We start from the raw sequence: 71,790 nt of genomic DNA on the forward strand, positions 1-71,790 counted from the left end.
GACACCAGAGTGACCCCCCCCCCACCAAATTTCAAATCCCTGTTGCAAAGCATTGAGGTATCAGAGCTTCTCAACAAAACTGTTACAAGAATGTTTTCAACTTGGCAAAACAACATTTTTCCTAACCTTGGTCTTGGAAACAGCTGAACCATTTTTGCTGAAGCTTTTTAAAAAAAAAAGAGAGAGAGAGAGAGACAGCCTGACAGACATATGGCATGGAAAATTTCAGCTTGAATGGTTTGGGGGGAGGGATAGCTCAGTGGTTTGGGCATAAACCCAGGGTTGTGAGTTCAATCCTTAAGGGGGCCATTTAGGGAACTGGGATAAAAATCTGTCTGGGGATTGGTCCTGCTTTGAGCAGCGGGTTGGACTAGATGACCTCCTGAGATCCCCTCCAACCCTAATATTCTATGATTCTAAGTTTGGCAAAGTTATAAGCAACTGAAAACAGGGCCTTATAATGGGAAGTGTTGACCAACCTTAAATATAGGCATTGCTACCAGTACCAGCTATAATAACCATCAATCTGGGCTACCCACAATTGTACAGAGACATGTTTTTTATGCCTCTTTGCACCTTCCTGGTCCCCTATGTTCCTAAGGAGAATTCACCCCAAGAAAGACTGGCAGTGGATCACACAGCAGGCAGGTCTCCAGAAACTGTTCAGGAAAGCTGCTGCATCTGTGCATCCTTCAGACACCTTTTCCACACTTTTTTGTTTGCACTGACCCTCTGCAAGCTATCCTGTGGAAGGGAAGTTATAGCCATTTTTTCAATTGTTGCAGCATGCCTGCACCCCAGCAGAGCCCATGCTGCTAGAGACCCCACTTGCATAGACCTGGTGTGAATCTGAGCCCTTCTGGTTCTATGTACAGACAGGGCCGGCTCTGGCTTTTTTGCCGCCCCAGGCAAAAAAGCCTCCCGCCGCCCCCACACACACACACACACCCTCCCCCCACGTGTGGCAGGGGAGGGCGCCGAGCCCGGCCTCGGGCCCGCTCTCCCCAACCGGCCAGAGTGCCGAAGGGAGGGCAGCGAGCCCGCCGCGGCTCTGCTGGCAGCCAGAGCCCCGGGAGGAGGGTGGAGAGCCCAGCTGGGGCTCCGCTCTCCCCGGTGACCAGAGTGCCGGGGGGAGGGCGGCGAGCCCGCTGCAGCTCTGCTCTCCCCGGCGGCGAGCCCTGCCGGGGCTCCGCTCTCCCCAGCGGCCAGAGCGCCGGGGGGAGGGCGGCGAGCCGCCGCGGCTCCGCTCTCCCCAGCGGCGAGCCCGCTGCAGCTCTGCTCTCCCCGGCGGCCGGAGTCGGAGCGCCACGCCGCCCCCCTCCAGGTGCCGTCCCAAGCACAAGCTTGGTGGGCTGGTGCCTGGAGCCGGCCCCGTGTACAGATTCTACTGAAATCAATAGACACTGGATGCAGATATCTGAGGGAAAAATTAATTATAAGGATTCAATAGAGTATCTCCATTTGTGGAAGGGTCATCACTAAACTTAAGGGAAAATTGTAAAAATTCCAATCTTGGTAGTAGCTACAGAAAGCCTTGTTAGGCAGTCTATGCCCTCTCCCTGCTTCAGAGAGGAGTCACTAACTCCACCCAGCTTAACTGGCATGTAAGGCGCTGAGGCTCTTGTAAATGATCTCACGGAGTATCACTAAGTGTCCTGTCCTCTAGGGGATGTTAGCACTTTTCTTGATGTATAGACAACAGTTGATTGTCAGAGAAACATTAAAAAGCCATAGCCTGAAAGTTTCGACATATGATGATTCTGGGCTGACAGGTCTGTTTCTGTTGGCAGATGGGCAGAGCTTTATAGGCCAGCCGTTTGTATCTACTTCCTTTACTATTAATAGAAATCTTGACATTTCAGATTTCAAAGTCTAAATATTTGGCAGTGCTAATTTTCCCTCCATTGCAAATCTCCCTACTTACATAACTTCATCTTTATGTTTAGACATTCTCAAAGCTCATTACTTCAACTTCACCAAAGCTATCACTTCTCAGAGTACAAGCTTTTAAATTATACCATGTCTGAATCTCTTTGCAACAGATCTTTAAACATCTTCTCTCCAATCTAATTAAATTGCACCAAGATAATCCAGCAGATATTTTAAAAATGTATCCTGAGGGAACCTCATTAAAGAATTTAAAGGAAATAACTATAAAATTAAGCTGTTTGACATGCTCATTGTGAAACACACCAAATAGTATTTTGAATACAGTGTTCACTAATATGAACCCTTTTTTTACATTTAACCATATCTACAGGCCATATTTTGAAAATGGGGAATTTAGCCACAAAAATTCATAAACTGCATTAACTTATGCCAGTATTGTGGCTAGTAGAAGCCCCAGGCATAACCACCTTTCACACACAAATTATTCCTGCTCAGTGTAAGAGTGATCTGTACCAGGGCAGACACAACTACACACAAATGTCGGGACCCAATCCTAGAATGCATCGCCACTGTTCTAGTCACAAAGGGCCCATGGAGTGGCCTCCCCACGTTTTGGGCAGACCTAGAATTGGGGTTTCAGTGCTGCTCTGAATAGGTTTTCTTGTACAGCCTTTGCTATAATTTGGTCTGTTAAATGTTTAAGACAATGAAAATGTATCAGATTCATAAAAGTCTATCTGATTATTTTGTCGTAATCACCTGTACATGTAATTTTAAGAAAGGTCTCCTTGGATCCCCAGTTTCTCCTTCATCTATAGTCTGCCAGTGGGCAGGGCCGGCTCCAGGCACCAGCGAAGGAAGCAGGTTCTTGGGGCGGCCAACGGAAAGGGGCAGCACGTCCGGGTTTTCGGCGGCAGGTCCCTCAGTCCCTCTCTTCCTCTTTGAGTTGCCGCCGAAGAGGAAGAGAGGGAGCAAAGGACCTGCCACCGAATTGCCACCAAAGAATGAAGCAGCGTGATTGAGCTGCCGCCGAAGTGCCGCCGAATGGCTTTATCTTTTTTTTTTTTTTTCCGCTTCGCCGATTGGGGCGGCAAAAAAGCTGGAGCCAGCCCTGCCTGTGGGCATAGGCTTCTTTATAGTAATTACATGTTTACTGAACACCTTGTTTCACGTCACCTCTTTTCTCAGTTCTGACACAGAGCCCTTGTGTTTGGAGCTTATGGCATGTGACATTAACCTTCCCCCAGGGCCGGCTCCAGGCACCAGCCCTCCAAGCTTGTGCTTGGGGCGGCACCTGGAGCGGGGCGGCGCGGTGCTCCAGCCGCCGGGGAGAGCGGAGCCCCAGCTGGGCTCTCCGGCCTCCCCCCCGCACTCTGGCCGCCGGGGAGAGTGGAGCCACGGCGGGCTCTCCGCCCTCCACCCGGCGCTCTGGCCGCCACTCCGCCCTCCCTCCAGCGCTCTGGCCGCCGGGGAGAGCGGAGCCGCGGCGGGCTCGCCGCCCTCCTCCCGGGGCTCCGGACGCCAGCGGAGCCGCAGCAGGCTCGCCGCCCTCCCCCCGGCACTCGGTGCCCTCCCCTGCCGCACTGGGGGGGGGGGCGGGGGGGCGGGGGGAGGCTTTTTTGCCTGGGGCGGCAAAAAAGCCAGAGCCGGTCCTGCCTTCCCCCCTTCAGTGAATTTGTCTAACTTGCCTCGCCTTGTTTCCTGGTATGCTCCTATGCAGCCATGTCCTGTCACCAAGATCCTCAATACAATTTATTCAGCTACTCTTCATTCACATTTGCAAAAACATGGAAATTCTGGAAATATTTTTTAAAAAGTCTAACACTTATGAAAATCTTAGGATCCAAGTCTCTTGTGATGTTTGAGGCAAAAGCAAGTAACTGCATTTCAGACAGATGATTACACTGATAAGAAACTGAGTCATGACTAGTTTATTTAATCAGCATAAATGGTTTTCTGAATGAAGAATGTGTCAAGAGACACAGCAAGCCACTTGTGTATTACCAGTGAGAAACACCCAATGAGCTCCTAAGCAACCCTCCGCTTGTGAGAGGCTTGTCTCCAGGCCTCCCTTTCTCTGCTTTATGGTGCATGCATATAGGACTGAAAGGGAGGAAAGATCAGATTAGAGAACAAATATACCATTCCGTAACAGGAAAGTCTTTGATACAATATTGCCTCCATTCTTTGGTAATGCTATGTAGTTATAGCAGTACTGGTGCCAGGATATTAGAGAGACAAGTTGGGTGACATAATATCTTTTATTGAACCAAATTCTGATGGTGAGAGAGACAAGCTTTTGAGCCACAAGGAGCTCTTCTTAAGGCCTTCTTTGTTAATGCCAGTCTGATGGTTTGATGGCCACAAAGGCCTTTCACAACTATCTGATTCTCACTTGTAAATTCATTAGAATGTTTTACATTGTCTACAGACAGAGAGACCTACTTCTTTACTTCACACTAGGAATGACATTTCTGCTGTTTGCTAATCTAAGCCTTAAAAGTACTAAAGACAAACCTATCCTTTGAAGATGACAAGTCACTTCTCAGTTCCTCAACAGAATCAGCATAAAAAAAATCTCCTGAGGGGAAAATCAAGTATCAGCTGTAAGACAGCTGCTTTGCCCAAGCAAAAATACTGTAGGCCTTTTGCAGACTTCCTGTTTCTGATCATTGTCAAACTCTTTGTGTAACTCAGAGTGGGACAGATCTGTGAGGTGCTGGAAAGTGCTACACCAATCCAATTCTCCCTGTGAAGTCCTGACTTGCTTGAAGGAATGGGATCAATGTGAGAGCAAATAAAAAGCTTTTGTGTGTCTAGATTCTTTAGCAAAAATAAACTATTGCAGTGCAATTTACTATACTTTGCATAGTTCTTTTCATAGCAGTGAGATATGAAAGCAAGTCTGGCATGAGTTACATAAGCTATATGGATGGGAGACGTAATATTTCTTATTAGATCAACTCCTGTTGGCAAGAAAGACAAACTTTCAAGGTTACACAGAGCTCTTCTTGAGGATTCTGTGTGAGCTTGAAACCTTGTCTCTCTCACCAAGAGAAGTTGGTCCAATAAAAGATATTACTTCACCCACATTGACTCTCTAATATCCTGGCACCAACACTGCAAATAAGCTATATGGATGTCAGCAGTGTAATGCTGCATCTCGTTTTGAAATCTGAGTAGGCATTGGTGTTGAAGGAGTGAGGCAGGTTCTCTAACTGGAATGATTAGCATTAAAGGTCACGTTTTTAGCTTAGTAAGACAAGTGCTACATACTACCTCCTATACTGAAGGCACTTTAGACTGTACTAGTGGAAAGAAGGGGCTTTAAATGAAGGGAGAAAGGTTAAAATTAAGAGTTAAATATTAAATAAAACAGAAAAAGAATGTGATGGGGTGGGGAGGATTTGAAACACATTTTTTCCCAACTAGCTGCCTAACATTAAACACGCAATATGGAATGAATAGAGAAGCCATAAATTAACAATGATACACAACCATTTAAGGAAATCTGTGGCATCCCCCCACAAGAACCAACGCAAAATGAAACCTTACACCAAATGTATGGTTAGAAATGTTACAAACACACTGCCTGTGCATCTGTAGTAATCTAGACCAAAACTATGCTTTCTTCTCCATGACTTTCTCCTTTATTTTAAACTCTCTTTCTCTCTAATCCCTTTAACCAGTTTGTTCCGGGAGAGCCTACGCTGGTTCCTCTGATATATCTTGGCCATCTACAGTCCCTCATGAGTACAAACTGGCACTTCATAAAATAATGATGCATATCCCTTTTTCATATTCATGACAAGATCTGGAAATCCCAGATACTTCTGAGGAATGGATGCCTCCTGGGCAGTGACATCTTAGGACTGAGTTTCTACCGACTTGTTCCTTGTGTAGTCATTTGCACCTCTGTAAAGCAAGTGTAAAGCAGCACTATTCTGACTTGGTAGCATTTCACATCCATTTTGTAAATGTTAATGTCTGCCCAAGTTGCAAGGCAGTGAAGAATCAAGCCCTCAATTTCTGTGCCTCCCTCATTTCCATAGGACCTGGCAATTCCTATTGTCTTAATACTATTAATGTCCACATAGCACTCCTTCTCTGCTAGCCCACCTTTGAGAAATATGCCTCCTTCTTTCAATCTAAGATAGCTGCAATTCTCAATGGGCCAGGCTTTCAACAGGTGCAAATCTGCATAGCTCTCTTAACTCTAATGGAGCGGTGCTAATTTACACAACCGGAGGATCTGGTCCTATATTTCCTTTACCCAAACTTGAACTCACAACACCTTTGTCTTCCTTCTAATTTGCTTCTCCTTTCCTGTCATCAACCACACTTACAAAAACTACCTTCTCTCTAGACTGCCTCTCCTTCCCAGCATTTCTACAATCCTGCCAACCTTACTCCATATATTATCACTAATCTCTTTTCACGATACCTTCTCCAACTCCAACAAAGTCATTTCTTCACAACACCCATTCCGCTACCCCAACTCACTAACAACCTTCATCCCAAAATTTCTGTTTTCCAGCCAAGTGATTGAGAAAATAGCTTTCTCTTTCCTTTCTAATCCTGAAACATGCCAATCCCATGCTGTGGCAGGGAACATATTGGGTAAAATAAATGTTAGAGGCTCTGTATCTTCAATTAAAAAAATTTGTTTGTTCTTTCTTGGGAAGCATAAATAGAGATGAGTTATAAATTTATTGTTATATTACAACACCCAGAGAAGATATGTGTAATATTGTGATTTACATTTTGCTAAAAATATCTTACCTTGTTTTGCTTATGTGCAAATATGGTCAGTGAAACAAGAACTTCTGCTTACTCTGAATGTCCTGATAGGAGTAGAGAGCTACCTGTAGTGGGTACACTACTGAGAATTAGGACTTCTTAGCACTGGCATGATAGTGTGAACTTTGACTTTTGGCATATAACTTTTTGAGGAATGTGATTTAGCAACATGGTGGCCATTCTGTTGACAGGCACCATTTGCAATGTGTTAAATTAAAGAATGTGGCAATGCAAAGGGAATGTTGGTATTAAGTTACCTGGTCTGTTTGCAACCGATGAGGTGATTGTATTTTTTCCATTAGAGACTTTTAATTATTTAGGGAGCAGGATTATGGTAAACTTCCTCCTATAAGGAGGTCTGAGTTTGGTGTACATCCTCACAGTTCTCTCCCGCTTCCCTCCTCAACTCAGACTTCAAAAACTTTGATGTCATCCATGACTCTGAGATCTCTCTCCTTCCACACCACCAAGTTTTATGACTCTACCCATTATCACTTCAGCAATACTGCCCATGGATACCATTGCTTTGACTCCACCACTGCTGAAACCCCAACACATGCATTCTTCTCATTTCACTTTGATCGCTGCACTCTCTCTCCTGAACCCCAGACTCCAATTCCAGAATGTGCACAGCACTGCCACCATCTTGCAGCATCTTTCATATAGATTCACAGGGCAGTGGCTGGCTGGGCTTCTCAGGGTGGATGCCAGGGCCACCTTACCCCTCCTGAGAAACTATGGCCTGGCTTGGTTCTAAGAAGCCCTCTAGTCTAGATGGAGGTGCTAACCCCCACCCCCTTAGGCTGAGTGGGGAGCAGCAAAGAGGTATGCATGCTCTCATCTTGCAGCTGTGCATTTTCTTTCCCTACCATTGCCCTGCAGAGGAGGGTTAGTGCAAGCAGCTAGTCTTTTCTTTGAGATTTTGTACTGGCATTTAATTGCTGACTATTGTTAATGCTGACTAGCCACTGCATTGCTGTTTTGTTTGGGTCAAGATAGAATTGTTTGGGTTTCCATGTATCTCAGTACGTTATGTCACAACTTTGGACATGGACCTAGGATAAAAATTGCACATGCACTTACATGATTTAGGAGCCTAAATCCCACTTTTTAACCTGAGTTATGTACTTTTGAAAAATTTACCCCTAGTCTTGGCAGGGGATAAATTTATTGGGCTGTTAGGGCCAGTATCATAGGAAGGGATATAAATTCCATAATTCTGGGATTCAGCAAGTAGCTAGGACCAAGAGACTGAGCAGCAGAGATTGCCTGGAATCTGTGTCAATTGAAGCTTTAGTTCTATCTACAAGGGTAGAGACTGTAGCTTAAACCTCGTGTCCAGGCCTAGTTGGACTGAATGGTTTCTTTGGATGGGTAGCCACTTTGACCTTGGGATCAGCCACTCAGAACTAAGGTTGGTTCATGACCAGGCTGAGGATCTATAACCCCTTTTCCCCACAAAGATTATGTTCATTGCCCTCTTTTGTTTACCTTCTTGTTATTTATTTATTTGCTTAATACAGTTGTGGTCTTTGTGCCATAAATTATCTCTAGCTTGGCATCCTCTGGGCAAAGAAGCATGACTAAATAGCCCCATTTCCAGATATCCCAACTGGTTCCACATTCATTTCAGGATCTGCCTCAAAGCTGGCATCAGTGTAATACTCTTCATGGACTCACCTCAAACTTTTAGGCCCAGATCCACACAGGTATACTTTCTGCAGTTTAGCATTATTTAATTATATAAAGCATTATGGTTTATGTACAATACAGTATAACTCTATATGCGTGCATACCTAATATAGATGTATAATGAGTAAGTGCTCCAATGTGAATCACTCCAAATTAACTTTCCCTGGCTTTCGCAGATTTGACCTATGAACTTAAAAGTTACAAGGAATTAATGGCTTTAATACAGGTATAAAGGTAAAATGACAAAACTGTGGGTTTTGGGGTGTGTTTTTTTAAATTACTGGGATTTATTAAATACAGGTAGTTTCATGTAAGTGAAATAACTCATTCCTATGATTTGACTAAATATACCCATTTTCTGGTCAGGTAGCACAACTACTATGCAAATTAAAACATGCTTTTGCATAGCATTGGTGGAGATGGCTGTCTTCAGAAGCTGGAAAAAAAAGTCTGGGCCTGATCCTGCCTTCCCAGCACTCCTAAAGCTCCCTTTGTCTTCTAAATGCTTTGCAACAACAGATTTGATTTGAAAAAGATTAAATAAAAGTTCAAATCATCCTTTGACTTGGATCATTGTACTTTTGTTGCTGGTTTCTGTAGGAGTTCAGAGCACAAGGAATGTAGGACTGGATTTATTAGCTAAGTATAATAGGCCAAATCCTCAGCTGGTGTAAACTGAAATCAATATAGAAGTCAGTAGAGCTATGCAGATCTATACCAGCTGAGGATCACAAAACATCTACCTGGCTTCTGGAGAACAGAAATATACATCATATAAAGCAGCTTTTTGTGATGTGAATGTAATCTAAATCCATTCCATTCTGAAAGCTCTGCCCATTCGGATTAAAATTAAGATATTTCTCCAATTTGAGTCAATAAAATTATTACACAAATAAAGAAAATTTGAATGTTCTCCATTAAAAAATGCACATTTATCATCAATGACTAGAAAAGTCAACATGCCACTAAGATTAAAACTTCTTTTGTTAGGAAAAAATTCAGAGCCTGCTTTCACTAGTATTAACAAAATGCCTACTAGGTTTATCAAGGAAGGGTGAATACCAATAGAAACACAAAGAATCAAGTCAAGGGGTGATCAGCTCTTTGATCTTTCCTTCTTAAAATCAGATCTGGGCAGTGATTATCTTTTTATTGTACTGCTAAAGCTCTTGTGCTTACACAGAATGGCCTTAAGAATTCAATACCACATCCCTTTCTCAGGCAAAACTCTCATTAAAGTCAATAGTTTACATAAGTAAGGGTTGCAGAGTTGGACCCAAAGGCTATATGTATGAACAAACCTATTTTTTTGCATATTTATTACACTGAAATATTTCTGACTTTTTTTTAAATATACAGTAAAACTAAGCAGGCAGAAGATTATCATATATACAAACAATTTAATTACTACTTTGACTTCTTCCAAGTAGAACGCTTTTATCGTAGGAATTTTATTTATGGATATCAGTAAATTAGCTCTTTCCGCTCAGAGTTGCTGAAAGAATGATTTGCTTAAGAAGATTAGTCCTTTCAATGTTCAGAAGTAGTACTGGACAAATGATCCTAAAATTACTATAGATTAACTCCATTAACATCATCTTCTGAACATTTTTATAATGGCAGACCTTTCTGTGAAAAATCTTTTAATCTGACCTTTTATGTGTCCCTTCAAATCAAGTATCAGCTATTAACACACACATTTTTCACATTTAAATTTCATTTGTTGTGTTGATGCCAGTAAAAACCAATGATCCTCAAAACTATTTTGAACCAAGCAGTGAAAGCACCAGTCTGATCTCAATAAAAATTCATCGGCTCTAGTAATTCCCTCTGATGAGTGATATAATTCAGCAAATCTAGTGACAGATGAAGTGGATGTACTGTAGGAAAACATGTTTAGGTTTGGTTTCTCAAGTGATTTGTTGAATCTTTAAGCAAGTTGTTAGGTTTCACGTAGGTTCTAGCTTAATATGATGAAATGCATTAAAAGTGATGCGTTGCAATAGTCACAATAGTTTATTTAGTGTACAATAACACTGCAAATATTACTGGCATAAGAGCTTATTTCCCACCTGACACTTCAGTGCCAAATCCTGCAATACTTACTTATGCCTTACAAAGACAAAAAGTTTCACTGAAGACAGTGGGGACCTGATCCTTCATTCTAGATGACCATTTTTACACCTTACATTGAAATCACTGGAATTACACTTCTGTCAAACTGGTGTAAAGAAGTGATGAATCAACCCTGGAGTATTTGCCTTGCTAAGGATTGAGCAAGAATTGCAGGACTGGGGTCACAGACAAATGTAAATCAGTGTTGTGTTTACCAGAGTGTGAGAAAATTGAAGCATTTGTAACTTACATATCTCTTCTCTCAAAAATGGCCAAAGTAGTTCTCTTCCACTAGTTATTTTTAAGTCACAGTGCCATCTACAGATTAAATATAACATATGCAACTCAAAGCTTTTGTGATAGTTTTGCTTCTTAGTTTATTATTCAATTTTCTGCCCTTCCATGCCAATATCATCTTTTTACAAACTTCTTTCACAGAAGAATTTTATAAATAACTTTTAACCGTGATAACGGCAAGGTTCCAGTGACAATCACTGCAAGATTTCCTCACAACCTTAAGCTTGTGCAGTGAGCAGGTTTGACCAGCAATGAGCAAACTGCCTGAAGTCAGGAAATAAAAACATTAACACTCTTCTGTAAGTGTATTAATGGCATGCTCACTCCTGGGTCTTGAATTACCCGTTTACATAGATTTTTATTTTGAGCCTGTTTTTTTCCTTCAATGCTTCAGTACAGAAATGTCTGAAAGACGATCATGCTGTGAGCTTGAAGAAGTGTCCTACAATCAGCAGGATGACTAAGCACTATTACTCACCTCACATATCCTTTTAGCTCTGGGTTCAAGTGCATAGTGAAAACAGGTGAGGATGAATGGGCCTTAGAACTCAGCAAGAACTCAGCAAGGTTTCAACGGGCCTGGATATTCACTATGGATACAGCAGCTTTCCTAGTAGACAAATAGTACTAGATTGTAAACGCGTTGTGGCAGAAGCTGTCTTTGTGTGTCAGGTACAGCAACAAATATATAACTAGCCCTTAATATGGTAATAGAAAAGGCAAGGAGGAAATAACCATTCACCATATTCCCCTTTCTCCAGAATTCCCCTTTGCACATGCGGTGTAAAACTTGTGCAAATATCACTGGTTAAAAGCCAGACCTGCAGCTCTTGGCTTCTTTAAGTATGACATTATATATAGTTTAGTATTGTTTGGCTCCAATGTACTCAGGATTATAAATTTAGTTTTAAAAACAAAGTAATAAAACCCTAAGTTATTCATTAATTCTTTCTGAACTATTCTGTACATGATGTCTATTTTATAGACAACTATGTAAAATACCTCCATGTTACTCCTGTAACTTTTTATTATGAACATGCTAAAGGTCACATTTCATTATTTCCCTCAGACAAACAGTTGCATAACATGAAGGATCAAGGTCAAATGACAAAAGAAGAGATGCTTTAGATTCATTTAGGTGACTGTCTTCTTCCGTTTTGATTCCCTTTTCATTGTCTTCTAAGAAATGATATGACAGATTGTGGATATATTTCAAAATGTGTCTGTAGCATCCAGGTGTGTTCAGCTGTAATGCAGACACCCTGAACCTGCATGTCTGCAGCCCATCCTTGGCAAGCCTTTCATGGTACCACTGCCCAACTTTATTATTGGGATACTTGATACTGTGTCCAACCATTGGAAGAACCACCTCAAGGGAAAAAAAATATATATGTGAGCCACAAATGTGTTTGAAACAAAACCACCATTTTCCCCTTTAAAATTTAATTCCTTTATGTTTTAGGGCCTGGTTCTGCAAAGAAGCCACCTTGCTTCCACACCATAAAAGCCCAAGCAAGGCTATGGAAGACAGTTATTTGAGGCTTAAACTGAAAGGCACAGAAGCCAGTCAAAATGCCAGTTCTCTAATAACTACAAACATAACAAACTGATTGTTTTCTGGATTGTTCTGAGATATAGAATTAGAGAATATGTTAGTATTCTTTGTAAGTCTCCAAACCCTTGTATCTTCACTCTTTTCATACCCTGACCTTCAAATACTCTTCATGCTTCTCCTATCATGGGAGGATTGAAATAAAATGTTTCAAGAAAACTACAATTAGTAGTTTGCTAACACTCAATTGACAATAACAGTGCACAAAAAAGCACATCCAACCAAGATAACATTGCCCTTATGTTCAGTACACATGAGTGAAGACTTTCATCTCTGTGTTTGCTGAGAGTCCAGATTAATTTCTATGCCCATTTTCCATAAAGGTGCACTCTGAAGAGACATAAAACTGCACCTGTAAATTAATCAGATCTATTTTTAAAACAAAACTCATCTTCATTAACTCATAAACCCCTAAACATGATTTTACAAACAAACTTACTTGATGTATTGCATATTTGTTAGCTGACTCTTCTGGAGAAGTTACTATGTGAACCTGGTATAAAATGTTTTAAAAAATTATATATAGCTTGACAAACAGTAGAAAAACTAGATTATGAACCAATCACATATTTGTATTAATCCCACCCTCTATTAAAATCAAGAATTCTAAGGCCATTTGACTACTCCATGGAGAAATTGTTTCACTCAACAAAAAATTAGAAGTGTTTAACACAAAGTAATAATTTTATTAGTACAAAGCCTTGCATTAAATATAAACTAAATAAAACTAATGTTAATTACTGCTGATGTACGGACCTACCACTATAGTTCTAATATGCTTGCCCATCTCAAGTTAATGGTGCCAATTTAATTTCATGCTAGAAGATTAATGCAGTAACATTCACATTTAGCATGAGAACCAGACTCCATTGTTTAATATTAAATTTGATAGCTCAGCTTTCCATTGAATTTGGTCTATTCAGTTTATTAAACTCACTCTTTTTTTTATAACATTTTGGCAAAATCACAACGAGCATAGGAAGCTACTGTTTTAGAGTTCTGGAAGGTTATTTACAGAGACCGCTAAGCTGCTCTTGCTCACAGAAATATCTACAAGAAATTCACTCTTCCACTAAACAATTTGGGTGATATTCTGGCCATTGTGCACACCATTACTATAGTGCAAAAATTCCACACTGGTGCTGATACATAGGGGAAAGATGGCTGCCTTTTAGGTCCTCCATGACCAGATCCACAGAAAGATGTAACAGAAAATAGCTTAGAGGCATCATGTATGTGTAACCATTCAGGCCAAGTACAGGTCCCTACAAACACCTTCATGCATTCCTACTCTTGCCATGAATACCATGAACAGTCAGGACGGAAAAGAGCTTTTATGGTACACAGAGCATGTATGCCTACTTGTGGGGAGTTGAGGGAGGGCTAAGCCACTCCACATTAGCCAAAGGTAAGTAGTAAAAGTAGCATACATGGGTTAGAATGTTTAAACATAAAAAGCAGAACTCCTATATCTTAAGCTATTTAAGTGTGTTAAGTTAACTTTTACAAGAAATATTTTATAAACTCACTCACTCTGTCATTCAGAGAATTTTCATCAACATTTTCTTCAGAGAGGACTAGATCACCCTCCACTACTTTTGAACCATAGGTCATAAACCTAAAAGATGCAGCTTCATTCCAAATTTTACTGCAATATGCATGAACGTAGAATATACGCATGGAATGAGGAATGCTGAGCCATCCTCGTATACAACCCTCATGGTTTACACCATAGCGATTCAAGGCACGAAGCAACATCTTCTCTCTTACTTTAAATTCGGGCAACATTGCCAGGGTTCCCTTTGCATCATCTGAAATAAACAGAAATAAACATTGGAACAACCATCTGCTTTTCAAACTTAGTCTGCTGGAAAGTGATAAACTTAAATAAAAGGATAAATTAAATCAGACGAGGAAAAGGATGTCAGACTCATTTGTTTACACTGGTTTTTATTGTTTTGTTTATTATTCCCTGCCTTTAACTTCTCATGTCAGATAAATTCCAGTTTATCTACCTTTTAACCTATGCTAATTAATTCCATTTTCTGTAATTTACATTAAATATAAATTAAACTGGCTTTACTATGTTCATTACTTCAGTCCAAAGAGTTTCTAGTTCCTTAGAAATAAAAGCATATCACATCATTGCTAGCAGGGTGTTCTTACACCACATAAGTAACACGTGAATGAGAAGTGCACTCCTATCAAAAAATATGAGATACTCAGATTTAGGCCTACATTGTCAGAAGATGGACCTCCCTTTTGGAAGCACCCACAAAATCTACACCAGTAAGCACCAAGTCATTTAAGGGCACAAATTTTGTAGGAAAAAATAATGTGCTTGTTTTATTTTGTAGGTGCAAACTGCACTTGACAACAGGGAGTCTGAGTCTCAACCTGGATAGAAACGTACCCCTTTGCGTTAATATTTCCTTCTTTCCTTTGTAATTTTATCCAGATTTTCTCTGATGAGAAGTCATTTGTGTAGCCTTTTATTTCTTGCTTTGGGAAAAGATAAGCATTTGTTTTCAGAGTTCACATCAATGCCTTTTCATGCATCATACAACAAGCTACAGTCCAGAAGGACTCAAAGGCTCTCTTCTGTGAAATGAAGCACATCTGTACCTCCTGAAGCCACATACCCTAGCTGTTCTGGCAATATACAGCGATAACCGTATTTACAGACATGGGAGATTTGGGGGGTCAAGAATGACTTCAAGATTTCTGACTCTGGGAGAAAAGTTAGGGACTGAAGAATGACAGCAGAAAGAGACATGTGGCAAACAGGGCATTTTACTTAGAAGACCGGTATTCGTTTTTGAAAATATGTTTCAGTGAAGAATGGAATTCAAGATAGGAAGTAGGTAAGTCAGAGAGAGAGTGGAGGGAGATGCAGAGTTGAAAGTCAATTACACAGACGTAATGGCCAAAGCTGCAAACAAAGGCTGTGATTTTCAAAGGACATAAGAGAGTTTGGCACCGAACTTTCATTCAGTTTCAATTGCAGTTGGGCTCCCAACTTTTGTACACTTCTTTGTAATTCCCTATCAAAGAGAATATGATAATTCAAAAGAAGAAGAGAGGTGGAGGACAAAAGAAGAACAGTCTTTAGGAACTTCTCTCATCTTTTCCACTATGTAGATAGAAAGCCTCTACCAGAAATAAAGATTCTCCACTGCCCTGCATTGGGAGATGGTAGCATTTTACACTCACTTGCAAGGTGTAAATAATTAGATAGAGTGCAAGGCAGAGGAGAATCAGAACCCAGAAGATTTTGAGGCGCAAAATTTCAATGCTCTCAAGAAGGGTGGAGTGATTTATTGTATTGTGAGTTTACATAAAAGAATGAATCAGCTACTGGCAAAAGCAGAAATTGTATGAAAATTATGACTATTAAAAATAATTTTAAGTGACAATAGAATTATTCAAAACTCATTAAATTTAAACTAATTGCTAAAACTCACTGTCTCTACAAGATATTTGTTGAAAATGTAAAGTAAAGAAAATATCTAAAAATGGCTTCAATGCAAAATGTATAGGGCCAAATCCTAGGGTCTTTGCTTGGCTTTTACTCAGTTCTTATTAAGTCAAGCTCCCAGAGCCTGATCCTCCTATCACTTCCACCAGTATAATTCCATTGACTTCAATGGAATTACTACTGATTTACACCAGAAGAACTGAGAGAAACTCAGGCAGTATGCAGCAAAACCCTCACCCCCCCAAAACACATGTTCTGAATAACGACAAAAACATTTTAAATGTGGAATTTACCGCTTTGAAGAAAGTATCTCTTTGCCTGGTTTACAGGATCATCTGTATCTTCTGGTGTGAAAAACAACTTCACAGCTTTTACCTTTAAAAAAACAACACACATGAGGTTACTGTGTTTTAATGTAACTACCTATTTGATGAAAAAGACAACCATATGTCAGTTCTGTGGTAGGATACTATATAGCATCTCAAAACTCTGACCATTTCTTAAGCACAATGGCTCAAATTCTCTCCTTCAACAGAAGAAAGTCCTAAAATGTCACAAGTGTGAAATCAAGTGGCTACTGTATTCTCCCCTTGGAAGGGATGGGAACAGCCTTCAAAACCTCCAAAGGGGAAGTTAATGATGCAGGGAGTATTACTTTTTTTATAGGTTTCCAGCTGGAAATCTTCCAAGTTGCAACAGAAAAGCTTCAAAAACAGACTCCAACGAGAAACTGCTGAGCTGGAATTGATATGCAAACTAGATACAATCAACTTAGGCTTGAATAGGGACTGGGAATGGCTGAGCCATTACAAACATTGAATCTATCTCCCCTTGTAAGTATTCTCACACTTCTTATCAAACTGTCAGTACTGGGCTATCTTGATTATCACTTCAAAAGTTTTTTTTTTTTTCCTCTTACTTAACTGGCCTCTCAGAGTTGGTAAGACAACTCCCACCTTTTCATGCTCTCTGTATGTGTATATATATCTCCTCAATATATGTTCCATTCTATGCATCCGAAGAAGTGGACTGTAGCCCACAAAAGCTTATGCTCAAATAAATTTGTTAGTCTCTAAGGTGCCACAAGTACTCCTGTTCTTTCTGCGGATACAGACTAACACGGTTGCTACTCTGAAACAGGTTGCAAGGTGAGCATGCTGCCTAAAACAGTAGCACTCTGGTTCTGTCTCGTGGCCCTCAAACAAAGCCCAGAGGCCTAACCATACAATGTTCACATGGAGGGGCTTACACACCCTCACACAGAGGGGACAATGATATGCCTAGGCTGTGTCTACATGAAATTAGATGATACAGTGAGAGAAACACCTGAGCATGGTCTGTAATACAGCTTCCATTATTTCTACTACCAGTGGAACTACGTATTTTGCATCGTATATAAGACCCTAGTTGCTTTTCCCCTCACCTGTCAGTGTCAGGCCATTAGCACCTGTTTTCATGTTCATTTGTCCCCATCTGCACCAGACAGTGCAGCAGAGCAAGTGCCTGAGCATTTTTAATAAAAAATGACTCTATATATTTTAATCAAATAATTTTGGTATCAGAACTAAGATAAGAGGTTTAACAACTACCAATCTGCAGCAAACTAGTAATGTTAATTTCTACCTTGCCAAAATTTTGCATACAGCACAAGTTATTTTAGTGGATAGCATCCAGTGGGATTTAAGGGCTTGATTCTCTTTGCATGCAGGTGTAACTATATTGACTTCTATTAAGTTTCTCAGATTTGTATCAGTGTAAGTGAAGAGAAGAATCAGACCCTATATATCTAGTTCAACAATAACTTCTGATACCATGGACCTCGTTCTCTACTGCCTCGTACCTTGTGCGATAATTTACCTGTGCAAACGGTCACACAAGTTACATGACAGTGGAGAATCAGGACCTATGTCTAATGAAATATTATCTGAGAAATTAATTCAAATTGGCTTGCAAAGAACAACTTATGTGGAAAGAAGACTGGTTGAGGGATGGTAACCAAGGGATAATGAGAAGCAATAACGTATTGAGAAATGCAGATACATCTACTGGGATCTTAAAGGGTTTGGGTTTTAGATATGGTCTTATTTAATATTCTTGCAAAATTTTAAGAAAAAAAATCTCTCCCAGTGTACTCGGTCCAACAGTCTGAATATTCACAAGTTAAAGAGCACTTGTCATCATGAACAAACTGGAAAAAAAGGAACTTTTGATTTAAATTGTTCTGAGCCTAGTACTAAAAGCAGATGTCTTTATGTAAAATTATATTATATATGCCAATTGCAGTGTGACATACCCACAAAAACACTGAAAACTACTTTCCACTCTATTTAAAATAAATAATGTTTAAGCTTTATGTTAAAATTAAACATTTTGTTTAAATGTTAAAACATTCATGATTGTGACACAACATTGTTAATTCATGGTGGGAGTTGGTTCTGCAGTCTCCTCCAACAACACTCACACTACTACTGTCACACACTGAGATCACCGTTCAATAGGATGGTAACCTCCAATGATTGACTCAGACATGCCAACTGTAGCCATGGAAAAGAAGTAGACTAGTAATTTGGATTATGAGGTGAATGATACCATTTCTTCATTCAGCAAAGCCAGTCCAATTTGATCTGTCTGAACATTCTGTCCATGCCCAAATCGCTGAGGTCCATAGTAGTTTACAAAACCATTTGTCTACAATCAAAAAGAAATGAACTGGTTAAAACATGAACATATAAAATATTCATTAAAACAGTAAGGTGCACATTTTTAAAGGTATTCAGGTATTGCTCTGCTTAGCGTTGAGAGAACTAAGTAACTTAGACAGCTAAGTCCCATTTGCACTTGCCATTTAAAGCGTAAAAAGTCCCTTTTTTGCACTAAAACTGCGGGAGCGTCTACACTTGTTAATGCCTTTTTTGTGGTGAAACTCAGAAGTTTCACCGCAAAAAGAAAGCCACCTTCACAAGAGGCATACAGCTCTTACTGCTGTTCTTTTTGCGCTGTTGTGAAAGTGAAGACAGGTTCTACCTGTGTAAACAGCTTTTGGCCTCTGGAGGATATCCCACAGTTCCAAAAGTGACCACTCTGGCCAGCACCTCCGCTGCTCTGATGCCAGATAAAGGGACATCCACACCTCCCATTGTAAGCCCCTGGAAGTTTGAAACTCCCTTTCCCTTCGCTTGTAGATGTGGCGGGTAAAGCAGCCAGACAGCAGGGGGTTTAAAAAAAAAATGCCATGAAAGAAACAAGGAAGTAATGGGGCTGCTGGGACATGAAGCAATGCATCATGGGGCACTGAGCAGAGACCCAGAATGCCTTCCGCTCACCCTCCCCCTTCCCAAAAGGCCCATCGAGTGCACTGCACTGTGGGATAGCTGCCCTACAGCGCTGCTCTCATCCGCGATGGAAGTACTGCTAGTGTAAACACTCTCTGACACCTGAGGAATTAAGTGACTACACAAACCAGCGCTTTTCTTTCACTGGTTCCCTATCACCGGTGAAACGTACAGTGCAAAAACTCTGCAAGTGTAGACATACCCTAAGTTCCACTGACTTTCAATGAGAGGCTGCCAAGGCACAGATCCTCAAAGGATTTCAATGGGAATTAAGCACTGAAATACTGTTGAGGATCTGGGCCTTAGGCCTTGCAATGGTGAGCAGAGCAATGCCCAAATATCTTTAAAAATCTGGGCCTAAATATGGCAAATGTAAATTTCGTTTCAACTCTTAATCAGATCATTATTACAATCAGAACGTATACTAAAATGACAAGAGTTTAGACTTATCAGTATACAGCAATTTATAAACATTCATGAAATAAGCTTAATTACACCCCTTTAAGTATCCCCATTTTACAGCTGAGAAAACTGAGTCAGAGAGAGATAAAAGGGCCCACTTTTTAGAAGTGTTAAACATCACAGCTCCAAATGATATCAATGGCAACTTTAAGCGCTCAGTACCTTTGAAAATCAGGTGCTTAATGACCTGCCTAACCAAAGACACACAGAATGTAGCCAGGAAAAAAACCCAGATCTCTGAGTCCCACGCCTCTGTTTTAACCATAAGGCTCCATCCTTCCTCTCATGCAAGCTGAATAAATAAGCATGAAATCAAACCAAACCAGAATCTTTCTCCATATATATGTAGAATCACTTCATGATGAATCCTACTACAGATCACATCAAAGAGTTGAGTATTTTCCATGAGCAACTCCAGAAATATTTATTCAAAGTTCTCACTGAAGTCAACGGGAGTTTTGTCTTAGTAAGAACTGTGTACAAAACCAAGCAATGGCCTCATCAAAACAAACATACAAATAATAATTGATACTGGGCATTTTTTAAACACTCATATTATTTCACAGGACGACTCCACCTGCAAAACTATTACTATAGTAAAGCCCAAGAGCAACGACATTACTGATGAGTGAGGATCAGAATTTCTTAGTGTTTTTCTGGCCACTACCTGTGTTAGTAAAATGGAGCCAGTGAGGTCACGATCACGTGACCCAATGAGGGTTAATTTTCTGGAAACCAATAAATACACATAGAGCAAGGTGAATGTGAAATAATTTAAGGGCATTTACTTTTCAAAAATATATAACTGGAGAAGCTACATAGGTGTAATCTTCCTTAGAATGCATATACCAATGTGTGTAATTAAGAGATAAAATCCTTAAGCCGGACTAAATGGAACAAGTCTTTTCATGGTCTGGCATTAGGTTAAGTCTAATAAAACTGGACCAAATACAGACCATGTTCATTTTTCAGGAAGAGTCTCACCTCCTCCCCCCAAAAAATACCTCAGTTGATCATCTTCTGTGCACTGTGAAGTCAAAAGAAGGAAGGGCACAGAAAAGAAAATTAAAGCGACAACTGAACATTTCTTTTGTTTGTGAAAAATAACTTCCAATAATTTTCCTCAGTGTAATTACTCTTTTGAGACAGGGTGTTTCTCAGTTTGGTCTTTAATTCCTGGTTTAATCATCTTGCAAAAAATTGGCACTATGGCCATTATTTAGAAAGACTGAGGGATGGGGAAAAAAATGAATGTAAAATAAAACACTTCTAAATAAGCTAATAGGTCTTCCTTTTTCCTGACCTTCTACTTTTCTGAGGCACTTAGAGCTCCTGGTCAGTGGCTTTTTCAGTGACTCAGGAAAGCATCTACAAAGGGCTCCATCAATTTTTTATCACTTTCTTCTGCTGCTGCTGGTATTTTTTTACAGTTATTTATCCCATCCCATTCCCATGAAAAGTCTCTGCATTTTTGCTAATGCAGCCAAAGTCTATAATTGGTTGGCAGGTATTACTCTACCTTTTCTTCCTGTCAGAAGTCAAGAGCATCACCTTTCTGAAGATACAAATTTTCTCCATCAGGGCCAGCCTTAGGCCTCAGCAGCTCTGGTTCATACAGATACAGGGTATCTGTCAAATTCCTCATTTGTTGTCCTGTACTACTCTGGGACCAGAAAGCAGTGGCACAGAATGAACTCACTAACTGTCCTCCCTTTTTGGCAAGTTGCTCTGTTCCTGGTTTGTTGAGCCACAGAGACTAATCATCAAAGGGCACATAGCTTCTAAATTTTAGAACAAGTGAAATTTTGCCAGAGCTGAGTGGAGATTGTGGGTAAGAGGTAGCATGAGAGAACCATCTTGTTCTAAAAAAGCAGCGTGATAATTTTGATGAGGTAAAAATATTTCCTTGTTCAAAATGAAATCATGGCATCTCTTTTACCTTAACATTCTCAAATGCTTCAAATATTCTCTCTTTCAGATCTGCAGAAGAGTCATTGCTCTGATGTTTTAGATCTCTCACAATTATATCAAAGTGGTTCCCCTTCAGCTGACCGAGTCTAAGATGCTGGCACACTGAATGGATATTATACACTTTCATTCCTTTTTTTTCAATTGTGCTTCCAATTTCTTTCAGCCTACACAAATGATAAATTAGGAGTTTATGAAGAACTGTTGATAAGACATTCCAACTGGAAAAAAAAGTTTCCTTCACAAATACTTTGTTTGCTTCAGCACTAATTACGTGTAAAACTGATTCAAAAATACTTGTCATTCAAAGGTTTTCCCTTTGTCTTACTTGAAATAAGTCACAGTCGTGCTTACTGACTGAGCATTTAAAATAATTTGTGATCTAGAAATTAACCTCTTATCAAATGATGCTTAGAAGTTAATACAATTAGTTTAATGGAAGGTTTTAAGAGTCTATAAGTGAAAAATTAGCAGGTGGATTTAATGTTATATAGGGGTTTTCAAATTTTTCATAATATGGACCATGTTTTAATAAAGAGATTGTCTGATGGACTACCTCCTTCCAATTCATGATCACATGGACCATCTTCCCTCCTATTTGTGATTGAATGACATCTTTCTGGTGACTACAGCAGTTGCTTTAATGGGAAAAGCCATAACTGCCCCCCCACACACACACTATTACTAAAATTAAGTAGTATTTATAGTTTCTTTAATGCAGTTTAGTAACTGGAAACAAGGAGAAGTAGCCAGCATCATGTGACCAAACAAAACTCTGCAGACCATCAGTAAATGCTCCCTGGTGGTCAACAGATCACAGTCTGAGAACTACTGCTCTTATTACAGAAAAAGGTACAAGAAACAAAGAAAAAAGAAAAAGTTCACAAATGTATTGCAGATAGACAATTTCTCCTTATACAGTTCAAATTTATAATCTTATTGTACTTCGCATTTTGGAAATATGGAGGTAAGTAAGAAACAATTTGCCAAAATTAGGACAAAAGTAAATTCTAAATAATGTACAAATAGCACTATTAAATAATGTTTTCCTTTGTTTGGTTTTGTCGCGCTCTCTAGGTAAATGATATGAGTGAGTATATTAAGTTCTGTTAGCTTTAAAGTAAATGTATCCAGGATCAAGCCCTTAATAATCTATCTCCCGTATTTACCTTTTTGCAGTCAATTTTCTTGTGGTCTTAGTCCTGAGCCACAAGGAAATTGGCTTTGCAATAAGGGAACTTTAAATACAGATTATTAAGGGCCTACCAACTGCAGTATTTATCCATAGTAAAATTCTGCTTCAATTGGTCTTAAAAGCTAACAATAAATAATAAATTAGCAAGGGGGGAGAGATAGCTCAGTGGTTTGCGCATTGGCCTGCTAAACCCAGGGTTGTGAGTTCAATCCTTGAGGGGGGGCCACTTAGGGACCTGGGGCAAAATTGGTCTTGCTAGTGAAGGCAGGGGGCTGGACTTGATGACCTTTCGAGGTCCCTTCCAGCTCTATGAGATAGGTATAAATAGGTAAAATTTTGCATTGATATTTAAATCTATAAGCACATATGCATAAACAGTACTAGCTTGCCATCTCTGGAAAAATCTACATTTCCCAATATACTGAAGTAGATTATAAAAATGTTACTCAAAATTAAATTTCAATCCTGCCGCTCTTATACACACACACAACTTCTCTTGACTTGAATGAGTGTAAAAGAACTGAAAGATTAAAGATGCTATATATAAAGGCCAAATATTTGAACTGTCAGTTGTGTTTCCAATTACAAGCATGTGCATGCATACCCAAGGAGAGAATCAATACTCTGGTTTGCTTTTATAAGGCTGACCAGAAGAGAGTAATTGTGTTTTAGAGAATGCTATAGTACAGCTTTTATTCTTGATGAAAAACAGATTTTAAGGAATCAGAACAATGAGAATGAGAAATAAAAATTCAGTACAATCAACCTTGAGAATGCTTCTAAGATATTCAAGTTACTCCACTTTGGTGACTGATCAATGAAGGCTATAAACACAAATCAACCAAATGTGTTTTTAAATATTTCTGAAGTATCAAATAAATATTTTGAATACAAGGATGATCATTTTCAATTGAAAATTAGCTAATATTTGAATTTATGACGTAGATTACAATCCTACATAAGCTTATTACTGAGTGCAATGTTTACTGCTGAAGTCCCACCGGTGCTATTTATGATAGTAAGCCATACATTTGGTAGTAATTATTTGCAGGATCGAACTAAAACCACAAAGAAGAGATGTTCTTGTGGTACCAAAGGAATTTCCCAATCCCTGGTGTTCCAAATATTCAGCAACTAGCTCCTGAAGTTTAAGTTTCCCACAAAGTTTCAAGATAGATGCATCATTAAAGCGATATTTTAATTTCAGATTTCTGTTATTAGGGAAGGTCAAGCTACACAAAAGACGAATCTTTTTTTTCTCTCTCCTTTAAAGGTAAAATATTTCTTTCTTTAAAAAAAGAAAAACAAGGTTCCTCTTTGGCTTCCCCTTTCTTACTTGTGACAGAAGAAGATTTTGCCCCGTTTATGACACCACGGAGGAATCTGAATGCAGTGGTCACAACACTGTAAATAGCAAAATCCCATTGCAGTGGGTTCTGCTCATCAAAGGGCAAAAAAGGGCTAGAAGGGAAAACCTATCTTATCTCAACATATTAAACTCAGGCCTAGATGTGAAGGGAGACTGTTGGAGTCAGAATCATGGTTCCCCTCTTATGAGCTCTCTCCTATTCTATGGCTGTCAAGGTAATAATAATAAAATAGCTACTGAATAGTGCTTTAATAAGTAGTTTTGTACCACAACAAAATGTGTCCACTTTTAATAATGTGAGATACTGAGTTTGGAACAGCAGTTCGTTTATCGCCTTTATTTATTAATGCAACCCTTAAATTTCTGGGGGACTAAAGCTACCTCAAGCCTTCCGTTGTCTATGCCCACGCTCATGGGAAAGAACCTGCTGTTTCAAAGACAACGTAATACTGGAGAGAACCCTTACAGAGAAAAACTATCACTATTGTTGGTCTTGTGGGGCATCCACCCACATGCCTTCCCCTCTCCTGATCCAACAAGTGCTGATGTGTCATTCATACTCTCTGAGGAGAAAGGGCTGTACGACACAGTCACCTTTTGGGGTGACATGCAGCTTCTACTCTTCATTTCCCAAGGTTGCAAGGGGTGGCACATTAGTGACCATGGCTCTTTTCTCCATGCTGGGTTACAGTAGCAGTTCCTTTTCTTCACTTAGAGAGGGACTAGGAGTTTGGGATAGAGGGGGTTGATGGCAAGTCGCACCCTCTCCATCCACATATTTACAACAGGCAAGTACTGTGCTGCCCTGAAAGACAATGCCAAGAAGTAGAGGAGAGAGCAACTTGACCTGGTTCTCCTGTGCTGGGTGATGGCATGTCCTTAGGGAAGACACCCCTTTGTCCCCCAGGGCAACTTCCTCTGATGACACAAGAAGTAGATTTTGATATTCAGTGTGTCCCAGATGCTGCACCCTGATTAGTTCACTAGATCATTGGAAAGGAGAGGGACAGCTCTCCGCAACAAGCAAGAATAAGAAAATATATCCTTTTTTCCCCTTAAAATCCAAGACTAATCCAGTGTCAAACCTGATATTCCCTAGTAACAAAAGCATTAAGTCACAAAATAACTGCTCTAAGCAGTCTCAAACATAGTAGGAGATGGCCCAATATAAGAAGATTGGTATTAAAAGGTGCTTTCACATTTATTAACCTATTCCAATGATGAAATTGCTCTATGTGAGGAACCAAGTTTTTAGTACCTCTCAGGAGTCACTTTTTTCACAACCATAGCTTGGTAGGTGATGGCCTTTTTGTCTTTGATGCCTGTGTAACTGAAGTCTGAAGGAAGCACACCAAGTTCAGAAGACAAATAGCTAATTGCTTCTAGTGTTTCCAGATTTTCTTTTCGAAGGGTAAAACCTGCAATGAAGATCTCAAAATTATTAGAAATCCACCATTCTAAATTCTATTGGGAACTCTGTCATCACGAATGGGCTAGCAGCTATTCTTTAACATTAGAACAGGATAGGATTTGGTAAGAACCACAGAATCAATTGTTCACAAAACTAAACTATTGCTAGAGGGGGGAAAAATTTTGTATTGAAGAGAAAGATATAGATGACAACTGGTACTCAAACTACAGCTACTAGAAACCATAGTCAGCCATAAAAGCAACAGAATTTTCAATGCTCAGAAGATGCAAATCTCTTCATCTTCATATAAAAATAATCAAACAAAGCAATTAAAAAAAAAAAAAAAGACATACTGAACGTTTCTAAGACCGTCTGTGGATTTAATGTTGGGCCTACAAACAACTCTTCTAACAGGAACATCATTCTGCATATCAAAAAGTAATGGTTTTAAAAAATGAAATCAGAAATCAAATCTGGTCTTATTATAAAACTGTGAGCAATAACCTTGCCAATTAATGGTGGAGCTTTCCTAAAAGCTTAGGAAAACCTAACAGAACATCCAGAATTCTTCAAGTTATTTTAAAATGAGAAACTATAATGCATGCAATTTACACAGGGAAAGAGGTTGCATTGAGGGTATTTCAGCCATTTCCACTGCACTATTTATTTAATTCACTGTGGTAACTGGATTCATTTCTCACACCAATTTTACAGTAATTTATCTTCACTGACCTCAGTAGAATTATTCCTGATTTATGCCTGTGTAAATGAGAAGAAAATCAGACTCTCTGTATTCCTTTAAAAAACAATTATAATAAAACAATTAACCAAGGAAACTATAAAACATTATTAAATATTTACCTGTATAAACATCTTGTTTTTCCTGGCAATCAGCAGCCGGCCTTTTCCTTGACCAACTCTTCTCCCGAAACCTTACTATTATTGCTACATTTTGCTGACCATTACAGTCTGTCACAGAAAATGACTTTGTTTCTACAAGTTTTCCAAACTTCTGACTGACAAAATGGTGAACTGCCTTTCTGTGCTCCTTATTCCCATCAGGCTTAAAAGAAAATTTAGAGTTTTCCAATTTCGCATCTAAAAATTTAAAAAAATCAAATGCTTCCTCCTCAGACACTAGTCGACAGAGCTGTTTGTAATCAGTGTTTGCTTTGACAATAATTTCATTACTCTTTGTAACAGTCATTAAGAAAGGAAACTTCTGTCTAATGGCGCTGTGTAAATCGGCTCGATTCCTCTTGTCAAGGACTGGCCCCAGTGAGAACTCAGCAGGATGAGTGGCTGGATCATGTTCTGAGTCCCACACATCTTTTATGTTACAAGCAAACTGATTCAACAGTTCATTCACAGACTCATCTAACAAGGAGTCCAATGTACCTGCTTCATGGCGCCCACCTTCAGGTGCAGCTCCAGCCATGTGCTCTGTGCTGCCTTTGGCTAGCGACAGGCCATTTTCTGGAGCATAACTGGGGTTGTCGAATGGGCCTAGCACCTCTTCTCTGTGCAGCTCCAGAGGCTCTGGCCAGGGCCTGCGGGGGCTCTGTGGGCAGCAGCTGTTTGGAGCTGCAGGCGTGTCACCAAATGCACGAAGAGTCTCGGCTGTGCTCTCACTAAGCAGCCACCCGAGGGTATCAATTTCTGTCACGATGAAGTCACTGGCAGAGGTTTTTACGCTACCCTGGAAGCCGGTGTGATTGCTACGCATGCTCAGCACACCTGACATGGTGCCAGCCCTGCCCTGAGGCCACACACCTGTAAGAGAGAGTGCACCAGTCATCGCACAGCAGCCAGAGGACCCCCACTTTTCCCAGGGGTCATTGCAGCTTACCAGCTACTAGCGGGGCCTCCTGAAACAAAACATTAGCAAAAGGGGTACCGCTTCCCATCACATGGGGGCAGCAGTCAGCGACCCTGGCCCCACCCCCTGCCCTGTGAGTGAGGGGCAGCAGGAACCACACTCGTGTCCAACAGGCACAAAAGCCTCTTCCATCATGCAAAATCAAATCAGTGTTTTGCTTCCAGCAAAGAAAGTGCAAGTTTTATGGTGAAAGCAATTTCCCTGTCTCCTGATTAATAACAACAAACCAAGGCCCATGGGCTGGGGAAGAGAAGAGAGCTTAATTGATTCTGAGTTTTGAAATGGGGTCTTAATGTCTAGATTCAAATTAGCCAGCATCACCTTTTCATCTGGGGAATTGAAATGAAATGTGATTCTCTACAGCAGGCCTTGGCTAGTCCAGGACTAGTAGTCCAGCTCCCACCACACACATTTTCCTTGACCGTCTTCTTGTTGCTAACATACCCGAAGAAACCCTTCTTAATTCTCTTAACATCCCTTGCTAGCTGCAACTCCAAGTGTGACTTGCCTTCCTGATTTCACTCCTGCATGCCTGAGCAATATTTTTATATTCCTCCCTGGTCATTTGTCCAATCTTCCACTTCTTGTAAGCTTCTTTTTTGTGTTTAAGATCAGCAAGGATTTCACTGTTAAGCCAAGCTGGTCGCCTGACATATTCACTATTCTTTCTACACATCGGGATGGTTTGTTCCTGCAACCCAATAAGGATTCTTTAAAATACAGCCAGCTCTCCTGGTCTCCTTTCCCCCTCATGTTATTCTCTCAGGGGATCCTGCCCATCAGTTCCCTGAGGGAGTCAAAGTCTGCTTTTCTGAAGTCCAGGGTCCGTATTCTGCTGCTCTCCTTTCTTCTTTGGGTCAGGATCCTGAACTCGACCATCTCATGGTCACTGCCTCCCAGGTTCCCATCCACTTTTGCTTCCCCTACTAATTCTTCCCTGTTTGTGAGCAGCAGGTCAAGAAGAGCTCTGCTCCTAGTTGGTTCCTCCAGCACTTGCACCAGGAAATTGTCCCCAACACTTTCCAAAAACTTCCTGGATTGTCTGTGCACTGCTGTATTGCTCTCTCAGCAGATATCAGGGTGATTGAAGTCCCCCATGAGAACCAGGGCCTGCAATCTAGTAACTTCTGTTAGTTGCCGGAAGAAAGCCTCGTCCACCTCATCCCCCTTGGGCTTAAACTCTCTGTGCCTCAGTTTTCTCATATGTAATTGCACTTATGCATTTTTGTAAAGTGCTTTGAGAGCTTTCAGTGAAACGTGATATAGCTGAGTATTTACAGGTAGATAAATACAGGAGCGCTGCCCTGAGGAGCTTACAAAATCAATCTAAATCAGAAGCACAGTAAGGCTAGGAATGGGGGATGGCCTAGGAAAGAGCAGCACAGCAAGAGGCTGACACAGAACAAACCAGGATTGTTGCATTTACTCCTTGCTTATTACATGTTAGACTGGATGTGCTTAACAGGTTAATTCACAACAGCCCTGCTGCACCTGTCCAAAGAAAGAGCCTTTTTACTGGGGTGTCTCTGGGCGGCATTTTCCTTTGACAAATAAACAGCCCTGCGCTGATCAAAATGTTACATAGAAATCCGCAGAGTCTGGTGCTTTCACAACCAAGCCATCAATACAGGCAGCTTTCAACCTCACTTGAGACCATCCAAGTATCAGTCCCGCGCCCCCCTTCTCCCCAACTCCCTCCGCGCGCCCCCCGCCCCAACCCCCGCGCCCCATCTCCCCCACCCTTCTTCCTTAGCCCCCCTCGCGCCCCCGCCTCCCAGGCACTTGGTGTAGCAACTTCCTACCTACGTCCGGCCGGCGCGCGGCCCTTCCGCCTTCCGCCCAGCGCACCAGCCGGGGCACTCAGAGCTCTGCCGCTGCGGTCCTAGCGCCGGGTGAGCCTGCTCCGCCCGGGACACTGGGCCCGCAACGCTGCGGGGGGGCACGAGCGCCCTGGGCTGCGGCCGGACGCTGCTGGCCCCGATCCTGCGGGAAGGGGGAGGGGGGCTGATGCCAGTGGGCCCGATCCCGCACCGCACCGCCCCATTTGTGCGCCCCCGGCGGCTCTGAGCCTGGGCGGCTGCCCCGCTCGCTCCGCCCTAGTTGCGGCGCTGTACAAGATACCCAGAGACCACTTGCTTCCTGCCCCAGCGAGTTCAGAGTCTGAGGCCTGATCCAGCAGGCCCGGGATCTAGCCTTACCGGCACCCGCTGTAAGTCCCGTGGCAGTCGGACACTGGTGTGTGTGTGTGTGTGTGTGTGAGAGAGAGAGAGAGAGAGAGAGAGAGAGAGGCGGGCCCAATGCAATGTACTATGGCCCGGCAAGCCTGACGGGGGTAGCAATAATGTCACATGGTGAAGTAAGTGGAGTATGTACAACTTTTAAAACCTATTTTGGGGCAGAAGGCATGATGTGGAACTGAGATGAGAGAGGATGTGGGGAAAGTGAGCTACCTGGGAGGGACTTGGAGATGGACATTAATGCAGGACTGCACATGTTTATATAGCACCTAACTCAATGGAGCTCTGGCCTAGTTGACTTCTAGTACCGTTAACACAGGGGAACTGGAAGAAAGAGGGGGAAAAGAGTAGTGGCAAGAACCAAGAAGATGAAAGCAGGCGATGGTGCGATAAAAAACCAGTGAATTTAAACGAGAGTACAGTGAGTCATATGTCAATTGTAGTTTTAATTAAGAACCTGTATTAAAAGGATGCAATGCATTTGTTAGGAAGATGAGCAAATCCATAACTCCTTCAACATACGTGCGCTGCATTGGCTATAAACTCATGATGCAACTGGCTGATTTCATTGATCCACAAGAAGGATGGAAGACGCTAGCAGTAGATATAAAAGACCCTTCTGGCGAAAACAGATACAACCAAATGCATATAAGGTATTGTATAAAAGTCAAGAGAAAATAGATTTGTTGTTTTTAATCAAATTGAGTGACTTAATGTAGATGTCACTTACTTATTCCTGTGACTTGTAACAACTTCCATATGAGGAGAGATTAAAAAGACTGGGACTGTTCAGTTTAGAAAAGAGATGACTAAGGAGGATATGGCAGAGGACTATAAAATCACGAATGTCTGGTGAAAGTGAGTAGGGAAGTGTTATTTACCCCTTCACATAACACAAGAAAATTACGGGTCGATGAAGTTAATAGGCAACAGGTTTAAAACAAACTAAAGGAAGTACTTCTTCACAGAATGCACAATTAGCCTGTGGAAATCATTGCCATGGGTTGTTGTGAAGGCCAAAAGTATAACTGGGTTCAATAAAGAACTAAATAAGTTCATGGATAAGGTTAAGATTTTGTCATGGTTATTTTTAGTAAAAGTCCCAGGCAGATCGCGGGCAATAAACATAAATTCATGGAAACCTGTGACTTTTACTGAAATAAGGGGGGGGACTGACAGCTCCAGCCCCTTCTGTCTGAGGCAGCTGCTGACAGCTGCCGGGGCCACATCCGCTTAGAGCTGCAGGGATGAAGCAGAAGCAAAAAATGTCACGAAGGTCTCTGAAAGTCATGGAATCCGTGACCTCCATGACAAAATCTTATCCTTATTCATGGAGGATAGGTCCATCAGTGGCTATTAGCCATTTTACTTTACTTAAAAAACTGATTGTTTAGTCTCTTACTTAAGTTATTCACGTAAAGTCTCCTTCTTTAAGGACCCCAAAAGGGAGTGAGGGGTGGAATTGCCCATCCCCTCATTATTTTGTCTACCATTATAATGTCCAACACACCAACTTTGGTTCCTTAATTTCTGGTTCCATATCTTCTATTCTTTACAAAGCATGATTTTAACATAGCCCTTGAACCATATCAGTAGCCCCTTTAAGTCCAATTGTTACGTATTTTTAGTACTCTTTTAACACTAAAGCCTCAATTGCCTTTCTGTAATAATAATAATAAAGCAGTGAAGATATTTAATTAGGTTCAAGTTTAATTCAGTTTCTGTCCCTTTCAAGTTAAATAGTCCAAGCAAACTCAAAGTCAAAATGGAACAAAAATTATAAGAATTATTTTTATTTTGATAACACACCATGTAGTTGTTCACATATGCAGCAGTATTGTGTGTATTTGGAAGAATACTCAAATGATCTTCACAGACATATTTTAAAATTGGGTTTGTGATCTTTCTGATGAAAGAGATTTTTGTTTCTGCATGTGTATTCTTTGTTGTTATTTACATTAGGTCTTGTTACCCTGCATTTTCTGGAAGACTTTATGAATAACTGAAGCACTAGTTGTATGATATGATGAATACCAAGGAAGTGAAACCTACCTGAGGGATTTAGTCAAGCTGTCTAAAATTTCTTAACAGCTTCTTAACTGGAACACCTCCTTCCCACCTCCTCCCCCCCCCCCCCCACCCCCGTCCCTCCCAGTCTTTGTAGGTCACTTCTTATTTAAAAAAGTAATTTGATTTTAATTTGTCTTTTAAGGAGATTTGAAGGGCTAATAAAGATGGGAAAGAGCCCCACCTGTGAATTACTCTATGACTGGGGAACATCAAACTGTACAGTTGGTGATCTTGTGGAACTATTGACCAGGAATCACTTCCTAGCACCAGCTAGCCTTCTGCTTCCAGGTAATTCTGTTCTCCACGGTATCTATATATTGCATTCTTCATTTACACAGATCTTTTGTAACTTCACCGTAGCAATCTATTTAAAAGAAATGAAATGACTAGCTTGTTTAAATGATAACTGAAGGTGGTTACATCTCTCCTGACTTATTTTTTTTAATAATAAAGATTAAAAGTAATTGTTTAGGACGTTACAAGGGGCATATAGTTTTAAATTTTAGACACATACAGAACATATCACATTTAGTGACGCTTAGATATCTGTCAGCCTTTACTAAATGCTGATGCCACATAACCTATGATTTTCTGTGTCACAGCACTCTTCAATGTATTTTTAATTTCATTTGCAGATGCTGTTAGGGTGGCAGATGATGTTACGGTACCTCTTTCTTCACAAGAAACTATGCCTATACATAAAACTATGCCTGTACAGGAAAAACCAGTAATATCTGCAACACCTCTTTTAGCTCAGAGTAGTGAGGGACAACTTTCAGCTCCTTCCTGCTTACCTCAAGAGAACAACAGTCTGCAACTTAGTGACACAGGTATGCACTTTGGTAAAATTAAATGAAGCTTCAGCTGCTGCCGCCTTCCATCATTGCACATATCCTTTACCCAAGTTCTAGAAGTAAAAAGAACATACAGTAGAACCTCAGAGTTACGAACACCTCAGGAATGGAGGTTGTTCGTAGCTCTGAAATGTTCGTAACTCTGAACAAAATGTTATGGTTGTCCTTTCAAAAGTTTTACAACTGAACATTGACTTACTACAGCTTTGAAACTTAACTATGCAGAAGAAAAATGGTGCTTTCCCTTTATTTTATTTTTTTGGATAGATTACGTTTAGAATAGTACTATACTGTATTTTCTTTTTTTGCTTCTGCTGGTGCCTGATTGCGTACTTCTGGTTCCAAATGATGGGTATGCTTGACCGGTCAGTTTGTACTTCTGGTGTTCGTAACTCTGAGGTTCTACTGTATAGCAACCAAGGGGCCAGATTTTGATATGCCTTTGCAAGTCCCTGTAAGAAGCCTCCAACCCTTTGTCCAGTTTTTGTGCTGCCTGCATAAAAGCATTTTGGCCTGTGGCGATCAAACTTTCAGTAAGCATGCTCCATCTTGATATTAACAAGGCCACTGAGGTGGAGTGTTGGATATAGAAGCTTCTAATTCCAATGTGCTCTACATCAGCATTAGTGATGAGGATGGACTGTTGGAGTACTTGGTTCATGGGCTACGCTTTAGTCTCCTGAGCTCTAAAATTAAAACTGAATTGACTGTATATCTGTTTTCTTCCACACAAGGAACTGGAAGATATTTGTACTCAAAGTACCTGCAAGTAGTGAGCAAAGTTATCAAAGAATAACTAACTCACTTGTAATTTGTTTGCTTTTCTTACTTTCTGGTGTCTACTCAGAGAGAGCAATTCTGGCTTAAAACTTGCAATGAATCCAAAATTAAAGCTCCACAATGCCATTATTTGTACTCTGGGAAATCTGTTTAAATAGAGCTAAAGCAGGGAGATAGGTACATGTATGCGAAGTGGCTTACATAAAAAATTGGCCTTTCAGTTCCATCCAAAATGTTTCTTTATTTCAGGTTTCCACAGCTTTTGGTTCCATGAGTTGAAAAATGTTACAAACAACTTTGATGAACGACCTACATCAGCTGGAGGTAATAAACTGGGAGAAGGAGGCTTTGGAGTTGTGTACAAGGGCTACATCGATGGCAAAATTGTGGCAGTGAAAAAACTTGCTGCTGTAAGTTATCATAACTATTTTGTATGAGCGTCATATGCTTTATGGTGTTACTAATATGTATTTTAAGTGGACATATTCAGTATTTTTATAAGTGACAGGGATACTCCAGAATTTGACATCATTGAAAACTCAGTTGGGTGAGAATCTTTCTCAGATTTGAATTCTTTTTTTTTTTTTTTTTTTTTTAAATGCATTATTCTTTCGTCAAAATGTTAGTCACCTGTTGGGATTTTTAGTAACATAGGTTTTGCTATAAAAGAGGTTAATGGCTCATCTACTGAGATGTCTGTCTCCAAAGGGGCCGATACTAGATGTTTCAGAGGATGACTGTAACTTCCCTCATCTACTGTGGTATATACCAGATGATGCAGTAGTATGCAACTGAAATAGATAAATTATAGAGGTGAAGTTTTTCTTGGCCTGATGATCAGTTTGTGCTCTGAAGTTTCAGAATGGGTAGTCTTTGTAACTCTATCCTAGTTCAACTTAGGTGCTTCTAAGGTAAGATGTGAAAGCTCCATTTTTAAAAAGAGTTTACTAAAGGCCAAGAAACTATTGTAAGGAATAAGCCAGTACTGGTAAGGGTTGGAGCAATGATTTTGTAAGTCTTTCCCATTCTGATTTCTGTGATTCTGTGCTTCAGATGTGTCTGGTGTGTTTTTGTTTTTTGTTTTAAGCTCTCTACCTCATTACTGGATGAGTGACCCCACAAGCTAAATAAACATTCCATTAATATTTTTACCTTTATCTATTATAAATTTGCTGGTTAAGTATAAATATTTATTTTTGTATTATTAAGCACAGTATTGCAATTAGAGGAAAAACAGGTGATCTAGCTGCTATGTTGACATCCTAGATCCAGTTATCTTATAAATCAAGGAAATAAATAATAATGCTGTGATATCTCATTTTTCAAGTTCCATTAAAAACCACACAGTAAAAAAAAATAACCTTTTCTAAATGGGAAAAGACTGAATTGCTAAGGAAAGAATCTTTTCAGTTCTTGAAAAATATTGGTTAGTACATATTGTTCTGTGTTTTTAGCTTTTAAAGTAATTTACATGGTCATTCATGGGTATTCAGAAGAGCAGTGCAACTAACATGTTTATTTTGGGAGGAGAATGTAGCTTGTCTCAAATTGAAAGTGAAAAAGATAAGCTTTTATCTGCATTTTTGTGCTGCTACATCTTGAAACACTGAGTAAAATATCTTAAGTTAAGGTTCAGCTGCCGGAATTGTGTGTAGGACCCCAGATTTCTTTCCAAGGGTGCAGTCTTGTAGCTCTTAGTAAACTGAACAATGTGAGCCTACTTCTGCAGCCCTCTTCCCCCACCAGGGGTCCCAGTGAAATCAGTGGGACCACTCAGGTTACAAACACATACAGTAAAACTGATCTGTCATACAAGGGAATAAATGTCTTTCTACAACCCTGTAAGAGTTCTGATATTACCCTAATATTTTACTGCTGCTTTTTATCGCAGGCCTTTGAGGCTCAGTGTCCAGACCACCATCTTAGCTGTGGAGGATTTGAAAATTTAAGGGGGAGAGAAGTCTACAGCCTTACTTTTTTTTTTGTTATTAAGGGCTGGTCCACACTAACCCCCCAGTTCGAACTAAGATACGCAACTTCAGCTATGTGAATAATGTAGCTGAAATCGAAGTATCTTAGTTCAAAATACAAGGTACTTACCGCAGGTCCACACGCGGCAGGCAGGCTCCCCCGTCGACTGCGCGTACTCCTTTCATGGAGCAGGAGTACCGGTGTCGACGGCGAGCATTTCTGGGATCGATTTATCGCGTCTAGACAAGACGCGATAAATCGATCCCAGAAGATTGATTCCTTACCACCTAACCCGGAGGTAAGTATAGACGTACCCTAAGGGGACCGTTGCAAGTTCTGTATGGAAAACCCTAAAGAAATTCTGTCATTCTAATCAGTATTTCAAAGAACAAGAGAATATTGTGTAACAATGATAAAGAATAACTATATAGTGTCAATAATTCCATCACAAGTAGTGGCAAAATTTTATTTTATAAATGTTACACTGTAACCATCCGCAAGGGGGATATGGAGAGAACATTCTCCATTGACCCCTGAAAAAAGTCCCTGTTGCAGAGAAGCCAAGTTATTTAGTCAAGGGGGTAAAAACCAGGGAGGGAGAAGAGCTATTTAACTTACAGGAAAAAGTTGTCACAAGAACAATTGGTATAAACTGGCTATGAATACAACTAGGCTAGAAATTAGAAAGTTTTCTAACCATCAGAGAAGTAAGGTTCTAGAATAGCCTCCCAATATTACTAGTGGGGGCAAACAACCTAATTAGTTTTAAGATAGAGCTTGATACATTTAAGAGTGAGATGGTATGATGGGCTTACCTGCAGGGGCAAAGGGTTGAGTTCAGTGGTACATGGGGTTCCTTCCAGTCCTGTGTTTTATGTTCCTTAAATCTCATGCTTCAGGATTTCAGCTGGTCACCTGCAGGGAGTTCTAGGTTTTGTTTTCTTCTTCCTCTGAAACATCAGAAACGGCCACAGCTGGATATGGGACATGGTATGCAGTGAGCCAGTTCTCCATGGCAGTACAGAGAATTCTTTCTCAGATGCTTGGCTGGTGTGTCTTGCTCACATGCTCAGGATCAAACTGATAGGTATTTTTGCGATTAGGAAGTAATTTTCCACCCGGTCATTATGGCAAGGGACATAATTTTTTTGCTGTGGCATAGGTAGGGGTTGCTTGCTAGGATCATCTGGGTCTATTTTATCAAATCAATTCCCTGCCATTGAAGGGGCCTCTGGCATTGGTGCATTCATTCACTCCTATTCTCTGCCTGTGGTACACAGTAGTTTAATTTCCTGAGGACTGTAATGTTTTGGTTGGGCTCAATACAGGGATAACTGGATGGGGTTTAGTGACCTGGTGTGTAGGAGGTCAGACTAGATGATCTGGTGATTGCTTCTGACTTTAAACTGTGAATCTGTAACGTCACAAAGGAAATCTCTGATAGTGCCAAGAATAGGATCCAGTTCCATGACTTTAAAACATGTGCCTAAATATGGACTAAGGAAGTGGTCTGATTTTTCCACCCCCATCCCCCAATGCTGAGCACCAGCTAATTTCCATTGACTTCAACAGGTGCTCAGTTTAGGTGCTTATACATGGATTTAGGAATCTTACTTTAGGCATCTGATTTTTTTTTTCTTGTTAAATCTTGGCCCAGATTTCTTGATTCCTACTCTTGTGTTTTAGTCACAAGAGCAACCTTCCTCCCCATTAGCATGAATTCAGGAGGAAAACGTTCTGTTAAATAGGACTTGAAATGCAATGACCAGTGCAGTGGCAAATAGGAAATTCCCTTGCAAGCATGTGGGCATGGGTGAGGCTGCCCATCAGTTTCTACAGGAGGATGTTGGTTGTGGGGGGGGGCGAGGTGTTTGCATCTGTGAGAGTAACCACCTGAATACGAATCAGTACTGTCTTTCTGGGTCAGCAAAGATGTTGTGATAAGGATGTTTACAAAAAGAGGTGTCCCCAAGTAAGATTTGCAATAAACTTGTTTTGTATGTAATATCACCTACAAAATTAATGGAGAACTAATATTTTCTTTGTAGATGGTTGATGTAAGCATTCAAGATCTGAAACAGCAGTTTGATCAAGAAATAAAAATAATGGCAAAGTAGGTACTAAGTCATGCAAATTTAGCATAACTGTAGGTATAGACTACCTACATTTGCAGAGCTCTCCTTGTTAGCATTCTGCCTTAAGGTTTCCTTGCTGTAGTTTTGCATGGGATAGTTTGGAAACTGTTAAATGAAAACATTGCAAAACTATTGTGGATCCTTTCTGTTCAAGATAAAAATTTAGGTTTATGTTTAACTCTACACAGTTTAGTAGTCCCATTGAGTTTTCAGGTTTGCGGGCTGTTAGCCAATGTCATGTATTTCCAAAATGCTTTGCATTAAGGCTAAGTTGTAAAACTATGAACTTAATTCCTAGAATGCTTTGTAATCATGCTAAGCTTTGTTGTAGAAATTTACTAATGGTTAAACTGTTCCAATGTTTGTTCTCCAGATGTGTGGAGTGTGTCAGAAATAAGATGTATGTTCTGTTAAGGAATGTTTTACGCACACACACGCACACTGTATTGGGTACCACTAGCACAAAACAGTTGCTACCTGCAACCTGCAACTTGTATTCTGTAGTCTACTAACACTTGGAATGTTGTTGCATATGGTTGATACAGATGTCTTTGCATCCTGAAAAATAGTTATGAAGCTAGATTTAAAAAAAGGGGAGTAAGGTATATTAATCTTCTACTTGTCATAAACAAGTGGACTATAACTATAGGTCAAATTAAGCTCTCACTTTGAGACGGACTGAACTGCTACAACTCTGTTTCCCACAGATTGATAATGTATGAACCTCTCTGGTTATGCTGATCTACCTTTGATTAATAAACTAATTGAGCTGAGTTATCTGATGTCTTATTAATCAGTAATCCATACCAAACCACTAACAGGACTAAACTTTTTTTTCTAAATGTTAGAAGTATCATGCAGCAGAACTAATAATTAAGGTTTCTCTTTGCCACAGATGTCAACATGAGAACCTAGTAGAACTGCTTGGTTTCTCAGGTGATGGTGATCAGCCCTGTCTGGTTTACGAATACATGCCCAATGGTTCATTGCTTGACAGACTGGCTTGTCTGGTAAGTGAGATTTATTATTACTTTTCTAACTTTGTCTTCTACTTCTGTCAATGACTAGAAGTTTATTCTAATGTCCTTGAGTCACTAATGGATTTGAAGTGGTCAAGCTATGATATTCTACTATGTTCCAGCTGGTAGGCAAATACAGTTAACATTTTATACAAACATTTTAACTTATTAAGAGATCAGATATAATATTAATTAATTAGAACAAGCTAGACCATTGTCTTTAACAACCTGTCTGAAAAATGGCAGCTCCCCGAGAGACTGAAAAAAGTCTGAAAGTTTTGTGAAATGTTTAAAAACCTGTAACTTTGTTATCAGTGAGTGCCAGAGTTCTTTGGTTTTTAAATAGATTGCTCTATGAATGATGCCATTATCTTTTGTGATAAGTTGCTCTTTTCCCACCCTGTCCATTGTAACCATTTTTTGTCAGGCATACAGCATCTAAGTCTTTGTTTCTTGCCCTAGTCTCTGTCTTTGTAACATCAGTTGAAAATTCCAGAACATGGGAGTCAGTGTCAAAAACTGTAAACCAGGCTTAGCAAGCAGAAGAGTAGTATTTAAGCAATAAATATTTTCTGTAAGTAAAATTCTTCCTTTTGATCTAGGGAAATGACTTATCCTGTAGGCTTGAGCCTCCTAGTAACTAATAAATGCCATCCGTCTTTGGCACGTGTGCAGCTACCTACATGAGGGAGAAAATGTTAGCTGGCACAGAAATGTCAGTTTGATTTACAGATATAATTTACAGTATAAACATGAGAAGAAATGCTTCTTACTTCATGTAGTTTCCTAGTACAGTGCTGCGCCAAATGAGAATAACTTCCTTCTAACAATAATCTAGTATTGCCCCTTTAGAAGACTTCAACAACAAAAAATAGTGGGTTAGTAATAAAACTAGTTATTCAAAGATTATAAAATTACAGTATTCACATTCATCTCAAGAACTTCCTGTTCAGGAAAAGACCTGAAAGATCACATCTTTCTGACATTGGTGACTGGTTTCTTTTGCATTAGTCTCAAGAGGGAAACAATTGTCTAAGAAAATCTAATCATTTAAGAAAAACTATAATGTAACTTTTAAATAGACTTTACATGTAGACATGAAATAAGCAAGCTAACCACTATGTCAGTGTTAAGACTTTAAATGCCAATCTAGACTACATACAGATGTGCACCAGTTTCAGAAAAGGTGTTTGTTGGGGATTTTTAAAAAATTGATTTTTTTTAGTTTAGTTTTTTTTTTTAAAAAACTGCAAGTCTGCTTATAGATATTCTTTATTTTGGTCTAAGAGTAGGTTATTTCAGTTTAGCTTAATCCTGTAGAAAATTGATCAAGCTAAACTGAAATAAGGTCTGGTGTAAAAGACAATCTCACTGTTTTTATTAAAGGTGTGACTTTAAACAAATTTAGTTAAACTGGTGCAAGCCTCAAATAAGCCATTATAAACCAGGGTTAACCCACTATAAAAGTATCCACTTAGATTTGTATCAGTTCAGTAAAATCATATTAAAAACTGACTTAAAACTAATGCAACATCTGAGTGTAGACAAGCCCTGAGTGTCTTGGTGTACAAACTTGTGCTTGTGTAAATAAATCCTGTTTAAAAACAACAAAAAAAACCACTTTAAACTGGTGCAAATTGGCTTGTAGATAAGCCTCTTTCTTTGGAAGGGGTATGTGTGAAAATCTTTTGCTATTTGTCTCTGTAACCTCAAGAATCAGCACTAGGGAAAGAGGGAGCTGGGCAGAGCACTCCTAGACTGAAGGGGAGGCAGAAATAGGCCAGGACCTTGCATACAAGGGAGAGACCAAGCTTATTCCCTATTATGTCCCCAAGGCTTCTCCATCCAATGACCAGAGCGGGAAATGGGTGGTTGTCGGAATGTTTATTATGCTTGCAAACTTTCAAGAACTCCTTGGGTAGTTGGCACTGCTTTCTTGGCTCATCCCCTTGACTACAAGGGGAATTCATGCCAATCCTCTTCCCTAGGTGGCTGACTCGGCTACGGATGGGAGGAGTTAAATGTCCCCATTCTCCCAGCCTAATTAGTGCCATGAACCAAAGTGAAAATCTTGTGCTGGTAAATTGTACGTTTACAATCATTTAATGGAGAAACATTAGCTTTTCACTTTGTCATTCATGTTTATTGACTGGAACAATTTGTTCTGGTTGTGTAGACGTGATGTTGCGACTGCTGAGGCTGAAATAAAATCTAGAATGTAATTGTTGCCAATGTAGTTAGCTCTTCGTTTTGCAATTTGGCGATTGCCGGCATGTAGCTGTTTCAAAACTTGCTCTTTATTGCTTTGATTTTAATCTAATGCAGTTCTTAAAATAAGAAGGGGTGGGAAGAGGAAATGTAACCTGACAAATCTATATATTGCTACCCATGTCAAGAAAGAGAGAAACATTTATTAGTCTTTAAAATGACCTACTGAAAGCATCTAAAACTGTCAGACCAATGTTGAAAGCAATGCAGGAGAAATTAAACATATCAGATTATTATCACTTCAGATTTTAATACATCCAAATGAGTTTGCCCTAATTACAAAGTCAGGTCTTTAATTATCCTAAAATGTTTCCTCTTCCCTAGGTCACTTGAGAGTTAAGGAAAAAGTGTTAATGACCTAATGATAAACAGTGTCTCCTCAAGTTTATTTGGCATCCCAAACCTACTCTCTGGAGTTTAGATCTTGATCTGTCATATAGAATTGTTTGTTGGGGCTTGCTGTGTTCTATCAGTACTGAGGGACTCACAAGGGATGGTTAAAATCTAAAGTGTCTGCTATCCGTTTAGCACAGAAATTAAGTGGCCTCAAGTGGAGTGATGATAGATGTCCCAGTGATATAAATAATATTTCTATATCTTCTGTTTTAAAGATAATCAGTCTTTTGAGATTGCAGAGGCAAGCTTTTTAAATTTTTATTCTTTGAGTTTCTGAAACCAGCTTTTTATAGACTATAGTCTCTTTACTAATCTTAAATAAATAGGATATCTCCATTAATTTATTTATCTCCTAGAACTGGAAGGGACCTTGAAAGGTCATTGAGTCCAGCCCCCTGCCTTCACTAGCAGGACCAAGTCCTGATTTTACCCCAGATCCCTAAGTGGCCCCCTCAGGGATTGAACTCACAACCCTGGGTTTAGCAGGCCAATGCTCAAACCACTGAGCTATCCCACCCCTGAGCTAGCTTCCTGTTTTAGACCCAAAAGGAGACAGAAGCAAAAGGAACTTTGCTTCTAATTTCTTACTTTTTTCATGCTTCCTCCCCACCCCCATTTTAATGATACACAAGTGTCTTAGTCACTAGGGGCCACGTTTTAAAATGTATTTAGGTGCCTTAAGATGCAGATGGGCACCTAGGCATTTTTGACAATCCCACTAGATGCCTAACTCCCATTGATTTCAAGTCTTTCCATTGACTTGGGATCAGGCCTCTGTACTGCTATTCAAGAGTTTAATGCAGCATTAGGAGGCCTTCATCTGTCTTCTAATGAGGTGCAGACACTTTTTTGTCTGTATCTGATTATTGTGTTCCCCTTTCAGGAGTAGAAATGTTTCTGGATCAGAAATGAGATCATGTCTGCACTACAGGGACTATAGCAGCACAGTTACGGCACCATAGTGTAGATGCAGCCTACAGCAACGGAAGGGATTTTTCTGTCACCAGAGGAACACCACCTCCCCCAGTAGTTAAGTCGACACAAGCATTCTTCCATGTCTATGCGGGGATGAGGTAGGCATAGCTGTGGGACTCAATAGGTTTTTTTCACACCCCGAGTGCTGTAGACGTGTTGACCTAAATTGTAAACATAGACCAGACCTCAGACTTCTCAGTCACCATTACAAGCACATTTTTTTTTGGGTGGAGAGTGGAAACTGATGTAGTGAATGAAGAATAAAGGAACATGTACTAACTAGTCCTCCATAGATCTACCTCTTCTTTTGGGACCCATATTTGTAAATAAAATACATATATTGATGTATTTTCACTCCCCCCCCCTCCTTTCTCTTTTAAGGATGACACTGCACCAATTCCTTGGAGTGCAAGGTGTAACATTGCTCAAGGTACAGCAAATGGCATCAGCTTTTTGCATGAAAACAATCATATTCACAGAGATGTTAAAAGGTAAAAACTGCTAATGCTCAGTAATGCCCACAAATTTTCCCATGGAGTGCATTTTAGAGAGAGAAGAGAATAGACTAGAAGATAAGTGACGTATGTCCTCTTTGCCAAGGTTGGCTAGTTCTTACAAATACCACTTTGATAGAATTCTTATCACAATGTTTTCTGTTTTTCTATATCAGGACTGTTTACCTAAGATTTCAAGGCCTGTTTGTCAGACATTTTAAAGACAACTTTATTTCACAGTGATTTACCTGAGCATATCAGAACAGCTACATATGTATACAGAACAGTTTTATGCAAAGTAATTGACCCCAAATCTTTTCACATTTTCCAAAGTATCGTAGTGGCTTTGCAACTTGCTCTTCATTATACAGTCTTTCTGGATTTTGTTTTACACCTAATGCTTGGGCTGTGTGAACATACTTTCTCTTGAGTATGGTGTCTCTTTCCAAAGTCTGCTTCATCTTTCCTCCACAAATGAAATCTTAGTGAGACTAAACAGACCTTCAAAATATCACTTCAAAAAATTATTCAAGGACATGAACTTTTCCTGCAAAAGATTTCTATCATACTATTTTTGGGTCTGTGCTTCAAAGACGTGGCCAGATGAGAATTTCCATAGCTAGAGTTCTAAAACTTTGCTCCTGTCAAGGTGGCATGAGCTGCCACTGTAGAACAGCTGATGTGTGATTGCTGAGTGTATCCAAAAGTCAGTTCTTGTCTAACTGCGACCAGTTTAAAGGAGGAGTATTCAAGCTGTGCCTAGAATTTTGGGACATGAATGTAACAGGATTAGTAGCCTTTAAGTAGTTTTTGTACTTTAGTTATGCTCCCTTTTAGTCTCCAAGAGAGCTTGTGCATGGATTAGTCTGCTGGCCAGCTAGTTACTGGTTTATTTAGTGAGCAGTTTGTTTTGATAGTTATGGTAGATTCCCATCAAAGATCACTTGCATATATTTTGCTTACTAAAGTAAATCATCAACTTCAGAGAGTTCTCCAGATTCCAAATATCCATTAAAATAGTGAGTACAGTTCAGGTACAGATGTTTAAACGCTTTTTGAAGTGTGATAGAAAACATTGAGTTATTCCACTACTACAGAGAACATTATTTTTGTTTTTCAGTGCAAATATCTTACTAAATGAATTATTTGTGCCAAAAATTTCTGACTTTGGACTTGCAAGGGCATCTGTGAAATTCACACAAACCATCATGACAGATAGAATTGTGGGAACAGCAGCCTATATGGCACCCGAAGCCCTGCGTGGAGAGATAACACCCAAATCTGATATTTTCAGTTTTGGTGTGGTGAGTAGCAAATAGAAAACTGTTGTACTTGCTTCCTTGTTAGAAATGAAAAACGTTTACAAGCCAGAGTTCAGGAAACGGAAAACCCAGCATTTGTCACTCTTTTGTTTTGCATATACCGTGTTTACTGATTGAAGGAAACCACTTTGTACCTGAAGAGTAAATATATTTGTTTTGTTGCGCTGTTTGAAGGTATTTGAAAATGCTAATTAATTAAAACTGGCATTTAAATCTACTACTGGTGGCTGCTATTCTGCTGAAAAGTGAGTTTGATGCTGTTGACCATCAGTGTAAGATCACAAACTTACGTTCCAATTAGATTTAATCCTGGCTTTACAATCCTTAAGATGTTACATTTATATGTTAAATATGACTTTCACTTGCACAGTTTAGAACAGGGAACTGGTTCTCTTACTTTTCTGCTTTTAAAACAAACAACCCCAAACCTGAATGCTGTGTGCTGCTGAAGCACAGTAATTGATGCCCCTCATGCCTAGCTTGCTCGTAAATCAGTATGAGTGGAGTGTTAGTGCTCCTTGCTCTATTCAGGAAAGTGGTGAACCCAAATATGAACAGATTATCCAGCATCACAAGAGCTGTCAACTTCTGCTTTCTGACTATCAGCTTGGGGGATGAAAAGACCAGGAAGAATGTTTAAGTACCTGAAAAACACCCACCACCTACTGGGGAGGAAGGGGATGGTAAATAGGAAAAATGAACACCACCATATGGGGTCAGGGGAAGAACTCCAGAGAATGCCCACACAAGGTAAAAATGGAAGAGAAATAGAGATGGGGTGACAAACCAATTCCTCCCATCAGCTAGGCAGGAGAGGGAGAAAATGGAGAACCTCATTAGGAGGGATAGGGTGAGAGAAGACAAGGAGTTCACCTGCTCTTCCAGAAATGGGGGAAATGAGAGGCAAGAATCAGCCAGTTATGTCCAAAAATGCGCTCTTCTTTGCAAGCCGTGATCCTAGGGACTTGCACTTGAAACGGTTATAAATATAAACAGAAGATCTTGTTCCTTTGTTTCAAATTATTTATGTGTTAACTGTTTCTGGATGCTTTCCTAGCTGTTACCTCTTTTGGTTTTCTTGTAGGTTTTACTGGAAATAATAACTGGGCTTTCGCCAATAGATGAAAACCGGGAGCCACAGTTACTGGTATTGACTTTTTTTTTTTTTTTCCCCTCATCCCAGAATTGTTTTATAATAAACCATAGTTTCCAGTTTGGAGAAGTCCCAGCTTTGCCACCCAGGAGGTACTGACTCTGCATCCAGTTGCTAAAGTCTTCTTTCAGGAGTAATGCAGGAACCCTTGTTTCTTGAGCTAGTGGGAGAGAGCCTTATCAAGAATAGGAAAAACATAAGGCCAGTTTTGAGGAAGCTGTACTATCCTACCCCTCTGGGCCACGGGCGACACATGGCATCAACATCTGGGAAAAGGGCCTCAACAATTCCATAGAAGAAAATCCTTTCCTAACAAAAGAAAGGAACCAGTCACACTCCATCATGCATCCTTCATCATTTCCTGAAGTAAATTTAGCTATCTCATGACAGCTATCACATCTTTGTTTTGCAAACAGGAGAATTGGGGAACTCAGTAAGGGACTGTTGAGCCTTAACTGGGTAAAAGTTCACAGTTTGTGTTCCATCTAAAGCAGAAAATTGCTTTACAACTTCTATTTAAAAAGGAATTTATATTGAAATAATTAACTTATACTAAGTTTGTATTAAAAGAACGTAGGGATGCAACCCCATATTCCTGGTGTCTCTACATCTGCCACTACCAGATGCTTCAGAGGGAGTGAACAGACCAGGGCAATTATTGAATGATCCATCCCCTGTCGTCCAGTCCCAGTTTCTTGCAGGGGGAAATGTAGAGACACCCGGAGGATGGGGTTGCATCCCTGATGATCTTGGCAAATAGATCCATCAATGGCTATCCACAACAAACTTATGTAATTCTTTTCTGAGCCCAGTTATTCTTTTGGCCATCATACCATCCCCTGGCAATGAGTTCCATAGGTTGACTGTGCATTGTGTGAAGAAGTACTTTCTTATGTTTATTTTAAATCTGCTGCCTATTAATTTCATTGGGTGACTCCTGGTTCTTGTGTTGTTTATCCCTTCACATAATACTTCCCTATTCACTTTCTCCACACCTTTCATGATTTTATAGACCTCTATCATATCCCCCCTTAGTCATCTCTTTTCCAAACTGAACATTCTCAGTCTTTTTAATCTCTCTTCAGATGGAAGCTGTTCCATACCCCTAATCATTTTTGTTGTCCTTCTCTGTACCTCTTCGAATTCCAATATATCTTTTTTAAAATGGGGCGACTAGAACAATATTCAGTATTCAAGATGTGGGCATACCATGGATTTATATAGGGGCATTATGATATTTTCTGTCTTATCTATCCCTTTCCGAATGGTTATTAATATCGTTAGCTTTTTTGACTGCTGCTGCACATTGAGCAGATGTTTTCAGAGAAATAACCACGATGACTCCAAGACTACTTTCTTGAGTGGTATCAACTAATTTAGACCCCATCGTTTTGTATGTATAGTCGGGATTATGTTTTCCAGTGTGCATTACTTTGCATTTATCAGCTTTGAATTTCATCTGCCATTTAGTTGCCCAGTCACCCAGTTTTTGAGATCCCTTAGTAATTCTTCATAGTCAGCTGTGGGCATTACCATTTTGAGTAATTTTGTATTGTCTGCAAACTTTGCCACCTCACTGTTTACCCCTTTTTCCAGATCATTTATGAATATGTTGAACAGCACTAGTGCCAGTACAGATTCTTGGGGGACCCCACTATTTACCTCTTTATCCATTGTGATCCTATCCATTTATTCCTATCCCTTGTTTCTTGTCTTTTAACCAGTTACTGATCCATGAGAGGACCGTCCCTATTATTCCATGACTGCTTAGTTTACTTAAGAGAAGTCGGTGTGGGACCTTGTCAAAGGCTTTCTGAAAGTCCAAGTACACTGTATTACCTGGATCACCTTTGTCCACATGCTTGTTGACCCCTCAAATAATTGTAATAAATTGGTGAGGAATGAATTCCTTTTACAAAAGCAGTGTTGTCTTTTCCCCAACATATTGTGTTCATCTATGTGTCTGATAATTTTGTTCTTTACTATAAAAAGAACAGGAGTACTTGTGGCACCTTAGAGACTAAGAAATTTATTAGAGTATAAACTTTTGTGGGCTACAGCCCACGTCTTCGGATGCATATAGTCAAAGACCGAAGAAGTGGGCTGTAGCCCACGAAAGCTTATGCTCTAATAAATTTGTTAGTCTCTAAGGTGCCACAAGTACTCCTGTTCTATTTGCGGATACAGACTAACACGGCTGCTACTCTGAAACCTGCATTCTTTACTATAGTTTCAACCAATTTGCCTGGTACCGAAATTAGGCTTACCGGCCTGTAATTGCCAGGATCGCCTCTGTAGCCCTTTATAAAAATTGGCTTTACATTAGCTACCCTCCAGTCATCTGGTATGAAGGCTGATTTAAGCGAGAGGTTACATATCATAGTTAATAGTTGTGTAATTTAATATTTGATTTCCTTTGGAACTCTTGGATGAAGAGGCCTGGTGACCTATTACTGTTTAGTTTATCAATTTGTTCCAAAACCTCTTTTATTGACCCCTCAATCTGGGACAGTTCTTCAGATTTGTCACCTAAAAAGAATGGCTTGGGCATGAGTATCTCCCTCACATCTTCTGCAGTGAAGACCAATGCAAAGAATTCATTTAGTGTCTCTACAACAGCCTTGTCTTCCTTGAGTGCTCCTTTCTCACCTTGATTGTCCAATGCCCCCACTGGTTGTTTGGCAGGCTTCCTGCTTCTGATGTACTTAAAAAAAAAAAAAAAATGCTGTTAGTTTTTATGTCTTTTTGCTAGTTGCTCTTCAGATTCTTTTTTGGCTGCCTAGTTATATTTTTACACTTGCCAGAGATTATGCTCCTTTCTCTTGTCCTCAATAGGAGTTGATTTCCAGTTTTTAAAGGATGCCTTTTTGCCTATAACTGCCTTTCCTACTCTGCTGTTTAGCCATGGTGGCATTTTTTTTTTTTTTTTTGGTCCTCTACGTCTGTGCACACACGCATGCACGTATTTAAAGCTTGTGTCTTTTACCAACAGAAATTGATCCAATAAAAGATATTACCTCACCCACCCTATCTCTCAGAAAAATGTAAAGTACTCACAAGTTTAAACCTCACTGCTCCTTTTAAAAAGTTGTTCTACTCAAAACAGTTTTAACACTACCAAATTCTCTTGCAGTTAAGTATCAAAGAAGAAATTGAAGATGAGGAAAAGACAATTGAAGATTATGTTGATGAAAAAATGAGTGATTGGGACACCATTTCCATTGACAAAATGTATTCAGTTGCTAGTCAGTGTCTGAATGAAAAAAAGAACAGGAGGCCAGACATTAAGATGGTACATAGATTTTCACTTTAAGGTTTGTTTAGCCAATATATATTGTGTGCTTGTGGTAATGTAACTAATCCACATCTGTTCTACTTTTGCAGGTCCAGCAGCATCTACAAGAGATAAAAGCCTGATATCTGTTTCTTACCAGTTTGGTGCTATTCCTGCATTCGAGGCTTTTGTGACCTATATATGCAATCTGTTGTTGGCCTTTCACCACTGTGCCACCAGGCAACGAACTTTCTCAAAGACTTTATGCCTTAGTCATTTAAGGGAGTTGATGTCTGATTAAAACAACGGGTATCTTAAATCACTTCCATAAGACTTTCTTCAGTGGCCTTAGAGAGAGAGAACGCTGAGGATCTTTTTATGGCAACATATTGTGCTTTTGCCATACCATCTCCACTTCGTTTTCTAAATATATTTCCTGACTAGAATCCAGGCTTCTGCAGCTCCCTGAGTAAAATGTACCTGTTACAAGAAGACCATGATAAACAAATTGATGACTGGTAAATTGCTTCTAAGCAGAAAGAGTAGAAACCAAAAAGAGCTAGTCTAATTAGCAAAAAAACATTTCAAACTGAAGAGGTCAGTCTATATTGCTCTCAGCCGGAGTTCAGGTAATTTCCATTAATCTGTTGTTCCATGTGGTCATAGTCAGAATTCAAGACCAGAAGGGACTACCAGATCATCTAATCGGACTGGCTCTATATCACAGGCCAACACCCATACACAACCCAACAACCTAAATTAAACTAAAATAGTACAGCCCACTGGTGACTAAACTATTAAGTGCCACAGGCCAATGATTAAGCCAGGGAAATGATTTAAGTGAGATATAGCCAGATAATCCTGGCAAGTGACCCGCATCCACATGCTGCAGCAGAAGGTGAACCGCCTCCCTCTCTCCCCCCTCCAAGGTCACTGCCAATCTGACTGGGGGAAAATTCCTTCCGAGCCCCACGTATGGTGATCCGTTACACCAGTTACATGTGAGCCAGAACTAGCCAGCCAAGCACCTGAGAGAGAGACTACTCAGTGTCACCTCAGAGCCCTGGTCCTTCCTGTCCAGTGTCTCATCTCCAGCTGTGGGCATCCCTGATGCTTTAGGAAGGACATAATTTTTAAAAAAATCCCTTCCTGACCCCTGCAGGTAGCCAGCTGAAACCCTGAAGCATGAGATTTGAAGAATGTATGATATAAACTAGAAGTGAGCCCCAAGGCTGCTGAGCTCAGCCCCGCAGCACCATAAGCAACCTTGTCATATAGTCACACCTGTTATCTTGATAATACCCATTTAAAATAAACTGAGCTACTTTGCTCAATGCAAATTGAGAGTAGAGAACTGAGAATTGATAGATGTGGGTTCACTTTTACTGACTCATATGACCTAATGACACGCCATTTAATCTCTCTTCCTCAGTTTCCCATTTAGGAAAAAGCTGTTTGACCTGTTTTTGTAGTACTCTGAGATCCTTGGAGAAAATGCTATATAAATGTAAACTATCATTAATACAGTCATTTTGTAAGTGATCACGATAGTGCCATTTTACGACCACCTTGCATTGTCTTCACATCCAATAGCTGAGTTTAATATAAGAGCTTATATAGACTAAAATGACTTGAGTACTTGAAAGGTTTTATAATAAAAGAATATATAAATATTGATGGACCAAACCACAGGCTAAAAATTGATCATTCCACAGTGAAGGAATAACCTACATTGATCTTGTATAAAAATGCTACTGTTTGTAAATAGAAGATATGAATTTCAAATAAACTTTACTTTTTTGCACCTACCATTCATTCAGCTTTTTCTTGACAACTTATTGTGGATGGGAAAACAATTGAACAAAATGAAATCCATGCTTGTGATGAAACAAGAACAGTAGGATTTAGGGCACTTCAAATCAGAGTAGAGTAGATTTGACCTGTCTCCATTACAGGTGTGGTATGTGACATTTTCAAATTGGTAATTATATTAGTAAACAAATCCTCCCATACAGCTAATAAGTCCTAAAGTACCTCTTTAAATAAATGGATTAACACGTACATCTAAATACAAATTAACTTTAACATTATTATGGTGGGTGACTTAAATTGAGCATAGGTTAAAGTGTTTTAACATGAGTCAGAATGAGCCATAATTGTTAATATACATTCTTACTGCTAGAATGTTAGGCAGCTTTGGGAAACAGTCTCTTTGTAACTCTGGTGCTAGAATTGGAGGTGTCTGAGGACCCTGAATGTAACTCAGACTGATTGGGAAGAGATTCCTGTTAAGAATTGAACTTTATAAAAATGAAGAATAGCAGATTGTGAAGACAGAAAGTAAAGATGGCTATAAGAAGGCAGAAAAAGTCTCTTTGGGTACTTCTTGAGGACACCTTCCTATGACATACTTGCTCTTGCATATCCCCGGGAGCTTGTGTGCAGCCTTACTACCCTCTAATGTATGAAATATCAGCTCTCAAGCATTTTTGCTTTGGTGGGTAGAGAAGTGAAGACAGATCACTACTCACCAACAATGCAGTAGAACAATTTGACTAACCTGTCAAATGTACATTTGTTTACCTACTCTATAGAATTAGTGGATCACTCATTTGTATGTGAGCAGCCAAGGATTTTTACATGTTTCTAGCTCAGGAATTGTTTTTCAACCTTGGGATGCTGTTTAGCTTCCCCCTGGACCTCTGTTTTCTATCAGTACTTCAGTGATGACCGTATGCTCTTTCACTCCATTATTGCAAATGATGGGTGATTTCTACTGTTCCATTTCATCAACTGAGTGGAGTCTGTATCTCCTGAATGCACCTGACTGAGGTCTTCATTGTCCGATGCAAAATGTTACTTAGAAGTCAAAGAAGCCATTTTCAAAAGAAAATGAAACAGCTGTAAACCTCAGCTTCTAAGTACTAACGCGGCAGGAATGTGTCACTTAGGCCCGTTTATGGTAGAGCTGCTCCATTTTCAGAATAAAGATACTAGGGTTTTCTTACAAAAGAGTCCTTAACTAAAGAAGCTTTGGAATAAAGGTTGCCCCACAACTGTTTCCCCTCCTCTTCAGACACTTGTGGACTTCGTTGGGTTTTTTTATATGCAGGGGCGTAGTGAGGCTACTTTACCTCTACACACGGCATGGGTGAGACTGATAATGGAATTCTGCATCCAGTTCTGGTGTTACTTTTTAAAATGTTATGTTGAAAAATTGAGCTTGCCAAAAATAGCCCCACAAATTATTTGAGGGGTAAAGAAAATGTCTTACAGTGAGTGACTTAAACTAAACTGACTGAGCTCTTTATCAAAAAGATTGAGAGGTGATTTGATCAATGTTTAAGTACCTTTTCATGGGGAGAGAATACCAGGTACTAAAGGGCTCTTTAGCAGAGAGAGTCAGAACCAGTGGCTGGAAGCTGATGAAAGATATTCAAATTAGGCACAATTGTACAGTTTTTTGTTTGTTTGTTTGTTTTAACAGGGTGAGTAGCCACTGGAACAAACTACCATTGGGAAGTGATGGCGTCTCAATCTCTTGGTGTCTTCAAATCATTCCATACTGGATGTCATGCTTTAAGCAAACCAAGTTATTTGGCTCAATACAGGGGTAACTGGGTGCAATTTAATGACCTGTGAGATATAGGAGATATAGACTAGATGATCTTAAACGGGATGAATAGGAACTGTGGGTTCTCTGCACTTCTCGAAAATGGGTCAAACCTTTCCAGCTGGACAAACACTACCCACTTTTGAACATTTGGCTATGAACATTCTGGGCTTGGTACCACTTCCTATTCTCTGCCAGAGGAACAGGAGGCAAGGCCCTCTCTTTTGGGGGAGTGGGAATGCTGTATTGCGTGTCACATTCTAATGTGGCTCAAGAGATGGATAATCTACCATAGTTTTCTACATACAAAATGTAAGTGTGCTGAAAATGGAATAGACAGGCTAAAAATTAGATATGATTAAAAGGCTTTAAGGGACAGGATTTACTGTTGATAAGGACAATGCCCTGGACTTCTTAAACTTGCTATATCTAGTTACCCAAATGACTTTAATTTGCTATGAGGTCACTAGTATCAATTTACTATTATGCTGTAAATTCACTCATACCAGAAGAAAGTCCCAACTAAAACAAGTTAAATAGTTTTATTGAATTTAGCAAATGAAAAGGGTTTTTCTCTGTAACTTTTCTAAAGACCAATGCAAATTAATTGGACAGAAACATAATACCCACTCAGAGCTACTTCTCAGCAGTGTTGCCATTTTCACTCCCCATTTTGCACTTGTAATTCAGCCATAGGTATTCCTATGAGCCTGACTTTATTCCCAGGTTGATGTTTTACATCTAAAGTTTTTGCTTACATACATTTGTGCTTTCTTTTTTTTAAAAAAAGAAAAAATCTTGTCACATTTTTCCAAAATAACTCAAATCTTCATTTTAAAAAATGGACTTCAACTTAGTCTGTAAAAGTCATACAATACATTTAATAGTAGTGGGTTGTGTCAAAACAAAATCAAGTAGTCTTAAGGCTGTAATCTAATTATGGAACTAGAATCAACTCAACATTCAAGACACAGGTAGCTCTATCAATGTTAATAAGGTGTGTGCCTGCAGCGAGGGGAGTAAAAACCTCCATATCAGTTTTAAGTGTGGATAGCCTGGCTTGTTTTGCTTCCTAACTTTAAGTATTTGGATCAATTCACCATACATAAATTTCATTTCTTTTAACAGAAAACCTAGTTCTTGGTCCTGTAGACCAAAGGTTCCAAACAAATGTGTTGGCTGTTTTTATTTTAAAACAATGTCATTTAGGTAAAATGGCTGCCCCTCGTAGACTCAACTGCCAAAGGTAGTTTTCCAAATACTTTCCTTAACATGAATAAACTTCATGCTTATCTTTTGAACTGACACATTACAAATAAAAATACTAAATTTGTTTATAGATTAGTTGTACAATTTAAGAACACCACACTTCACTTAGATTCAGCTACATGTTCAGAACAAGTAAGCCTTTTAAAAGGAGTGTATTCAAAGTATAGTTAAATCATAACAGCTGTTCTTACACCCCACTGCTTTATATGGATATTTTGGACATGGATGAATTACTATATGACAAGCATTAGTTACCAATAGATACTGAAGGCTCTTTTAGAACTTTAACCATTAATTAGATATATTTGTATTCTGACATAACTCAAAGTGGAGTTGGCGTAACACTAGGAAGCATTCACTTTTAATATCATTATACTCACAAGAGATTTGAAACACTGTCAGAATAATCTAAACCACATCTTATTAATGGTGTTATTTCAAACCAAGAGAAATGATGTTCAAACAGTTAATACACCTTACTTTTTAATAAGTATTTCTAGGACCTTCAAGCAGTAAGTGATACACCATCTGACAGAAGATAGAATGCACTTGTAAATTATACTAAACTGGTTGTTTTAAAATTGAGCACCAGGGTGTCCATTTTCACATGAGTATCACAGGGTGGAGGGCCAATGTATGGTGTAAGTAGACTCTAGTGCAGGGATAAGCAACCTTTGGCACGCGGCCCGCCAGGGTAAGTACCCTGGTGGGCCGGGCCAGTTTGTTTACATGCGTCCACAGGGTCGGCCAATCGAAGCTCCCACTGACCGCGGTTCGCCGTTCCAGGCCAATGGGGGTGGCAGGAAGCGGCGGCCAGTACGTCCCTCGGCTCACGCCGCTTCCTGCCGCCCCCATTGGCCTGGGACGGCGAACTGCAGCCAGTGGGAGCCGCAATCGGCTGAACCTGCGGATGCGGCAGGTAAACAAACCGGCCCAGCCTGCCAGGGTGCTTACCTTGGTGGGCCACATGCCAAAGGCTGCTGATCCCTGCTCCAGTGCTTACTGTACCCAAACATGTATGCTTAAAGATTTATTTTTCAGTGTTTGAGCCCATGCATCTGAGGCACTTCAGATCGTGGTAGTTCAGCTGCTAGAAGACCACATTTTGCAGAAAATATTTCACTGATTTAAAGTGAAATTTCACTGCCTCTGCCTGCCTCCCAAGTAGAGACTAAATGTAGCTTTTAGCATACATCTACACTATGGGTATGTTTACAGTGTAATAAACACCCACAGCTGGCCAATATCGGCTGACTCGGACTTGTGGGACTCTAAATTTGCAGTGTACATGGCTGGGTTGGAGCCCAGGCTCTCAGACCCTCCCCCTTGTGTGGTCCCAGAGCCCAGGCTCCAGCCTGAACCCATACATCAGCACTGCAATTTGATAGCCCCATGAGCCCAAGTCAGCTGACACAGGCCAGATGCAGGTGTTTTATTGCACTGTAGACATACCTTAGGATTGCCCCATAGAGTAGGTGCAGCCTACACTGACAATGGGCTTTTTCTGTCTATGTAGGAACACCCCCTTTCCGGACAATATTAGCTATGTCGACAGAAGCAGTCTTTTGTCAACTAGCTGTGTCTACATGGGGGGCAACAGTTAAACAAACCAAACCCCAGCTCTAGACCGTGCTCAGTTCATGGAAGAATTCTTCCATTGACCTAGCTAACCCCTCCCTGGGAGGTGGATTACTTATACTGATGAGAGAATCCCTGCCATCAGCAGTAATGTAGCATGTCACTATCAACACCACATAGCTAAGCTAGGTCTGGGGACTCTGAGCTCAGATGACTTGGTACCAGCAACACAGGACCACTCTGGGCCAGAGGCAGTTAAAGAATGAAGTCCAACTCCAGATTGTACTATAAATGCAATTGCTGTTGTTCCTGCCTTGGAAAGGAGGCCAAGATGCTGCAGCTGATCGAGGACTGGCAGCGGGAGAAGGCAGCACGCAAAGAGAAGGAGCGGGAGGACAATGCCTGGCGGGAGCATCTGCTGGCCGAGGCCCAGGAGCGTTTTGGCCACAAGGTGGACTACCGCAGTGCCAAATTCCAGGAGCTGGTGCAGGAGATGGAGAAGAAACAGCACAAGGAGCACAAGCTGAAGAAGAAACAGCTCAAGGAGGAGGCAAAGAAGAATGCTGCTGCTGCTGCCACTGACCCAGAACCTGTTCCTGTCTCAGTGGGGATGGCTGAACCAGCCTAGGGGAGCACATGATCTAGGAGCCTCAGATTGGGTCACTGCTGGAGCCACAGTTGTCACTGAGCTAAATTCTGTTCCCAGTGCATGCTAGATGGAGGCTGAGCAGGGAGCTGGTAGCTCAGGTCTGGAATGCCAATCATGCTTTTCAGAGCAGCAAGTTAGCCCCACTAGTTACTCTACTTGTGAAGAGGAGGGGAGCGCTGGGTCAACAGGCACTGCATGATCAGCCCCAGTGTAGGAGCTGCCCCTGGAGTGTGGCAGAGGGCGCGGGCAGCCTCCCTCCCTGCGTGTACACCCAGCCAGCTCAGCCTGGGTTCTTCAGCTACCCCCCCCGCCAGCCCCAAGCTGGACTCAGATCTGTGCACGGGCCACCTAATGGAGTTTAAGTAAGGCAGAGGGAGGTCATTGGAAGGTCCTGCTTGAAAGCCCCCCCCCTCCTTCGGATTGGGAATGATACATTGTGGAAGAGCGGGCATTACCCTACAGAGCCCCAGGGTTCCAGAGTGAATGCTGCTATTGCAGAGAGGGTGATGACCGCATGGTGATTGTGTTAGCAATATAACCACTAGGCTCCTTTCTCAGGCAGTTCTGCCCCTACCAAGCCGGCAATCTGAGATCCCTGTACTTTGTATGTTGAAATAAAAGGCTCTGAGGGGGGGGGGGAGGGGAGGGAAGAGGAGGATGGTGGCAAAAGGATCAGTTCTTAATGGAAGTTCCGAACCTTTTTGCATATTAATGTCATGGAGATCTATAGATCATCACAATTTACTCATCCAAGGCATGAGACTCAAACGAACAATGGCAGGACCCATCATGCTTCTCATCCACTGGTACACAAACTCCTAAGAGGAAGTGGTGGAGTGGAAGGAGCCAAGGGACAGGCCCTTCTCAGACCTGCTAGAAAATCCCTTCAAAGGCAGCCTCCTTCTATCAAACTACCAGATAAGGGAGTTGTTATAGGACTTCATGTGGTAAGGATTCATTATACCACTTGTTCCTCCAACCTCACTTTAAACTCGCTTATCATTGACCTTTATCTCAGCCTTCTTTCTGGACACTTTCCTCTATTTTTATGTGCCACCTTCAAACTCCCCAAAGAAGCTTTCTCCCCAGTTGGTCAGAAAGGCAGCGTGATAGCAGACCAGGACACCTTGATGAAGTGCTAATATACCAGAGTTGTTCTCCCCTCAATTTGAATACTCCTCTACTGAAGTTCTAAATTATCCTCATTTTAGGCCAAAATTCAGCTCAGCATCATCTAATCTCTTTATACTGTTTTATAGTATTCCCACATGTGGTGTACAATGGACATTGTAACTGCACTGCGATTGTTGAAATATACCGCATTGTATCTTGCATGGGTGCCAAGGTGGTAGTTATAAATTCAGATTTTTCTTTCCAAGTCAGAGCGCGGTACACGGCTTTATAGTTTTCATTAAAATTCATAAGCTTCACGTGTGAAAGGCGCTGAGCTTTCTCCCACTCTGAAGGCCTCTCTGCTGCTTTATAGAAGCAGCTGCCCACTGCTTCCTCAACCCTCGAACAGGCTGATACTCATCACCAGCAGCAACTGGAGGATTTTGTTTCCCATGAGCACATTTCTCCCCTGGCAATGTTTTTATTCTGTGCAGTGTCTAAACATATGTTGACAATGACATACTTATGCATGATGGCTTTATAATGTGAGTTCTTGCTGAAAGATATTACAGAAAACCCCAGATAATAATGAACCAAAATTTCATTTTTTATTGATAAACTGAAATTACAAAATAGATAGTAAGGAGAGGTTTAGTTAACTGAAGTGTTTGAAGGGGTTTTACATTCAATACATATGTACTGGGGGAAAGTTTCCATAAACAGTATTTTAATCACTTTTAGATTTATCCAATGCCTACATAGAGCAAATGATATTAACAGCTTGATTTGTTATACAAACTTCTAACACAAGTTAACTTCTTAATTTAAAAATCTCATTTCTCCCATATTTACCTTTTGCCGTATGAGTGTTTCAAAAGTAATTTATCACTTGCTCATCATCATATTTTTCTATTAACAAATCTACTAAATAAACTAGGGGATTTGAGTTGTTATTCATTACATTCCTAACATTCATTTGTTCTAGCAGCTACATCTTTCCCCATGTGCTTTATGAAAGCAAACAGCATTTTAGAAAGGAGTCATTCAACCATCAAATGACCAGTAATATTTCAAGGAACAACCGTCCCAGTTTTTATTAACGCCCTTATTGTGTGCTGCTTCTAAGTGTTCACTGACAAGAAAGTATTAACCAGATACTACTTAGTGCTTTTGTCTTGTGAACATATATGACAGAATAGATAACGTGGTAGGGGGTGAATACTTCAGCACGCATAGCATAAGGCCCTATTCAACTCCATTAGTGTCTTTGGCTGCTTCCTAGTCCAAGAGAATATTTCACCATAAGCACAGGCTTTGTCTTTCTGGGTTGGGGTGTGGAGGGAAAGTGCAGTAACACTCCACCTTGCACGCTGCTTGTATATTGGCAGAGACTACACAGCGCTTGCTGGCCATCAGTTAACATGACTTTTTTTTTTTTTAAAAGGCGGCAGTCTGACATGTTCTGGCTTTGGGTGGGTTCCAGCCCATTAGGTGATTGTGACGGAGAGCTCATAAGCCCCCACATCAGCAGTCTGATGATTAAGCAATGGGGACAACAGTCTCTCCCCTACCCACCCTGTAGGGTAAGTGGAGAAGCCAATTCTCCCCCACACCCTGAGGCACCATTGAAGACCTACTCCTGACAGAGGGCTGATAGTTTCACGGTAACCCATATCCCCCCCTCCATGGTCCCTTGAGAGTACCCAACTTCTCTCCCTACTGACTGGGGGGGGTTAAGCCTGCACAGCTGCCTGCCTTACACTGTGATATCCCTAGCAAGCCAGTCTGCCTAAAGGCCCATGGTTCTGCTATACTTTCTCTCCAAAGGCTATGAACAGCATACTGCCAACTGTTACCAGTTACTGCACAGTCTTTCTAAGCAAGCACATTTATTCTTAAAGTAAAAGCATTACAGTAAAATATGAAAACCCAAGTTCCTATACAGGTGCTAAAAGCTTAGCAGAGGTCACCCATCAGTCTTATCGGGCCCTAGTGGGCCAAAGTCTTTCCCACCCTCCTGCAAAGGTTGGTGCCCTTGGACAGATGGTCCTATCTAGTTGCTGGAACAGAAAGAAGTCCTCAAGTCAGTTTAAACACGGGCTTTTTATTTCAAAAGCACTTTCTTTGGCTGCTGGTTTCTGGGAAGACCCAGTTTGAACCAGGGTCCAAACCAGTTTGAACCAAACCTCGTGATGAATGGTACCTCTCTGGAGGTGTTTACAACCTGAGTGATTCACCTTAATCACCTCCTACTGTTTTTAATTCCTAGCGGAACTGTGCAACCCTCCTCCCTTGGAGTTACATACAATTCCTGGCCCAGCAAGTGTTACACAGACCACTCATACACTTCAGACAAAACGGTCCCCACAGATATTGCATGCAGTTGTAATATCTGTCACAAGGGCTATACAAAATTTCCTGCAGACCTACACCACAGGACCAGAGGGCACAGAAAGGGCCTACTTAGGGTATTTTGTGGTACAAGAGAGCATTCATTTTGCTAGTTCTCTTCCAGGTCTATAATTCCTTGACAAAACTGGAGAGGAGTTGGATTTTTCTGCCCTTTTGTAGCAGCTCCCCTGGATAGGCTGCAGTAATGGCACTACAGCTCCATACTTCAGAAAGTTGTATTGATCAGATCACATATGTTCTATTTGATTGAGTCCCAAGATTACTACAGCTAGTCTTATTATTTTCCTTTTAAAATTACATTTAAAACAAAAACTTAAATTTCATCCCACGCAAGATTTCTAACCCTCACCCAGTTAGTAGTACAGTGTAGTAATACTACCTACATATATCCAACTAGACATCACCATTTCATTACCAAAAACCGTAACACCTAAAATATGAAAGCCTTTAATATTCCCACTTCAAAGTAAAAGTTTAAATGCACATGTCAACTGAGCCACAAGTACAGGGCTGATAAAATTCCTGACAAACAGTGAGAAAAACATTTTCACTGCTGAAGTATGTTTCTAAAGTTTCTTCTGTGGCAGTGCTTTTTAATCATGGAGGGTCTAACTTCACATTTTTTAAAAATGGAGTTGGGAGCACTAAGTAGCTCCTGATTCAGTTATTTTAAATAAACACTTAGCAATTTTATAGTGATTTGTTCAATGTACTACACAGACATTATGTTGTTAAGCTAAAACATGAGACATACCTGATAGGTGCAGGGAAGAGGGGGGGGGGGGGAACCTATGGAAGAACACACCTCTTTGCCCTACATGAGGGCAAAAGAGACAAAGGAGGAAGATCAGAGCAGTGAGGGGATGGAAGGGGATTAACTGAGGATCAGAGAAATGTATTGAACAGCACTGATACAATATATGCAATTTTTAAAAAATAGCTGAAATGTAAAATTTTATTGCAGTATAAAATAGACTTAAAAGTCTCTATTGTAGTTTTCAGATTGTTCAGTGCGGTCTCAACAGATTGGGTAACAAGCCATTTTTAATAATGGAAATAATCAGTGGAGCTAAAGTAAATCACACCAGGAAGTATTACTGCTAATGCATTATCTCTACAGAAAATGAGATTAAAATACATCCCCCACAAAGTAAGCACAACTGTGATGTTGCCATCTGTTAATGTACATGCCCAACACCTAGGATGTATTATGAAATGATCGAAGACCTGCAAACCCTTTATATTTAGATCTTTAAAAAAACCTAAGTCCCATTAGTACTGGGATCCTCAAACTGGGGATTGTGAGGTTATTACATGCGGGAGGTCACCAGCTGTCAGCCTCCACCTGTAATACTGCTTCTTCTCCAGCATTTATAATAGTGTTAAACATAAAAAATGTGTTTTTAATTTATAAGGAGGGTCACACTCAGGCATGCTGTGTGAAAGGGGTCAGCAATGCAAAAGTTTGAGAACCACTGCATTATTAGTAATATACTTTCACCACTGGACCATTTGTCACATTTAAGCACATTTTAATTATTTAAGCTCATCCAGAACTTAACTGACGTGTCTAATACTTGATTTTCTTACCTATTTATGAAATGTGTAATTTTGCTATTCCTATTGAACAGATTAGATCTAGTTAAAGCAAATTTAGACTCTTCTTGGCTTATTTTAGTAGCTGATTTAGAAAAACAAAAAAAGGACTAAAGTGAAAGCTATTAAGTTTCTGCCAGCAGTTTTTTTTAAAACAAGTTGAATGTTTTGAAACTAAGTAGCATGAACATTTACAAATCCAAGGAAAAAAGCTGCCTTCATAATGTATTTATTATATTGCAGTAGAAATGGCAAATGCATTGGAAAACCATTTGTAATCAATTTGTTTTCTTTCAAGAACTGATTCAGTATCATGAAGCCTTTTACTAAGCATAAACAATTTTGCATCAGAGTGTACAGATAATATAGTTTAACAGTATGATTTAGAAACATTTTAGTATAGTGATTTTAGAGCAGCTCCATAATTGACTGACTGCATTGACTTATGCAAATTTGTAATGTTTTACTTGATCATACAGTACATAACAGTTTAAGGGTGATATAAAAGTATGAATAATTCTAGTGCTTTCAATGTCAGATTTCTTTAAATGACAGTTCCACAAAACTAGAAGTTAATTTCAAGCAGCAAAACCTGTGTGTGAAAAATAATCTAGCTATTCCTGAATATTTGTATCAGGTATACTAGTTTCATTCAGCTTCTCTATTCAGAGACAGACATTACATACAATAAAATGTTTTCCTTCGTGATGGAAGGAAAAAAAAAAAAAAGTCTTTATTTGGAACACTGCTACAGAATCCACTCCTGCAAATCTTTACTCAAATGAGTACTCATTAGCTTCAGTGGGCTACTCATGTGAGTAAATGTTTGCAAATCTAGCCCCACAGTGACAGTTAACCCAATAGTAAGAACTGACTGCAGATTAAATAGAATCAATATTCAGTACAGAAATCAGGAGTTTATAATAAAGTGTATAGCTATTAAATAATTAAAAATAAAGCACTATTAGTTTTGTAATCCTTTTCTAGTTCTGAACTGATTAACAACTCTTCCACAGTATATGAACAATATAAACTCTAAAATGGCAGAGCCAGATAAGTGCTATGGAAAAACAAGGATTATTTCTAGCATATATCAGTGTGGAATGATTTCAGTTCATTACTAAAAATTAGAATTTTTCATCTCCTATTGTAGTGTATAATTACCAGTGCAAGTAATAGATTTTAATCAGTAGGTGTTTCAGAGTCTGCAGGACCCCTAATTAGTCTTCGGATTCCCCTTTTTCCTGCAGGACCTTTTGGCTTAGCAAAATTTTGTTTGTGTGCATGATGTTTTGGATGAACCTCTTCGTAAAGGAAGTCAGGAGTTAACTCATCACCATTATCTATTTCAATCTGCCAAGGAGGATAAGAGACAGTTAAATGTATTTCATGATTTTTATTAACAACTTGTGAAAGAGTTTATATTTACTGAAGCACTAAAACTATATTCAGACAAACATAAGCAAGAAAGTTCAGAGTTCAAGGTGAAATGGTGACCCTTAATTCATGTGTGTCCAGCGCCCTCTACAAAACTGAACATACCTATATTTCTTTTTGAGTTTGGCAGACCCTTACTGGTATGCAGTTTTTGTGGTTTAGCTTCCCAATTTGTTTTTCAGGAGTACAACACAAATGTATCTCATGTTGGAAGAAACTCCTTCAAACTTCATATTCTGTCACAACCTTTCAACTTTTAGTAGAAAAACAATCATTTTACCTAATAAAAGTGTTTTAAAAATAATATTTGTAAAGGCAACCAATATACATGTTGCTTTCCCTGCAGAGAGAGTAAAATGGACCTGAATGATCTGCAGCCTAATGCAGCCCAGCCCAGTGTAACTATTCAGACAAGGAAGAAACTATAATAAATTAAAATCTTTATCTATAAAAGTGTCAAAACACAGCCCTGCCTGGAAGAAAACTATTGTTCTCAAGCCAAAATCTACTGGTTTTATCGTATGAATTTAGATCTCTGAAAAATTCTTTGATCCTGTACCACTGAGCATTTAGAATATCCTGACACCCCAACCAGGGCCAGTAATAGATCCATCAGCAACTACTTTGCAGCAAGAGGTCAAACAAATCCTCAGGAATACTTTTCCTAGTCATTTCAAAGGTCATGACAGGGCGTTATTTAATTTTAAAGAAAGGAGAGCATATTGACCTCTATCTAATAAATATGTATATACAAAAGTTACTTTTGACATAGCTTGAATAGATGAGCATTGCAATGAAAGAGAATCTCTGGCTGCTATTAATCCTGCCATGATTTTAATACTGAAATGTGATCCACAGAAACAAAATTAAAAAGCTCTCCCCCATTTGTAGCATCTGCAGTTTAAGAACATGACCTGATGTACTGCAGTCCTTGAAGAGCCCTATCAAATATTATCAGTTCTTGAGTTTAGAAGCAATTTTTTCTTTATGGTAATACAGGATTGGAATTCTTTATAAGAAAAGACATGCACTTATTTACAAATCCTAGTTTGCACTAATTAAGGTGCTTAAGACAACAATTAAAGTTACAGGATCACTGCCTAAAATTAATTGTTTTTGAAAGTGTAATTTTTTTTTAATCATGAAAGTGCAACTTACAAATGTAGAATTTTTTTTTAAAACATAACCACTCAGAAACAAAACAATACTTTAGAGCCTACAAATGGAAGCATGAAGGAGCATGTGAATGTTTAGCATATCTGGCACATAAATATCTTGCAACACCAGCTATAACACTGCCATGCAAACATCTGTTTCACTTTCAGGTGACATTGTAAATGAGAAGTGGGCAGCATTATCTGCTGTAAATGTAAACAAACTTGTTTGTCGTAGTGACTGGCTGAACAAGTAGTAGGACTGAGTGGACTTGTATGAGGTGAATTGAAAAATACATTTTCTTTTATCTTTTTTACAGTGCAAATATTTGTAATAAAAAATAATATAAAGTAAGCACTGTACACTTTGTATTCTGTGTTGTAATTGAAATCAATATATTTGAAAATATAGAAAAACATCGCAGTTTAACAGGGCAATTAAAACTATGATTAATCGCAACTTTTTTTAAAATCTAGTTAATTTGTTTTGCATTAATCGCATGAATTAACTGTGATTAATTGACAGCCCTAAAAATTTTGCTTGACCTCATAAACCATTGTTAGCCAATGCATACAGGCTACACTCACATATTAATAGGTATTATACACATGGTATATTATATTAAGTGTGGGGTAATCATAAATTGTATTATGCCTTCTCTTGCTCACTTAAGTATCCCACAATACCATGTAAAAGTACAAGTCAACATTTTGCATAGGCAAATGGGAAAACTGTCAAAGATAATATATGTAAATATTCTACCCTGGTAGAGGTAGGGGAGTGACTTCATGGCCCAACTAGTTTGGAATGCAGTGTTCGAAAACAAGAGATAAGAGGGGTATACCATGGTACTAGTAAAACAAGGTAATTGGGGAAAATTTAGTCCTTGGGGTGACGTATACAGTGCTTCTTACTTGTAAACAGGTCTAATATAAACAGAGGTCGTTTTGGGGGCATATTTTGGGATCACACATTCTGTGTAACGTTAACTGAACACGCAGTGAGAATCTGCTTCCCAGAAGAACGGTGATGTATTAAACTTTCTTTCTTGTATCATATTGTTTTCTTTATAGACAATAAATTGGCTCAGCTTGGTTATTTGGTCTCAAACATTTTTAATATTGACACGCAAGTCCATTAACCAACAAAATTCAGCTATACAGAAGATAAAACTCAAGATAAAGGAAATTAATGTTCTTCTCTCACTGAACAGATATGGGACCTCTAATATGCTTACCTTTCTAATTATCTGCATCCACAGTTGTCTTTCTACAATTTCTAACAGTGGGCTCTTGCAACTAGAGTATAGCATCCGTTCTCGAATACTGCACGTATACCCAGGCATAGAGTAGATAAATACTGCAGAATGAAAACGATGTAAGAACTATTACCTTAAAATCATGACTTGTGACAGACATTTAAACAAAATAGTCTACAAAGTCTGAAGGGGAAGAAATAACAGCACTACACTTCTTCAGTTACAATGTAAACTTGTAAGTGACCAATGAATGGAAAGATATTGGCCAATATTTTCAAGTGAACAATGGTTTTGGGTGCCCAATGGAGACACTCTAAAAAGTTCTTGATTTTCAGAGTGTGTTCAGCACTTTCCAAAAATCAGGCCTTCTTAAAGCAGTTTCAAAGTCTGACATTCAAAGAACATTGAAAATCAGTGGCCACTTTTGAAAGCCTTGACCACTGAAACTATGCAGCAAATTTTATCATTTACATATCATCTTCCCCATCTCAAGATTACTTCTAAGTTATATGAAATGAACAAATTAAATTTCATATATAGGAATTCTCATACCTATGGATTCCAAGTAATCTCCTTCATGGGAATGCTTATAAAGGAAAAAATGATAGCGTGCAGAATCCTTTGGAATCCTGTTTGGCAAATCCTTAAGTTCAGTATAGAGTGTGTTGGCCAAAACAATAGTTTCATTTTTTATATCAATTTGCTGTTGAAACAAGCACAAGTTAGAGCAGATACAGAGAGCAGCATAAACAGAGAACCTGATATGAGAAAACAGATAATTTAGAATCCTATTCTGAATTAAACATTTGCAGTATATATTCATACATGCACAATTTAAACAACTATTGCATAATTGTATTCTGTACAATAATTAAATGCAATATTTTGTACTTGCCAGTTGTACATAGTTGAGCTGTTTATTTTTCAGTTTTTCCAAAGCCTGAATAGCTTCCTTAGCCAAAGGGAATGCTACTCCTTGCAGTGTCTGATGCTTGGTATCTACACCAACTTCCACTTGTACCTGGAATTAATATAAAACAGTTTAATTATAATCTAAAATCTTCAAAGTATTCACACAGATTTTAGTCTCACAGTAAGTACTATCTGATTCGGCATTCAGTGAGTGACAGAGATTTTAAAAGTGACTAAAATGGCATTGCCTTACTCAAGGGATCTGTTCCTTTTTATGTTTATAGAATCACATCTGCTTACTTTTCAAAAAAACAAAAACAAAAAAAACCACCACAATTTTCTGTTTTTTTTATATCATTCTCCCATAACTCTAAGCTCTCTGCAGTGCTGAAGTATCAACAGAATAATTAGTTAAGTTGCAATTTCAGAATCTTTAATACTGATGATTATGTACAAACCAGAAAGAAAACAGCTTGACTTTCATATTCCGGGTGGAATCCTAGTGCTGGCTGGCAGTTAGAAAAAACTTATTTTCTTGTAAACTTAGCAGATTTGATATGGAACTCATCAAAAGCCTACAAACATGGAAACCAATTATGTCACTTAGAGTCACTTTTCAGAGAAGAATTATTGTCCACATGTGCAATGGTAATTGGGCACAAGTATCTATCTAAGGGTACGTCTATACTTACTTCCTGGTCCGGATGTAAGCGATCGATCTTCTGGGATCGATTTATCGCGTCTTGTCTAGATGCGATAAATCGATCCTGGAAGTGCTTGCCGTCTACGCTGGTACTCCAGCTCAGCGAGAGGAGTACGCGGCATCGACGGGGCAGCCTGCCTGCCGCATCTGGACCCACAGTAAGTTTGGACTAAGGTACTTCGAATTCGAATTTGGGTACCTTAGTCCGAAGTGGGAGGTTAGTGTGGACCAGGCCTAAGGCTAAGTCTTATTCTTTTTTGTTACTGTGCTAATAAGTTAGTACTTGAAAATATTGGATCATTTTTTACATTATTTGACCAGTCAATTGGCCAGTTATTTTTTGGACTGGTCAAATGCCCAACCCTAGTCTGTGTGTCCCTGTCCCACCCTGCAGGCTTTCTGAAAACTTTCGACTTGTTTGCTTCTCTCCTCCTGCAAGCTTCCTCCTACAATACTTCAGGAATTCTCCACTCATCTCCCTGCCTGTCTTCCCAGACAATGTAGTACCTCATTAATCTTAATTTGCCGAAGTTCCTCTTCTGCTGCAGTCAGAGGGGCAGGGGAGGACTGTGATATCAAGTATTTTCTGTATCCATTCAATGAAACATCATCCTGAAAACACAGAATCAGTACTTGGCATCAATGATTCTTCAGTTAAGTTTTCTTTGAAGATACTTAATACTCGGAAGAAAGGGAAAAAATAGTTAATTTACAGAATCTGTGGTTCTTTGATATGTTTAGTCTGTGTGGATCCCACTCTAAGTGTGCATTCACCTCATGAGTGCGAGATCAAAATCTTTGAGTCTTTTTGGGCCCTGCATATCCTCATGACCTCCCCCCATGAGGGCATAAAGGGAAGAGTGGCCAGAGCCATCCCTCAGTTCCTCACTAATCCAGAATCACTCTGATGCTTCAGAGAAAGGAGATAAAAAAATAAAAAAAAAACACACCCTTCAAAAATACACATTAGGGAAAAAATCCATTTCTGGCCTTGCCGGTGGCTGGCAGAAACCCTAAAGCATGAAATTTAGGAACAAAGCCTCAGGGCTGTTGAGCCATGCCCCCACTATCAAACCAATCCCCATACAAACTGCACTCATAAATTTGTCCAACTCGCTCTTAAAACTAATTAAGTTGTTTGCCCCACAACTCCTATTGGGAGGCTGTTCCAGAACCTGACCCCTCTGATAGTTAGAAACCTTCTTTTAATTCCAGCCTGATTTTGTTCATGGCCAGTTTATATCCCGTTTTTCTTGTGCCAACATTAAATTATCCTTTAACTTAAATCGCTTTTCACCCTCCCTGGTATTTACCCCCCCCCCCCCCCAATGTGTTTATACAGGGCATTCTTATCCTCTCTCAGCCTTCTTTCTGCAAGGCTACACAAGCAAACTCTTCCACTTTTCTCTCATAAAATAGGCCCTCCAGCCCCCAGATCATCCTTCTAGCTCTTCTCTGCAATTGTTCCAGTTTAAATGCATCTTTCTTGAACATGGATGATCAGCACTGTACATAGTATTCCAAATGAGGTCTTACCAATGCCTTGTACTTCTCTATCTTGCCCCAAGCAGCTTCCTGAGGAAGAGCTCGGAGTGGCTTGAAAGTTTGTCTCTCTCGCCAATAGATGTTAGTCCAATAAAAGATATTACCTCACCCACCTTGTCTCTCTAATATCCTGCAACCTACATGGCTACAACTACACTACCTTCCAGATGTCAGATATGGGAATATTCCCATAAATGTGCAGAGGAGGCAGCCTGAGCTCTGGTTGACTGAATTTTGATATTTGGGGGATGAGGTACACCTGCCATGAGGGAACAGATTGAAATACACTGCATAATAGCGATGTAACCTTAAAATTATATCCTTTAACTGATTAAAGGGAGAGGGGCTGGGGCTGCTCCAGCTGGCCCGGGCTGGGGGCGGGGCCACTCCTGCCAGCATGCAGAGGGCTAAGGTTGGTTAATGGTGAGCCTAACGCTTACCGGTTAATATTTTACATCCCTACTGCATAATCGATTTAAATAATCTCTGAGAAGATAAGGATTGTCCCTAAACAATATTATTTAGTGCAATAAAGAGATAGGAAGCTTATCTAGAGGGCTTTCTTTGTACTATTTAGGTAACATAGCAGGGCCCTAGAAACATCTATGGTGGGGAGTTTCTTCTCCCCTGGAGTGGAATGGGGTTTAAGTATGATTCCCCCAGTTTTCTATCAACTGGGTTAAATGGAAAAATGGGAACTACTTTGGGAATACATTTAGGATGAAGTCTCGACACCAGCCTTATCTTGATTGAATATGCTATGAGGAGGTTGGTCATGAGGACTTGGAGTTCATTGACTCTTCCAGATGATATAAAGGCCACCAAAAGGCCACCTGGAGAGTAAAGTGGTGAAGAGAACAATCACCGAGAGATCCAAATGGGTTGGGGGGCTCCACGAGACTCTCAAGCACAATACGAGATCTCAAAAACAAGGGCACTCCCTGAGTGGAGGGAAAGTTAATTTTACACTATTTATTTCTCTCCTCAGAGAGAAAATGTAAAGTTAACCCTTAAAAAAAAAATCTAGAAATAGTAGGGTGGAAGAATACTGAGTATGATTGAACCAGAGGCTCAAGGTGGGTGAGATGTTATCTTTTATTGGACCAGCTTGTGTTGGTGCAGTAAACTTTTGAACCAGAGGTTGGCATGCTGAAATTGCTGCAGGGCGGATCCTAATGAAAGTGATGGAGAATCCAGAGAGTTTCAGGTACAGAATATAGTCAAAATCTTGGGGATACGGCTCTCCAAAGGGTCACAGCTCTGCAAAGAGTGAGAATCGTTTCCATTCTGAGGATTGGGTTCCCCTTACGGAGGGCTTCCTGCTTTGTAGTAAGATTTCTCATACCTACAACAAACAATCTCTCAGTAGTACTTAGCCAGCCAACTTCCAGGCTATTAAAAGTAATGGTTTCAGGTCTCAATGTAGAATTTGGCTGATTTCTGTGACATGTCAAGTCTGCAAATGTATTTTAGGCTGAGTTGCTGAATTAGATCAGTCAGCCAGAACTGTCTGGTTGACTAAAAAGCTATTAGACCTGTCTGATTTTTCTTATCACTCTGGGTATGAGAGAAATTGGAGGAAATGCATACAGGAGACCCAGATTCCTGCTGGTGTGCTGAGACTACTGCCTAACACAGTGAAAAATGTTGCAGGGATGGCCAAACTAACTGACCTCTGAGCTGCATACGACAAGCTTCAGAAATTCAAGAGCCGAAGTGTGCCTGCCAAGACTCAAGGCTTCTGCCCATTGGCCCAAGGGGGCCCCTCCCCACTGGGCAGAAGCCAGAGGCAACGTGCTGGCCCTGCTTGGTCACATGGTACCATCGCACCCCAACCCACCGCAAGCTGGGAGCTACTGCCATGGGGTGAGAGCGCGACAAATAGCTGAAGCTGCAGACAGAGCCGCTGCTTTTGCTGCTGCCTCACCTCACGGAGCTAAAGCAACAGCCCCTTCGTGCAGCTCCCAGCGGTTTGCTGCTGCCTCTCCACACGGAGCTAATACCTGGGAGCTGCACGGAGTGGGCTGAGGGTAAGGGGCGGGGGGCATGACTCAAGCTGTTGGGGGGACCCTTTACATTGTGCCTCCCCTGCCCCCCGAGCAGACACCAGTCATTTCTGGCAGAAGCTCCTATCCCCACCACCCTGCCGCAGGGCTGAAGCCCCGAGCTCCACAACCCCAGTCTTGTAGGAGGGCATGAAGCTGGTGGTTACAGATGACCATGGTTTCTGTCATGAAAACCCAGACTTCTTTCTAGTGGGATAATCATAGAATATCAGGGTTGGAAGGGACCTCAGGAGGTCACCTAGTCCAAACCCCTGCTCAAAGCAGGACCAATCCCCAACTAAATCATCCCAGCCAGGGCTTGGTCAAGCCTGACCTTAAAAACCTCTAAGGAAGGAAATTCCACCACCTCCTTAGGTAACCCAGTCCAGTGCTTCACTACCCTCCTAGTGAAAAAGTTTTTCCTAATATCCAACCTAAACCTCCCCAACTGCAACTTGAGACCATTACTCCTTGTTCTGTCATCTGCTACCACAGAGAACAGTCTAGATCCATCCTCTTTGGAACCCCCTTTCAGGTAGTTGAAAGCAGCTATCAAATCCCCCCCTCATTCTTCTCTTCTGCAGACAAAAATAACCCCAGTTCCCTCAGCCTCTCCTCATAAGCCATGCTCTCCAGCCCCCTCAATCAGCAGGCTGTTGTTGAGAATAACTGGGTGTTCTCTACCTGGTCTGGCTTTGGTATCCGAAGGGCTTCCGCAATGAGGCAGGGGTATAGCTAGTGATCATAAAGGCTATGGAATCCTTCAGCAAATAAAAATCATCATCTGTATGGGTGATGAATATGTCTATACTCTCAGAGGGCAGGTCCTCAATGGTATTCTGCACCTCCTTTTGGATATCTGATGCTTGTAGCCAGGATGTTCTCCTCATTGTGACTGCAATGGCCATGGATTGAGCAGACATGTCCAAAGCATCCATGGCTGCTTGCAGAGATGTTTTTGCTACTAGCAGACCCTCAATTACAGATTTTAATTCCTCCCTGGTATCTTGAGGAAGATGCTTTGTCCCAGGTTAAAAACAAAAAAATCATACTTAGCAAACAGAGCTTGTAATTTGTTATTTGTGATTAGAGAACAGCAGAGGAATAACCCCTTTCTCCCAGAGAGCTCTAGCTTCTTAAGATCTTTGTCTTTGGGAGTAGCCTTCAAAAGGCCAGGCTGTCTGACTCTCTTAGACTGCTGTGTACTTGGTACAGAGGATGAGATGATGGTGCTGGAGAACTAGTGACTTCTGACAACAAGTCTGCTGGAACTATTAGGGTTTTGATTGTCAGCGTTGGTACTGAGGGATTTGGTGCAGACACATTGGTACCAGATGCAAGTACTGGGGTTGTTTTGGTGTTAGTAGGTACAAAGTCGGAAGTTGATCCTGTGTCACTTGCCCCTGTATTACAAGAAGGCTCTGCACTCAATTTCTGTGGGTAGATCGAAGGCAAATAGATCTTCTTATGCTCTCAGCTAGGGGAGGTAGACTGGTGACGGGAACCATGTTTGGTCCAGTATCCTGCTCTACCTTTCCTTGGAATCTAAACAGGAAAAGGGGGAGAATATACTAAGGAGTAGCATGTGGATGGACACAGCCTGTTTTTTTTATCTCTGTCACTGACAGTAAGAGGAAAGTAAGGGATAGTTACAACTGATATGCCCTTTATGTTCTTATGTTGGGGAGGGCAGCAAGACATGCACAACCTAGGTGAAACCCAACAAACACTGCTGTTCAAAGATTCCAGTGTCATGCATATGAGGTGTATGCCAGCCAGAGTGGGATCCACACCAGCAAATACTCGAAGAAGCTGGGATTTTTACAGAAATGTAAATCAGACATGAAACACAACTAAGAACTTTATACCCACATTAGAACCTCACTGAATAAATATGTTTAGGGATAAAAAGCTAGAGAAGTGAGGATGAGATTGTAAGGGATGAAAATGAAAGAGGGAAGGATAAATGGATGGTAAAAAAATGAAAAACTCTGGGAAGTACAGAGAAAAATCAATGGGTTGATGGGAAAGAAGGAAAGAGTGTGACAAAGACCACA

The 71,790-nt window shown here is 40.2% G+C and overlaps 3 protein-coding genes across 7 annotated transcripts in view; 1 reads left to right on the top strand and 2 right to left on the bottom strand.

The window, feature by feature from the left end:
• Positions 1-10,383: 10,383 nt before the first annotated feature.
• On the bottom strand, positions 10,384-29,744 carry PUS7L (pseudouridine synthase 7 like). 3 transcript variants are annotated; one of them, XM_034769840.1, is made up of 9 exons: positions 29,699-29,744; positions 26,483-27,394; positions 25,469-25,628; positions 21,618-21,813; positions 18,474-18,572; positions 16,178-16,259; positions 13,940-14,217; positions 12,846-12,899; positions 10,384-12,163 (listed from the first exon to the last, which is right to left on the bottom strand). In XM_034769840.1, exons 2-9 carry the CDS (start codon positions 27,363-27,365, stop codon positions 11,834-11,836), a joined length of 2,082 nt encoding a protein of 693 aa, XP_034625731.1. In that variant the 5' UTR covers positions 27,366-27,394; positions 29,699-29,744; the 3' UTR covers positions 10,384-11,833. The 3 variants fall into 3 exon arrangements, with proteins under 3 accessions (XP_034625731.1, XP_034625724.1, XP_034625739.1); XM_034769833.1 differs by lacking the exon at positions 29,699-29,744 and adding an exon at positions 29,307-29,456; XM_034769848.1 differs by lacking the exons at positions 12,846-12,899; positions 29,699-29,744 and adding an exon at positions 29,307-29,456.
• IRAK4 (interleukin 1 receptor associated kinase 4) lies at positions 29,374-49,580 on the top strand. Of its 3 annotated transcripts, none has more exons than XM_034769874.1 (12): positions 29,374-29,392; positions 30,226-30,390; positions 31,950-32,095; positions 32,443-32,637; positions 33,691-33,851; positions 37,461-37,525; positions 38,443-38,557; positions 42,587-42,696; positions 43,820-44,003; positions 45,106-45,168; positions 48,308-48,466; positions 48,559-49,580. In XM_034769874.1, exons 2-12 carry the CDS (start codon positions 30,230-30,232, stop codon positions 48,589-48,591), a joined length of 1,392 nt encoding a protein of 463 aa, XP_034625765.1. In that variant the 5' UTR covers positions 29,374-29,392; positions 30,226-30,229; the 3' UTR covers positions 48,592-49,580. The 3 variants fall into 3 exon arrangements, with proteins under 3 accessions (XP_034625765.1, XP_034625761.1, XP_034625751.1); XM_034769870.1 differs by lacking the exon at positions 29,374-29,392 and adding an exon at positions 29,416-29,709; XM_034769860.1 differs by lacking the exon at positions 29,374-29,392 and adding an exon at positions 29,782-29,856.
• Positions 49,581-57,253: 7,673 nt separating this feature from the next.
• The window catches only part of TWF1 (twinfilin actin binding protein 1), a 34,431-nt gene continuing 19,894 nt past the window's right edge, over positions 57,254-71,790 (bottom strand). Inside the window, exons 5-9 of the mRNA XM_034769885.1 lie at positions 66,651-66,755; positions 65,424-65,549; positions 65,081-65,231; positions 64,508-64,629; positions 57,254-62,031 (exon numbers count right to left, since the gene is read on the bottom strand). Coding sequence (XP_034625776.1) covers positions 61,861-62,031; positions 64,508-64,629; positions 65,081-65,231; positions 65,424-65,549; positions 66,651-66,755 — 675 coding nt within the window. The 3' untranslated portion in view covers positions 57,254-61,860. The remainder of the gene's footprint in view (positions 62,032-64,507; positions 64,630-65,080; positions 65,232-65,423; positions 65,550-66,650; positions 66,756-71,790) is intronic.

The sequence above is a fragment of the Trachemys scripta genome, chromosome 1 (genome assembly GCF_013100865.1).
Source record: "Trachemys scripta elegans isolate TJP31775 chromosome 1, CAS_Tse_1.0, whole genome shotgun sequence".
Taxonomy (NCBI): domain Eukaryota; kingdom Metazoa; phylum Chordata; order Testudines; family Emydidae; genus Trachemys; species Trachemys scripta.

Excerpts from the sequence above, each read along its gene's own strand:
- PUS7L (XM_034769840.1), bottom strand. The coding sequence starts at position 27,365 with ATGTCAGGTGTGCTGAGCATGCGTAGCAATCACACCGGCTTCCAGGGT. Across the intron at positions 21,814-25,468 it reads AAAAAAGTGACTCCTGAGAG|GCTGAAAGAAATTGGAAGCA; the intron begins GTACTAAAAACT and ends TCATTTGTGTAG. Across the intron at positions 18,573-21,617 it reads AAGCATTTGAGAATGTTAAG|ACAAATGGTTTTGTAAACTA; the intron begins GTAAAAGAGATG and ends TTTTGATTGTAG.
- IRAK4 (XM_034769860.1), top strand. Across the intron at positions 38,558-42,586 it reads TTGACAGACTGGCTTGTCTG|GATGACACTGCACCAATTCC; the intron begins GTAAGTGAGATT and ends TTCTCTTTTAAG. Across the intron at positions 45,169-48,307 it reads ACCGGGAGCCACAGTTACTG|TTAAGTATCAAAGAAGAAAT; the intron begins GTATTGACTTTT and ends ATTCTCTTGCAG.